Genomic DNA, 72089 nt, shown 5'->3' with positions numbered 1-72089 from the left:
GCAAATGTTTTTCCGGGATGGGGGACCTACGAACAGTCACAGTCAGCCAGGGGTGGGATAAACCTCCACCTCACCATACCGCCCAACTTGGACGACATTATGTGAGGCTCGAGGGTTTTGACCCCAAGACCTCCACCCAGAGGTGTGCAGCCTACAACTGTTGTGATACAGGGACAACCCCAATTTTCATTCCCACTTATCTCTTCCACTTGCTAATTTCTATCCCCCTTTAACTCTCCAGTCAATTTATTCATCAATACTCTTTTCCTCCACTTTCATTATGACACATTTTAGTGAAAATAAATATTTCCAATAATCATTTTCACTCATCTCTATTTCATTTTGGCATATCTTTGTTGAAAATGAATATTTCCAATATTCATTTTCACTTAACTCTTTTCATTTCTAGTTCTTCCTCAACATTGGAAATGCAATTTCCTTTTTGTCATCACTTAACAAGTCATCTCATTTAATCTTGTGAATTGATTACTTTCAATCTCAAATCAATCTTAGTCATCCAATCAATCCTCAATTTGCCTATAAATTGGACTCTTTTCTCATTCAATTTCAACCACATTTCGAGTATTCTTATGCTATCAAAATAACTTTTCTATCATTTTTGTTTCAACCCAAAAATAAGAATAATAACTCTAGTTGAAGTCTCAACCTGAAGTTTGGACATTCACTTGGTAAAGTCACTATTTCCATAGCTAGTGTTCATTTGATTGTCAACCCAGGGACGTAATACTTCAAATGGGTCTGCACTATATATGCACTAAGTTCCTGCAACAACTATTCTGCATTATTGCAGCAACTAACATTATATGGAAAAGAGAAGCAAGAATTAAGGCTATAGGAAAAATTGTGCATAAATTCATAAAACAATACTGGTTGAGTTCAATGCTGATAAACATAAATTACTCTATTTTGGTTTGGCTGCAGGAACAGTTAATGGATTTGTTTCTAGTGGCTGCAAGAACAGTCAATGTAAGAATGTCTACTACAGCTAGGAAAAGAAAACTAATCTTAACAACTGCACAAGAACACTCACCAAGTGGGCCCCCTTGGGTGAGTGATACTAGGCTTCCCAAAAACAACTCTAAATGCTCAGAATAACATATTTTTATTCATCGTTCTTTGGAAGTCATTACATGATTCAATATGAAAAGAAACTCAAAAACACTTATGAAAAATCCTCTGCTCTGCTTTTTTTTTCCCTCCTCTTTTTATCTAACCTCGGAGAAGATAAAGAGCTTATTATTAAAAAGAAATCATCTACTGCAGACAACACAAATCACATCGAAAAGAAGAGACAGATAATTGATCGAGAAAGGAGATAGTTGAAGTTATGCTACAGGAAATGCGGATCTAAACCAAACCATAGTCATAACATACTGTGGTGGTATTTACAACTTCAATGTCCACCTAAGTTAGACATCGGTAGTATCGCTTGATTGCTCCTCTTATGTCTTTTCTTATGCTTCTCAGCATTTTCATTGTTCGATCTTTCAGTCATCTTCTTGAGTATCTCTTCCTGCAACTGGCGTGATAGGCTAGCTTCCACCGCAACATCATTTATTCCCTGCACTTCAAAAAGAAATAACATACAAGAGCATACATACGTATTTTATTTAATCAAGACATTTATTGATTTCACATATGATATTGCCCTAAACAATCCACATGGCAACAGGAATAAATGACATGGCTACAGGAATAAATGACATGGTTGCAGGAATAAACTGACAAAGACAAAACATGCTTTTATTAGGTTCAGACTAACATCTGAAATACATATAGTAAACTTCCAAAATATCATTACTACTATGTAAATCAAAATACAAAAAAAACTCAACAGTTCTAAGGATAAAAATATGACAATGTCTCAACTCATCATGCCCACTAACTTTAAGATCTTGTTGATCCTCCAGCAAGAGGAAATTTTTTTATTCTTGCACTAACTCTTAGGTTGCCAATGGTTCTTTGACCTGTTCCTCCTTAAGCTAAATTCCAGTAAAATCCTTTCATCTTTTCCAACCTGGACCATTTGGCTTCTTTTGTAATTGCTTCATAGGGCTTATCTGTAGTCTTACATCCCAATAGTGGCCACATAAGAATAGGAGGTTGAAAGATCAATAGTAACCAGTTATTGGTCTTCTCTCTGCCCAGTTGTATATATTTGGGGGCTCTTTCCATAGTTGCCTGGAAATTTGGTAGTGAATGAGGCTCTTCCTGCTTCAATTCTTCTGGCAAGTTATTCCAGCGCTAAGTTAAACCATCCATTGCAGTTGCACTGTCAGTCTGAACTAAATGCTCATATGCCTGGTATATTTCTTCCCTCATCGGCAACACTAGATTCCTAACATCATTTCTTACTAGTAATTTCTACCATTCATAATAAAGAACTCTTGGCTTTTTTTCTTCCTTCATCAATGGCAATGGACAATCAAATTCAAAATCCTTGTATGTTCTGGCTTGTGCCCCCATGCTAATATAATTTTGAATCCATGACATTAAAGCTTTTATATGGATATCACCAATATATAGCAAAGGATTCCGCTCACTATCTGAAGCTACAACATAGTTATGTAAATAAAATTCACATAACAAATTTATCACAGTTGTTGGAAAAGTTTGGTAAGCATCATAAAATTCCTCAGGGGTTTCTAAAGAGGGGCTAAGGTCCCTGATAATGCAGTTCAATTTAAAATTAAAATACCACTCACTTAAATGCATAGCATAAACCCTTGGTGGTGCCCTACATTGCATCAATTCGGGGACCATACCAGTGATTGTATCAGTTTTAGCCTCTAATTCTTCAATTTTTTTATCCCTCTTTTCAATTTATCTTTGTTGTTTGTCAATAACCCCTTGCAACCTAGCCCTCTCTATTTTCCATTGTCTATAAAATGTTAATTCAATGGATAAACTGCTTAGGAATGATGGACGTCTAATAGGTGTTACCTTAGGCCATGGAATTTCTTCAACAAGCTCCTCAAGCTTCTCTGCAACATATACAAGATTTGATAGTCTATCTACATCATCTTCCTTCTAGATTTCAACATCTGTAGGGCTCCCTTCTTCTAATCTTTCCACTGAAATAACCTCTGTCCGATCACCTGCTGGACAAGCCTTCTAGGTCCTACTCCGAGTTCTTCTCACATAAACCTTTGGAGTGGCTGCAGGAATGGTTTCTACTTGTGGCTTTGCTACATAATTTTTTCTTTTTGACCTACGCCTCTTGCCCGAAGGAGAAACTTGAGTTGCATGCGGCTGAACCATAGGTTCTTCATCTGCATCAATTATTTCCAATTCCTTCCTTTTTATTTTAGAAGATGGTGATTCTCTTTGAAGAGAAGTGGAGGGTTGCTCCACATTTGCCTCAACCATCTCTTCTTCCATAATAACCACAGCTCCTTCAGCGACGAGCAATTCATTCTTTGCAAACACTATAGGAGAAGAGGGTTCTTCAATAATTTCTTCTTCAACAGGTGGATCATCTGCAACGAGAGCATTTTCAACCCTAAACTACAACATGTCTTCAAATACCCCCCATTCCATATGCGAAACATATAGGAGTTGAGAAAATACAACACCACAAGAACCCAAATAATCTCTACAAGCTGAAAAACCTATTACAAAGAGAAGCAATGAAGCAAATCACAGAAGGAAAGAATACACAGGAAAAATATGCTCCAAAAGATGAGAGCTCAATAATCTCCAAAATGTATTGTCAATAATAATCCTTCTTCATACAATGAAAAGAAAGAACTCAACCTTTAATAGGTCAAGAAACCCTAAAAGGGAAAACCTAGGTTTGCACATAATAATTAATTAAAATAATTAATTATATGCACCTAAAGTTAGCTTAAGTGTAAAAGAGATAAAGGGAACTTAAATAATTAAACAAATAATGTTTAATTAATCAAGTAAATACCCAAATACTCTAACACCCCCCCTTAAGCTAGACTTAGGGAGAAGCTAAAACCTAGAACAACTACTGAAAGCAATAAAGATGGGTCCCAGCAACAAGGCCTGATCAGGTACTCAAATACAATGAAATCTCTATGAACTGGATAAATAGAGAAAACCACATGGGAAAAAAACTCTACTCCAAAAAGAGATGGAAAAGAATATCACTGAAGCATGAAGAACCTGCAAACTCTGTCGAAGAATAACTGTTGATTTGAAGAACATCCACTGAACTAGAACATGACCAGGTAGAGAATACTGTAATCTGCATGAGTGCCCTCAAACGACACTACTCGAATCGGGAGGTAAACAGGGCAAAAACAACTGAAATCGAAGATATAGATGGCATGAGAAACCAAAGCCTGAAGAGCTAATCAATCGAACCACGAAAGCAGTAGAACCAATAGAATAAACCTCCCCATAATGCGAAAGTGGGAGAGGGACAGGAACACTGAAAAGGACGGCCAAAAACAACTGCATGATGAAGAACCAAGAACATCAACAGTGCTGAGACACATCATCATGAGGTGAATGTCGTGGAAGGAACACTCACTAGACAAAGGAAGATGGCAAACAATAGGCAAACATCAACCCCCTCATGGCACTTGATCAATAGTGCATGTACAACAAGACACAAGATATGCAAGATTCCAAGTAAACAATGCATGATGGCACTTTATCTCAGTGTGTTTGCATAAATACAAGCTACAATGATAAGAAGACTGGAAATAGAAACGAGAATAAAAACAAAGACACCCTGCTCAGAAAAGAGATCCTAGGACCTGAAACAACCACAATATCCACTAGAGTGTTGAAAAGCAAAAAACTGAATAAAATATGCATGGAGCAGAATTTAGAAAAAAAAACTCATATTTCTGGAAAGTTCACAACACAAGCTTTCCGAAAATATAAAGTTTTCGAAAAACGGAGGTCGAAGGCTCATTCTACGTCTCCTAGAGTGCAAAAAAGAGACCTCACTTTGACTGCAAAAAAATAGTCAAACAGCAAAATTGGAAAAAAAATACCAACACCATGAGGTCGGCCTCGGAACCAGCTTTTTGACGCCTATTCATTTTCAAAAAAATGACTCCGTATGCCCAAGATAGGGCCAAAAAACCAAACCCCCCCTGAAAAAGCCAAAAAAGGGAGTCTGGTGGCCAGTGGGTGGTCCAGTGCCCAAGGAGCGGCGCTCCGGTGGAGCTCGGGCAGAGCTTTGGTGGCTTGAGTGAGGCTAGTAGCTGAACGCGGTGACCGAGCGGTGCAGGGAGGCTGCGAGCGGCGCAGCGGCTGGGCGTGGGCGGCGGTCGGGCGGCTGAGCGGCGGGGTTGAGCGCGAGGGCCGGAGGAGTGGAGCTGCACTGCGGCTAGGGCTGAGCACTACTGGGGGTTGCAGTAGGCGATGGGCGGTCAGGAAGGGCGGAGGCCGGCGGTGGCGCTACCGAAAAGCGGAGGCACAGGGGACCAGAGACCGCAGGGAGTTGACGGAGAGAGGCCAGCAGGGGCCGGGGAGCCGGTGGTCGGAAAGGAGCCGGGTTGGCAGCATGGAGCCCAAGATCTGCAGTAGGGGCAGGGGCCCCATGGTACCCTGTGTACCATGGGAACCCCCCCTGAAAAAAAAAATTTGCAAAACAAAAATTTGTTTTTTTTTAAAAACCCTTTTTTAAAATTTTTCTTGCCTTTTGCTTTTTTTAATTTTTTTTTTTAAAAGCAAATTTCTGCTTGCATGCCATAAAAAGGCAAATATTTTTTTTTTCTCAATCTGCGTGCCAGGGCCGTACGACCTGGATCTAAGAAAAAAATTCACCCAGAGGCTCAAGAACCAAAATAGGTCGAATTTTATATGACCATAGGGGTTTTCAGGCCTTCTGAGTATGATGGTGAGGACCGTTTAGGCCCAAAGTGCTCAAAAAAAAGGTCAAACCCTAGGTACATAAAAAATTCCTGAAACCCCAAATCTGCTTCCAAAGCAAAATTCTCAAAACAAGAACAGGTAGCTGCAAATCTGAAGCTCTGATACCATATAGCAGTTGAGAAAATACAACACCACAAGAGCCCAAATAATCTCTGCAAGTTGAAAAACCTGTTACAAGGAGAAGCAATGAAGCAAATCACAGAAGGAAAGAATACATAGGAAAAATATGCTCCAAAAGATGAGAGCTCAATAATCTCCAAAATGTATTGTCAATAATAATCCTTCTTCATACAATGAAAAGAAATAACTCAACCTTTAATAGGTCAAGAAACCCTAAAAGGGAAAACCTAGGTTTGCACATAATAATTAATTATATGCACCTAAAGTTAGCTTAAGTGTAAAAGAGATAAAGGGAACTTAAATAATTAAACAGATATTGTTTAATTAATCAAGTAAATACCCGAATACTCTAACAAAACATCTATAAAAGAACGATCTACAAGAAATTTAATCAAACCATGATGGCTAACAGAACGATTTCCATTTTTCCATGTTTCTTTGGCACTTATGGAAATGAGGTGGTATAGAAAATTAGGGACATTCACTCTCCAACCATGCCATAGATGACTAAGTAATTTAAAATGTGGTGAATGTAGATTTGAATACCTCCCTTCACAAGTAATGTATTTCATTACATATAAAGCCACCTGGGGCCACTCTACTGGTAGTGAAACCCTCCTGGTTCCTTACTTGTCCACCATTAGAGGTCCATCTACAGGAAGTGTAAACTTTGCTATGGCGCTTCTAGCGTCTTTTGATTCTAGAAATAATTCTCCTTACCTGCAACAACCCTGTAACTTCAGCTATCCGCTGCTCCGTAACAATGACCCTTAATCTTTTAACAATAACATCTCCTTTGTTGAATGAATGCATAAACTCTACGACAATTTCTTTATTATAATCCCTGATTTTCAGAAATTGAACAATCCATCCATGCTGCCTAAAATAATGCTCACAAAGAGCATCCTGTAGCAACGCATCATGGATTGTTGGTTCATGGTGGATTAGATCTCCACCCATTCCTTACTCTTTTAGTATAGCACACTCTGCAGCTAAGAAATGAAGAACCAAAATATCCTACAGACTGAAAATTGAAAATTTCATACATATCTCCAAATTTGGCAACAGAGTTTATTACTTCCTTGTGTGAAAGAATATCTTGTTAAAAACAATGATGGAATGCAATCAATTCAAGGTACTGAAAAGGACGAATAATTAACAATTTTGGAAACCGAACCATAAAACACCCCCCCCCCCCCCCAAACTTAACTTAGCACGTGTCCACACAAGCTTACAAGATTTAGGGGAGTGTATGTAGATTTAGGAAAGGCAATAATCATAATGAAATGATAAATGCGTAATTAAAATAAAATACAATATGTACATACCTGCAGTCGTACGAAAAGAAGGCGAAATGAAATGATAAATAAGAAAATGAGATGGGATGACGTGGATGGAAATTTTATTTATGAAGAAGAATATTTCCATAAGACATGGAAATATTTTTGTGAAATGACGCGAGAAGAATTATGCAGCGACAAGCATGTTCGCTGCAGTGGCTGCAGGAACCTTACCTCCATTACTTTGGTCAATTGTTGAAGGAACTAGATCAGTGGTTGCAAGAATCTGATCAGTTGCTGGAGGAACCTGTGTTTGATCCTTCTTATCAAATTATTGTAGGAACTCTTCTTTACTGGTCGGCTTATGATAAAGATGCAATCGATGACCATTCACCAAAAGCTTAAACCGAACTGGGTCAATTATGGTCAAACAAACAGCTCTGTTATTGAAAACTTCCTCAATCCCATATGGACGTAGTCATCTGGTTTGCAGCTTTCCCATACTATTTTTATATCTAGAATCATACAATAGTGCCCAGTCACTAGCTTTGAACTTTTTCTCTTTGATATATTTATCATGTCACTTTGCTCTTTGATTTTGTATCATTTCTGTTTGTTGGACAACCATTTTTCTCATTTCATCCAAAGCATTCAATTGTTGAATATGTTCATTTTGTGCTTCAGAAAGTGTCATATTTAATTGCAAAGTTGTGCTCTGAGTTTTATGCTCAAATTCAATAGGCATCATTGTTGTTTTTCCATAAACCATCTCAAAAGGTGTAAAGTCAATTGGTGTTTTCCAAGTTGTTATGTATGCCCAAATTGCTTCTGAAAGCCTATGAGACTAGTCTTTTTTATGAACAGATACTATTTTGGTAAGAATAACCTCAAGCTCCCTATTTGTAACCTCTACCCGTCCATTAGCTTGTGGATGATATGGAGTAGATTTTCTGTGTCTTATATTGTATTCATTGACCAAGGCTGCAATCAATGTTGAAGTAAATTGTGGGCCTTGGTCTAATACAATTTCCCTTGGTACTCCATATCTTGTAAATATCTCCTCATAAAGAAACTCAGCTACCTTATTATCTCTTGCATGTGTCATGGCACGAGCTTCCACCCATTTTGTTACATAATCTGTACATACCAAAATGTAGGATTTTCCATTAGGAGGATCAATTGAGCCAACAAAATCTAATCCCCACTTATCAAATGGTGCAACTAATATTTGTGGATATAATTACATCTCATTAGATTTAGTAGGTCTCTCCATGCACTGGCATCTGTCACATTTTCTTGTATACTGTGTTGGATCCTTATATAATGTGGGCCAATAATATCCTATATTTAGAATTTTGAGTGTTGATCTTTTAGCAGCAAAATGTCCCCCACACGGCTCATCATGGCATGCATGCGGGATATCATATGTTTCATCTTCTCTTACACATATTCTCATGACTTGGTCAGGCCTAGTATAAAACAAACAATCAACAATCCATGAGAAGTTACAACTTTTTTCTACCAACAACCTTCTTTCTTTAGGAGAGAAATGAAGTGGCATTTTAGCAATAGCTAAATAGTTGGAAATATCAGCATACCAGGGAGTGTGGGCTTGTATAAGGAATAAATGTTCATTCGGAAAAACATCATCTATTGTTGTAGAATTTTCTTGTAATTAAAGTCTTGAAATATAATATGCAACCACATTGGACTTCCCTAGTTTATCTACAACTGTAATATCAAATTCTTGCATCAACAATAACCAGCGAGCTAATCTACCAGTAATTCAAGGCTTATTCATGAGATATTTGATTGCAGTATGATCAGTATGCACAAATATGGGGTATCATGTGATATAGTGCTTGAATTTGTTGAGTGCATATATAACGGCTAACATTTCGTTTTCAGTGATTGTGTAATTCAGCTCATGCCCCTGCAAGTTCTTGCTTATATAATATATTGCACTTTCCAAGCTATCAATCTTTTGTCCTAATACTGCTCCTATTGCATAATCAAATGTATCTGTATGAATTTGAAATGGTAAAGACCAATTTGGACCTTTAAGAACTAGTGCTTGGGTTAAAGCATTCTTAATCTTCTATAGTATCCAGCATGACCAAGGAAAATTCTTACATCTTTTTGCTTCATTGGTGCATTGATATGCTAAATGACTTCAATCTTTGTTGGGTCAACTTGTATTCCTTCTATAGAAATATGATGACCAAGGACTATTCCTTCTTCCATCATGATGAAGCATTTCTCATTATTTAATGACAAACTATAGTCCTCACATCGCTGCAAAACTTTTTTCAGGTTCCCCAATGCTTGTTCAAATTTAGAGCCATAAGTTGTAAAGTCATCCATATAGATTTCCCTAATGTCCTGAAAAATATTTGAAAAGATACTGATTACTGCTCTTTGAAAAGTGGTTGGAGCATTACACAATCCAAAAGGAAGAACAAAATATGCATATGTGCCCCAAGGACAAGTAAATGTTGTCTTTTCTTGGTCCTCCAAAGCTATCTGAATCTAATTGCAAACACTGAATCCATCAAGAAATGAAAAGTATCTTTTCCCAGCCAAAGAGTCTAACACTTGATCCACAAATGGTAATGGAAAATGATTTTTTCTTGTTGCTAAGTTCAAAGCTCTATAATCAACACATACCCTCCATTTTCCTCCTTTCTTAGGAACTATCACCAAAGGTGATACCCATTGGCTATCAGAGATAGGATATATAAATCCAACCTTTAACAACTTCTGCAATTCTTCTTTTACTATTTCTTTTAATGCAGGATTAATTCTTCTTTGTGGTTGTTTGAGTCGATACCTTTCTTCTTTTATGTAGATACCGTGGGTGCAAACTATTGGATCTATTCTATGCATATCCTTGTAATCCGATGCAAAGGCATTTTTATGACATTTAAGCAAGTCCACAAGTGCCTCCTTTTGAGTATCTGAAAGATCACTATTGATATTCAAACATTTATTCAAATCAACTTCTATTTTAATAGTAAGATTAATCTGGGATATATCAAAAAAATGAGAAGTACAGACTTCCTGTGGCAACAGAGTATGCAAAATATCAGTGGTTGCAGGAAAGTCTGAATTTACAACATTTGGTACCAACTCCTGCAATTGTTGTTCTTGTATCAACTTATTTGTCAGAATTTAATAAAAAATTGAATCTTCATCATGTAATTGCATGAACGACCCTCGGTTAATCATCATAAGGTGATTAATAAAGTCAACTCCCTCAAATTCTTCTCCCAAAGTAGGCCAAATGGCTTGTTGTTGATCAAATTGGGGCTGTGCAGGAGAATACAAAGCTAATATTTTTATAGAGTTCCCATATGAAATAGTCATATCTTATGATCTACATCCAATATATGCATTAGCCGTGGCAAGCCAAGGTCTTCCCAAAATCACCAGATATCCTCCCAGTGTTGCCTTTGGAGACAAAATCATAAAGTTTGTAGGGTATTCCTAGGAATCCAAAATAACCACCACATCTTCAATCATACCATCAGGTCTCACTGTAGAGATATCAGCAAGTTGTAGAACCATGGGTGTAGGCCCTAGACTATTGATTTTAAGTTGTTTCATTACTTCTCTTGTCATCACATTAATGGTTGCCCCTAAATCAATTAAAACATTCCTTATCTGGCTACCATTAATGACTATACTTACAACAGGACTACCTGGATCAAAATATTTTGGAATTGAAACTTTGCCTAACATAATATCTGCCAGTTGACCCTTAACATGCACTATTTGTGGATCCTTCTTCTTCCTGCTAGGTTTTTTTAGACATGCTTCTCTAAGTGCCTTACTATATATAGGAACATATTTTATTGCTTGCAACAATGGAATTTTAATACAAACATGTTTCAATTGATTTATAATATCAAAACCTTGCTATTGTTATGTGAGAACTTCCTTTTCTTGCAATCTCTGGGGAAATGGTGGTAATATTTACTTCTGACGCATTGTGTTTGTTGGATTAGAAATTTCTTGCTCTTCTTGTACCTCAGTAATAACTGAAGGAGATGTATTAGGCAGAGTTGTCCCAGATCAAAGGTGAATATCACTTATGGATAAAGAATAGGTTGGGTATTGATTAAGATCAGCTGAATAAGCTTGTTGTTGCTGAGATTTAATATTAGGATTTGGCATTGGCTGAGTGGGCAACTGCATTGGTTTAGGTGGGACAACAGTGGCTGCAAGAGGAGGCATTATTGTAGGTTGTTGATAACTAGTATACTGAGTAGTCCATGGCTGACTCCCCCTCCATTGAGGAGTAGGTTGCCAATTCCCTTGAAATTGGCTCCCTTGGCCCTGAGGTGGATACCATTTTCCTTGTGGTTGCTGCCACTATGGCATTTGATTAGAAAAATGTTGTCCTTGGCCTTGATAACCATACTAGTTTTGACAATTACCAAAATTTTGAGCATATGGTGATTGCCATTGATTATTTGGTATATTAGAATTTCCACTATAACCAGAAAAAGAAAGTGGATCTGGAGGCATACCTTGTCTTTAGAAATTTAGCCTTCTTTGAGTGACATAAAAAAATTTCTCATCCTCACCCTGTATTGGCTTGAAGTCAGGAACCTCAACATTTGCAACCATTTTACATCTATAGTCTTTTTTCCGCCGTCTACAATGAGGACAAAATTACGCAAGAAAAGCATCAACTTCTTCATGTATCTTCTTAGCTGAGAGTGTATCCAATTGAGTATCCATATTGTTTATAATGTCCTCCTTAAAGTCTTTCAACAAATGACTAAGTTCCATTAGAGAAAATCCAGTACCAGATGTTGATGAAGGTGCTCCTGGCTTGAAACGCTTGTTCTTTTTAGAAGAAGATCTGGAATACTTCTTACAAATTTTTCCTATTTCAGTCCACGTGGACTGTGTAATGTCACCTCCTCCCATAAGATCTAAAGAATCAGTGCATCCATCACTGATTCCCCTAAAAAATATCAACTTGAGGGAATCTCCGTTTAGAGTATTGTGCTTGGAATTTTTGACACTAAACAGAAAACCTCTCCAGATAATCTTCAAGGCTTTCATCTTCTTTCTACGTCATTCTAAAGATATCATCCCCGACAACAGCGCCAAAAATGTTCAACCCAACAATAAGAATAATAACTAGTTGAAGTCTCAACCCGAAGTTTGGATATTCACTTGGTAAAGTCACTATTTCCATAGCTAGTGTTCATTTGATTGTCAACCCAGGGACGCAATACTTGAAATGGGTCTGCACTATATATGCACTAAGTTCCTGCAATAACTATTTTGCATTACTGCAGCAACTAACATTATGCATAAAATATAAGCAAGAATTGAAACTATTGAAAGGCTACAGGAAAACTTCTGCATAAATTCATAAAACAATACTGGCTAAGTTCAATGTTGATGAACATAAATTACTCTGTTTTGGTTTGGCTATAGGAACAATCAGTGGATCTGTTTCCAGTGGTTGCAGGAACAGTCAATGCAAGAACGTCTTCTGCAGCTAGGAAAAGAAAACTAATCTTAACAACTGCACAGGAACACTCACCAAGTCGGCCCCCTTGGGTGAGTGATTCTAGGCTTCCCAAAAACAACTCTAAATGCTCAGAATAACATATTTTTATTCATCATTCTTTGGAATTCATTTCATGATTCAATATGAAAAGAAACTCAGAAACACTTATGAAAAATCCTCTGCTCTGCTTCTTTTTTTCCCTCGTCTTTTTATCTAACCTTAGAGAAGATAAAGAGCTTATTATTAAAAAAAAAATCATCTACTACAGACAACACAAATCATGCCGAAAAGAAGAGGTGGATAATTAATCGAGAAAGGAGATAACTGGAGTTATGCTACAGGAAATGTGGATCTAAACCGAACCACAATCATAACATACTGTGGCAGTATTTACAACTTCAATGTCCACCTAAGTTAGACATTGGTAGTATTGCTTGATTGCTCCTCTTATGTCGTTCCTTATGCTTCTTAGCATTTTCATTGTTCGATCTTTTAGTCATCTTCTTGAGCATCTCTTCCTGCAACTGGCGTGATAGGCTAGCTTCCACAGCAACATCATTTATTCCCTGCACTTCAAAAAGAAATAACATACAAGATCATACATACGTATTTTATTTAATCACGACATCTATTAATTTCACATATGATATTGCCCTAAACAATCCACATGGCAACATGAATAAATGTCATGGCTATAAGAATAAATGACATGGCTGCAGGATTAAACTGGCAAAGACAAAACATGCTTTTAATAGGTTCAGACTAACATCTGAAATACATATAGTAAACTTCTGAAACATCATTACTACTATGTAAATCAAAATACGACAAAAACTCAAGAGTTCTAAGGATAAAAATATGGCAATGTCTCAACTCATCAATTTTGTCAATATCTTGCTTTCAATACACTTGTGTTTGTAGGTGAGAGCCACATCCATTTGAAGGATAAAGAAGAACAATGGAAGGGAATGGAAGAAGCACTTGTGTTGGTTTGCATTTCTTTTAAGTGTTTTGTTTCCATACTTCTATTGAATGTGTTAGGATAAGGATAAGGTTGGTTAGGAACCATGGGTAAGTTAGTGGGTTGAGGTTAGAGGAATGGTTAGAGGGAGGTTAAGGTTAGGAGCCATGTGTTCAAATTAGAGTTAATTTGAATTACTCTAATTTGAATTATTTAATTCAATTGGAAGAACAAAGAAGAAAATGACAAAGTGAATTAAATAAAACAAATAAATTTATTTATTTTATTTCATAAAAGAAGGGGGAAACTAATTAATTAAATGATCAAAGAGACATATTAATTAATTAATAGGGTATAGCTTAATTAATCAAATTAATTTAGCTAGGAGATGACATTAATTAATTAAATAATACATAATTATTCAATTAATGAATGCGACTAAAGTGACTAAATTCAAATAATGTAATTAATAAGATTTAGATGTCTACACGTATATGTAGTGATGAGTATCTTATTTTTCCTATTTACTTTCTTAATTTAACATTTACTATTCTAATATTCGTCACCTATGATTTTGTTATCTAAATTAATGGATGCTTATTTTCCTTTATACAAAAGTCCAACAAAATAAAATTTTGGAGGTAACAACTCTTAAAGAATATTGGGGAGATAGAATATATGGTTTCTTCACTTCAAGGTTAGTGGAAATATCATGGAATGTTTAGCTAACAAGGATATCTAGATCAAATACATCAATATCTTGAATCGATTCCTCTCTTAACTACGCTATTTGAAGAGGAAGACTAACATAAATAATAGACCTTTTGATCAAGATTCATAACAAGAAATCTAAAATTAAAAAAAAAAAAAAAAAGATTTAAATTCCATTTAAACATATTCACAAAGCAACTTTATTTATATTCTTAAATTTCATAAATTGCTCAATTTAGTAAACACATTTATCCATTCCCACCTTAATATCATCACTATTAAATTGATAGTGAATAATAACATTCATTCTTTCTTACCCTAATATCACCACTATTAAATTGACAACTAGCAATAACATTCATTCACTCATTAAATTAACAACTCCTAAAGAAGATTATGGAGATAGAATATATGGTTTCTACACTTCAAAGTTAGTGGAAACAAGATGAAAATGTATCATGGAATGCTCAACTTACAACGACATCTAGATCAAATACATCAATATCATGAATTGTCTCCTTCCTTAACTACTCTACTTGAAGAGGAGAGACTAACCAAAACAATAGACCTTTTAACAACGATTCATAACAAAAAGTCTAAAATTAGAAATGATATGAATATCTCTCAAACATATTCATAGATAAACTTTATTTATTTATAAATAAACAATGGATAATAACATTCCTTCATTCACACCCTAATATCACCACTATTAAACTAACAACAAAATAACATTAATTCATTCTCACCCTAAAATCACCACTATGTGAACTATAACATTCATTCATTCAAACCCTAATATCACCACTATTAAATTGACAACAAACAACAACTTTCATTAATTCTCACCCATATATCACCACTATGAGTGAACAATAACATTCATTCATTCTTCCACCCTAATATCACCACTATTATATTGGTAGTGAATAATAGCATTCATTCCTTCATTCCGACTCTAATATCACCACGATTAAAGTGACAATGAACAATACCAATCATTAACTCCCATCCTTATATCACCACCATCGATTCCACAACGAACAATAACATTTATTCATTCTCGTCCTAACACCACCACTATGAGTGAACAATAGAATTCACTCATTCCCATCCTAATATCATCAATACGAATAAACAATAACATTCATTCATTCTCATCCTAATATCATCACTATTAAATCGACAATGAACAATAATATTCATTCGTTCTCACCCTAATATTACCACTATTAAATTGACAATGAACAATAGTATTCATTTATTGCCACCCTAATACCACCACTATTAAATTACCAATGACCTTAATACCACCATATCATCACTACAGATAAACAATAACATTCATTCATTCTCACCCTAATACTACCACTATGAAATTGACAGAGAACAATATCTATCATTTATTTCCACCCCTGATATCACCACTATTAAATTGACAGTGAACTATAACAAAAAGCATTGAAGTTATGCAAGGCAAGGGTTAGCCATAATGATGGGACATCCTGATTAGGGCAAGGTAGGTAGTTGTGTTGGGCCTTTGGGTGTAGATCATTAACAACAAGATATATGGCCCCGCCTTAGGCCTCTTTTGTCAACTCTTTTCTCTTATTAAGAAAAGCGATTTGGAATTTGCAAACAACCCAACTCACGCAAAAGCCAAAATAATAAATCCCAAAATCGACTTCTAATAAAAGTCAACGTCATCGACTTTTGAAATCGTACCTGTCGGGAAAATTTTAAAAAAGAGAGACGTGGAGTACAAGAGTAATATTAATTAAATTTGGCACGTCAAAATTTCTTTTTCTTTAGTTCAATGTACATGGATAATATTCAAGTTAATTATGAAAAATATCTAACATTTGGTTTGGTAATAAAGTTATTTGGGAGAAACAGATTAAAAGCATTATGGCCAGCTTTTAAAGAATCTTTTTTGCGTTTCACTTTTAAACGTTGAGTTAAAGTGATTAGTATAATGGATTGTTTTATTGACTATTTGATCTCGTGTTCTCATTAAATCATTGGTCTCCTTTTATTTGTTGAAAGAGAGTGTTTAATTTTTTATATTTTAACATGTGATTTTTAGTTTCAAAAGTTATTAGTTTAAGTTAATTATTAAGAAATTTTAATATTTGGATTGGTACTAGAGTTATTTTAAAAGGATTATGATCGTCTTTTAGAATCTTGGAATAGTTAAAGTGATTAGTACAAATTATTGAACTCATTTTATTTATTGAGAAGGAGCATTTAATTTTTTATATTTTAACATGTAATTTTTAGTTTTCAAATTTATTATTTTATATTCTATAAATCTAGTATACCTACCTACTATTATCATACTACTTTTTTCATAATTTGAAAAAAAAAAAAAAGATTTCAAGTTGCTTCAACTTGTTTGAATGAGAAAGGAAAGATCTTTTTATACTCTATGATGTTAGATCACCTAACTTGAAGGTGATTTAGAGCATATGAAACTACCACATAATTTCGCCACACAAGAAAGTCCTTACTGTACTTACTACATGTGAAACATATGTACTAACATTCAAACTTGTATCCTCTCTAGATCAAGAAACTTTAACTTTCACCAAATGATAACTAAAGTCCAATGAAGAAGCATACTTGTTGAGAATTATTGATAAGTACAATAGTTAAAAGTGATTAGTACAATCGATGGTTCTATTTGATTATTTAGTATGGCGAACTAATTAAAACCATTCATTTCATTACTTTTAGTGAGAGGGAGTGTTTAATTTTTAATATTTTAATATGTAATTTTTAGTTTGCAAATTTATTAGTTCAATCTACATAGGTATTCAAGTCAATTATGAAGAAATTTTAGGAATTGGGTTGGTAATAAAGTTATTTGACAGAGAGATTGAAAGGGTTAGGATTGTCTTTTAAAGGATATTATTTCCTATTTTAGAATCTTGGAATAGTTAAAGTGATTAGTACAATCCATAGTCTCATTGACTATTTGGTCTCTGAACTAATTGAAATCATTTATCTCATTTTATTTAGTGTTTAATTTTTTATATTTTAACATGCAATTTTTTCTAAATCTAATATCTCAAGACATCAAGTTTCCACAATTAATGAGATTTGGAGGAGTTGCTACTCAATTAGATTGTGTGGTGGTTTTTGCATCAACTTTTCGGATCACAATATCGAAATATTGATACAAAAACTACCACACAATTTGATCCATAAACAACTCCTCCAAACTTAATATCTCTACCAACTATTTTTGTAATAAATTTTTCATAATTTATAAAAAAGTGCATTCCAAGCTGTCCCTATTTGTTTCAATAAGAAAGGAAAGATCTCTTTATAGTCTACTATATTAGATTACCTAACTTATAAGTAATTGACAACATATAAAACTTCCTCACACTTTCGCCACACAAAAAAACTCCTTAATATTCTACATACATTCATACTAAGATTCAAACTTGTATCCTCTCTATACGAGGAAACTTTAACTTTCAGCCAAATAATAACTCAGAAGTCCACTTAAGAAGCGAAATCCCTTCTGAATCCTCTTCCAGCTCTTCAAAGAATTCCTATGCCTCATTGACTTATGAACACTCAATTATTATAATCCCTGTTTTACATGAGATCAGATTGTCTACTGCAGGTGACATGATCTGCACATTTAACCATGGCGAGGTGAGAGATTAAAAATATTTACCTGTTTGACTTTGATGGAACAGTGGACAAAACGAGGAAGATTCCGGCCTGCTTTCTAGAAGATTCATCCATGTTTTATAAATTCAAATCGCCCTAGTAAACGACAACCAGAACCAGCTGGCCGGGCTGTTTTCCCAGCCAGCCATAATATTTAATGCTTGTTAACGGAAATAATAAAAAAAACCCAAGTGAAATTTCCAAGTGTCCAGCTGCCCTGTAGTGTGTGCAATGTGAGAGCTCTCTCTCGGCGTGGATTGCGGCACCATTCTTTTTCAGGCCGCTGTAAAATATTGTTGTTTTACTGTCGCCTGTTTATTTAATATCTTTACCCCATTTGCCGGGTATGTTTAATCCGTCCGTCACAACGGCCTCATGCTTTTTTTTTTTTTGGTTTGGTTTTTGTTTGCCGTGAGTTGGTTCGGGAGACGGGGCATATTCTGCTCTGTTTTCATATTTATGGAGTGTCGGAGGCTGAGGTAGGGGGTTCGAGTCTTCTTCATGATGTTGCTCCTGCTTTGTTCTTCTGTAACAAGATATCGGTTGGTGCCAGCTGTGAGAAGGTGTGTGCAAATCTTCTCTTTTGTTTTGAATGTTGGATTTAACTTTGAGGATTCAGGAGAGAATTTTGGGAGAATTGTATGCTAAAGGTCGCGGTTTTGAATCTCGTTTTGCTGTTGTTGTTTGAATGGTTTGTGCTGCGCTAGAGAAACCCCAGGCTAGAGACCACCGTAGACTGTGGATGCAATTCTATGGTTTTGACTTGTTTATGGTTTAAGAATATTTTATTGTTTCGGATTTCTTGATTGTAATTCAACTGCCATTCTCGAAAAATTTGGAATTTTAGATGACTGTTTATTTTTATTTCTTAAATTACCGTTGCCGGTGAGTGTTACTGTTTCGGCTTAAATGACGGGTCTAAGTGGCATCTTTTCTGCGATTTGCGCTTCGCTCTGTCAGATGGAGTAGGGCACACCCTAACAGTTGTGTATTGCAAATTTGCAGTCGGGGCTCCACAATGAAAACTACGATGCTGTAATACCCGAGTCTCATTTTTTTAAGGATAGATGACTTGAAAGAAATTTTTTTCCTCAGCTAGCTTGATCCTGTTTTTTTAATTAGATTTCAATACTTTATCATGTCTACATGAAATTTGAACTTGGCACCGCCCTCTGAGAACCAGGACTCTGAATTCTTTCAGCTTCAGTACATTCAACTCGTGATGGATGATTTGTGAGCATCTTCTTTTCCTGAACTCAAAATTGGAGCCTATTTTAAACACTTTATCTTGATGCTGCAATATTTCAGAGCTCACATCTTTCAAGTTGTGACGAATGATTTGCCAGCAACTTCTTTCCTCTATTTTTTCAAAACTGAACGTTTGAAATTGGATTTGTCAAACTGCTACTTGATGTTTATTATCCTTATGCTATCAAACTAAGAGATCAAGGGATGATTTAAACCTGGAGTTCTGCCATGAAAGTCTTTATGCTTTTAGCAATTTATCGAAATTCAATTGGATCATGAATTGTTATTTTTTAGTGGTTGCTCTGTCTGTAAGCTGCCTGCTCCTCAAATTCCTTTCTTTTATGGAGTTTTTTTGTCTCTTTTATCCAAATGCTACTTTGCTCGTCTTATTTCCATCCCACTCTTCATCCTCATGGTAGTGAGCAAGTTGTAGAAATTCATAACATATTTCATCAGTATGAAGTTTCTCTTTTGAATTTTGATTTGGAATCTCAGTTATGGTAGTTCAATAATGAGATTTCAATTGCAATGTTGAAATTTCTCAGAAGGGATAGCTATGTTTATCTTTCTATGCTGTGTGTATCGCTGCTAACTGGCCTCAGCAACACTTTATTTATTATTGTTCTCATTATGTTGAAAAAACATGCCACAAGGTTGGACAAATTAAAATTTGGCCAGAGAAAGGGGAATGAGTGAACACAAAGTATGGTGGAATAAGAATGGTTAATTTTGCTTTTGTTAAATTACACCTGCTCTATGTTTATCCAATTCATTATCTAGTGGGAAACTACCATAAATCCCATGCAATAATTGCCATAAATCAGAGCAATTTGTGCTGTTTTTTTCCATTCATCTTGGGGCTCTCAGGATTATTGTAGTAGGTAAATGGATAGAATTTTAATTAAGGGTTAAAATTTTCCAAGTTTTGATTTTTGGTCTTTTCTCCATGGGAATTTTGACCTAGTTGGTTCCTCTGACATTTCTTGACTGGGATTGCCCTCCGATTGATGAAACTCAACTGTATTTAATTTTTAGAATTCTCGAATTTTGCCGTCCATTGTGGTGTAGGCTTTTTGTTAAACAAGCACTACTGGCCTATGGTACAACATTCAACCTTCAGTTGCTTCCTTGTTTTACTTGTTTGGTAAATGAGGATCATGACAATCATTCCAATCTGAACAGAATGATGAGGTGAGCCAAACACACTGGATGCAAATGGCAATGAGAAACATGAAAATTCCTTGAAATTTTGTTATGTTTTCTTTTAAACTCAGAGTTGCAGTATGGTTAAAGTGTGAAAGGTGATATTTAAATTAAGACTTTATAAGAATTACTAATTTTGTGATCCTTAAGATTGATTCTATGTGATGCGCTTAAGACAGCTTCAAACACCACCTAGACTATACCTTTACTAGTTTATACCTTGGTTATCTCTATCTGTAGATAACTGAGCAAATGCTAGTTTATACCTTCATTTGGGTCACACCCAATATAGCTAGGGTACTTGTATCCTTTATGCTCGTCTATTATACCTAGAGGTTAGATATATTCTTGAATACCATTGATCTATACTTGCTTATGCACCTAGGAATGATAGAAAATTAGTCATCTAGTGTATACTTTTATATCATCGCCTGAATCCCCAGGGGTGCATCCCCGTGAACCCTGATAAATACTCTGTGTGTATTTATATATCTGCATGTATATGAACCCATATAAATGTATATGTACTCTGTTTGTATGTGTGTACTGATTTGCATTTGTGTAGGGAGAGGAAGGAAGAGGCTTCAAAAATTATCTTCATGTTCACATTCTATTTATATATAGAGGGAGAGCTAGGGGCCTTCTGAAAAATTTATATAGCTTTTCTTTTTTTCAGTGCGAAGATGTCTATGCTCTACAAATTTTTCTGTTGTCAAATTTTATAATCTGACCATTATTTGTTGGATGAAAAGGCAAGTCAATAAAGTTGTTTATGTGGCTTAAAATTATAAAAATCAAGTTCAATATGTTTCTTCCCTGACACAAGGACAAAGACCTGATTAATGTTTTTCTATATGGCAATGTTCCTGATTTCTTTTTCCATTTTAATTTTTTAAATCAATATCTGTTATTTTTTTATTGCAGACAATCCAGTGCTTTTCCATGATTCTTTGGAAGTGGAAAAATGTTGCATGAAACACATTTCTTACATGAAACAGACTGGAATTTTTATTTTATGGATACTTCTTCAAAAGTAATTGAGCACTCTGAGAACATAATAGTCACTGCCAATCCAATAGATAGCTGCAAAACTGAACTGGATATGTCTTCCATCTGTAAACCTGTTGCAGATGTTGATGCATCAACATTTGCAAATCAGAGTAATGGTGGTGGCTGTGGTATAACTAACTTGGAAACTTCTTCATTTAGAAAATCCAAAGACAATTACCAGCCAAACGATGATTGTGAATCCAGCATAGATAATGAATTTACCAATGCTATGGTAAATGACAGTCAGGCAAGCTTGAAGCTGGCAGATGTGTCAGAATTTGAAGCTCATACAACATTTCTTTGCCAAGACATTAAAGAAGAATCAAATGTGTTGTCCCCTTCTACCACTTGGAAACCTGATTCTCCGAGAAAAACAATTGCTGCTTGTGGTGATATTGTGTCTGAAACTGGAACATGCATTTCTTGTTCAGCACAGAATGCTGGGAATATTGTCAGAGACATCCCTGTCTATGATGGGACAACTTCAAAGGACAAACTTTCTATAGTTTCTGGTTGTTCTGTTGTTACAGAGAAAATGCCAAACTTCAAAACTTCGGTTGAAAATGAAATGAATTGTCATGAGGATGTTTTTGAAACCACGTTAAAAATGATAGAAGTGAAGGATGAGAAAAATATTTCTGAAGGGCCAGGGGTATCTGTTGTTGAAGGACTTGGAGAGGAAAGATTAGCTCAATTACATCAAGATGATAAGCTTATCCTGGAGGATTCATTTATTTTACATACCTCAAGTTTTGAAGAAAAGCATGTCTCTAACCCTAATGATTTGGCAGACAATGTTAAACACAGGGACACTGGATCTAGATCAGATGATTGCATCAATGAATCTTCTGGTTCGCCTTTGGATAAAATGGAAAATATTCTGAAAAATCCAGAAAAGGATGGTGATGGAGATAGAGAATCAGGTTCTTTCTCTACTTATCAGAAAGAAATCAACTTAACAGTTCCAGTGAGGACTTCTCAAAAGGAAAGTGTATGTGATTCAAAATCAGAAAACAACTTAACAATTCCAGTGAGAATATCACAAAATGAAAGTGTACATGATTCAAAATCTCATGCAGAATGTTTGGATGTAAGGTTAGAATCTTCGAGTGAAAGTACACTCTGCAAGGAGGACAATCGTGTTGAAACAGTCCAATTTTCTGGGGATGATGAAAGTAGAGTGCATCCATCAGACTCTGAAACTAGATCAGATGAATATATTACATCTCATGACATTCATCCTGGTGAAAACTGTAGAATAGAATCTGATGAAAGTCATTCATTTGAAGTATCTATTCTGAATGATCAAAATAGCAAGGACAGGAATGCGTTTCCTAATAGTGATGCATTGAATGGGGACAAAACAGGTATAAACCCATATGTAGAAGTTGACAACTCTCTGTCACAAGGGAGGCCTTTCTTGATTTCAGAAAAGGATGGTGATGGAGATAGAGAATCAGGTTCTTTCTCTAATTATCAGAAAGAAACCAACTTAACAATTCCAGTTGGGATTTCTCAAAAGGAAAGCGCACATGATTCAAAATCTAATGCAGAATGTTTGGATGTAAGGTTAGAATCTTCAAGCAAAAGTACTCTCTGCAAAGAGGACAATCATGTTGAAACAGTCACGATGGTGCAATTTTCTGGGGATGATGAAAGTAGGGTGCATCCATCAAACTCTGCAACAAGATCAGATGAATATTTTGCATCTCATGACATCCATCCAGGTGAAAACTGTAGAGTAGTATCTGATAAAAGCCAGACATTTGAAGTATCTACTCTGAATGATCAAAATAGCAAGGACAGGGATTTTGCTTCTGTAGAGTTTACTGATGGAACAACAGTTAACTTGTCCTCAGCAAATAAAGATTTTGATGCAGATGACCTCGTTTCAAAGGGCTGCTCTCAAGGCCTAACAAGTTTTCTTGTGCCTGAAAGAATTGGCAATTTGCACGATAGCTTTTCAAGTAGCCATGGACTTGGCCTGGACGAATCAAGAATTAGCCAGGAAGATTCAAGAGGGGAAAAAATGGTGGTTGCAGAGCAGAGTCTAACAACTGATGATCAAATTTCACCTGTTTTGTTACATCCAACGAAAGAGAGTATCAAAACATGTGATTTAACAGAGAAGACTTTAATTGATTCAGAGGTGACAAAATATGATACAGCCAAAAAATCTGACGGTGATAATTTCCCTCCTTCTGAATTGGCGAGTGTCAATACAGATTTGAAAATTAACCCTGAGAACCAAAGAACTGAAACATACCCTGGATTTTCTGGTCACCCAGTTATTGAAGGAAAAGCCAAAGAGTCAATAGTAACCACTGAACACAGATCGACATGTGATGATCAGGGTACCCTTGCACTGGCACATTCAAGGGAAGAGGGCAATGGAACCTGTGGTATTACAGAAAAGCTTCTGAATGATACAAAGGCAATAAATCATTCTACCTCAGAACTGTGTGTGGTAAATAATGACTCTGCACCAACAGTTACGGATATTGACACAAAAAAGAATGTCATGGAAAGAGGTGTTTTGACATCTGGTTTCTCAGCACACCCAGTTTCTAGTGCATATCCTGGTCGGAGTTCACATGAATCGATCTCAGGGTATCCAGTTTCAAGTGTCAATGGAGGCCGGAACTCACATGAGTCACTGTGCGATCCATTTGATGACATTATTGGGAATAGTGATATGGCTGAATCATCCCGCTATACCTACTCAGGTCCCATTTCTGGAGCAATATCATACTCTGGACCTATTCCATTTTCAGGCAGCATCTCCCATCGTTCTGATAGTAGCACAACGAGCACCCGTTCCTTTGCATTCCCTATGTAATATTTGAAATTCCACATGAATAGGTTTGAGACTGATGTTGTAATATTTGTGCAGAATCAAAATACTTCTATCCATATTATTTATAACATCTTGAATTGATTTGCAGATTGGCTCCTGAATGGAATAGTAGCCCTGTGAAGATGAGACAAGCAGATCCCAGATATTACAGGAAGAAACGTGGATGGCAATTCCTTTGCTTCTGCGGTGGGTCAACATCTCCTAATTAGATGAGGTAATCAATTTTAGATGACAGTTTTGGAAGAGTTATTTTTTTCTGCATTTAAGTTGCTTGCGTGCAAGAATTTCTGGTTGAATGACTAGTGCACATATTTTCTAGAAATAACTGAGTAAAATTGTCTTTTACAAGCATATTATAGAGAAAAAGCTGCAGAAATGAAAATGTGGATTGCTTTAATTTCTATTTTTCCTCGGCAGTTAGTTGTGTTTCTCTAATAAAAAATATTAATGTGAAATTTAAATTTGAAAACAAAATATAAGTATTTATCTTTTTTATGACCCTTAGGCCTATTTTCTGCTATCAGAATGTAAAGATCTAGGATGTGGGATTGAATGAAAACTGGAAAAGCATCCTTTAAATCCTAAAGGAGTTGTATAACATCTACCAATTTGGGTGTGTTTGCTGTATTAAATGAGGAGTATACTCTAATTGCAACAATTTTGCCATGACCGATAACCACAGTTGCAAAAAACCTCCAAATTGAAAAATTATCAAAGAGGTTTTGTTACTTAGCTGTTTGTAAAGCTCCTTTTTTGAAGAGAGTGTATCAAAGTTGAGCAGCTTTATTTACTAATTTAATCAACTTAAATATTTCCTTTTTTTTTTGCCCTAAATTGAAAATTCTATATCATTTAAATTATTTGCAGTCTGCATGCTTTGGATATTTTCTTGGAAAATGTGCCATCTATTTCTCATATTATACCTGAATATTTTTGTTTTAATGTACGTAACATTTTATTTAACCTCTGATTATCATGTCGCCATTGAGAAATGTATTGAATTCATCTTCAGTTTCATGATTTCATGTGTTTGTCCATGCATTTTTGGTGTGTGTTTATTTTATTGTCATATTTATGGACGTATATTTGGCATAGTGCTGGCTCTTGGACATTATCATATTTACTGGTTTTTCCATCCTTATGTTCACACTGATGACATTCTCCAATGACAGCTTCCAAGGAATTTAAAACAATGAAATTACAGATAATCAGTCTTTCTATTGTTGATGATTTATGGTTTCTAGAAAAGTTAAATTTATCTTGTCTTTGTTCCTTTCATTGCTAACTTTTCGCAATCATTGTCAGAGGATAACAAAAAAAGTGCATCAGAATCTTGGCATATATAGATTCATTGATGCCTTATACATTTTGAGAACCAAATATGGTTTTGCTCTGGTACATCTTTTGCAGTTTAGTCCCCTGGATAGTTTTGCTTCTTATGTTTTGCTGGCATTTTTATTTTAGTGCTTTACATTGTAGCATTTTGATTCCTGTTTGCTGTATTTCCCAGTAATATTTGTCATTTGAAAAACATATTAAAAAACGTTCATTCTATTTGATGTAAAATAAGAGTGTAAAATGAAAGAAAAATGGCTTGACATTATACTGCATTTCCTTCTCCTTCTGTGCTCCCTTCGATGTAAGTTTAAAATGAGGCCTTTTTGTTTAGTGAATGTTGAATGGAAACATTGACCTCTTGCACTGGCCATTTTCTGACATATATTGATCTTTTTAACAGATTTAATGCACAATTTTGTTGCATTGGTAGACTATTTTGCCTGGACAGAACTACTGTCACAAATGACATCTGTACCATTTTGATCACCATTAAATTGGAGATGAAATGTAAATACTGCACACTGGATTGATATTCTTACTTATAGACAGACTACTGATGGCTTAGAATTTTGAAGCCATATTTTTAGCATCGGGGCTTCTTTAATCTGGCTGTTTGTAATTTTAGTATGTTGAGAGATTGATTTGTTGCAATGTAAGCGGGGACATTTAGGCATATATTCTTTTGAACAGAGTTCTACCTGATGTTCTAAATGTCCTCAAAATCAGTTGAAGGGTAGTCAAGTATAGATATTGTATATTATATGTGAGCTTTGGATGCCAACCAAAGTGTCTCAATTATTCATAACAGCTTTGTGCATTATATTTTGGCACAACATTTTTTTTATATATATGGAGATACAAGTTTTATGGCAACTTCAGCGAATTAAATATTGTGTTTATGATTGTTTTATTCATTCATAATTATCTTTTTAAAGTCATGTTTCTTTTCAATAGCACTAGTTTTGACATGATACATAATGTAATACGATATATTAAAATACATTATTCTTAGATTTGTTTATTTTTTGTGTTATGTGTACATTGTTAGTTGCACCATTGTTTATTGAATTTATTTGATTGTTCAATGTTTTATTATAATCACAATATACTTTTATCTAATGGTAATGTCTTGTATACAAATAAATATTAGATACATAAAATACATAAAACCTGATTAATATATTTCAATAAAAATTTAGAAATATATTTTTTAGTTCTATAAGTTTATAGTCAAGAGTAGTGACATAAGAACTCTTGTTATGAAGTTGTGTTTAAGAACTATTATATATGTCAATATCTTAAACATACAAAATTTCATTTTCATAGTTCAATTAAATCATAAGTTGTCCATTATGCTTTTTTGTCAATTCTTTTTCTTCTGATTTTTCTATTTGATGTTGAATAATCAATTCACTACATACTATAATCTATAATTAGTCAATTGGCAAGTCGTGTTTGTGTGACATCTTCAACTAAATGGTCACATATAATAAATATTTTAATCACATGTGCAACAAAACACAAGTTGCGTGAATAATAAGACTAGTAAAGTATGATAACAATTATTAATTTTGTTGTACTACTGTGGAGTATATTACAACATTATGTTTTGAATTTATCATGTGTAGTAGTATGACTCATTGCAAAAACTAGAAGTGTTAATTCTTGACATAAGATATTTGACTTTGCTAAGATTTGCAGTTCTTGATTCTGACTAGTTGAAATAAATAGCATTTTGCATTACCACATTTTTGTTGTTTATCTAAGTCTTATGTATAATAATAATTAAAAAAAGTTAGTTGAACTCAATTTCTATTAAAAACAAGTGTCACAAAGCATCAGTTTAGAGTAGATAAAACTTGAGATGAAGATAGAGGGGGAGAGGAAGAGAAAGAAATAGATAGAGAGATAGAGAGAGGTAGAGGAAGAGTTAAAAGATAAAAATAGAGAATACATATAAGAAGATTGATAGATAAAGAGAAAGAGGTAGAGGGATAGATAAAGACAGAGAGAAAGATAAAGATAGAGAAAGATAGAGAGAAAGAGATACGTATATATAGGATGTTGTTTTGTGTCTCTTGTTTAAACTAGGTTTTTCATGAACACATTGACTTAAAAAAATTAAGAGCAATAAATACAATTAATGTATTTAATTTAATTCATTGTCAATTTTGTCAATTGTGCATCCATTATAGTCGATAAACATGACCTGTTTTTTATATCATGTTATACATTTGAAATAAAAAGGTCATTCCACATGGACGCATTAACGACTTTGGATTTGTGATCACGTGTTAAGACAATGACATTAATTTAATCTTCTCACGGATTTCAGAAAAGAAGGCTTATCTTCTCCTTATTGCCATGTGTAAACTACAAGTTTCAAAACAAACGGCTAAAAATGCTTACAGAGGTTATTCCAACCTAATGATATATATAAATAATTATAATAATTTCAATATTTATAACATTAAAAAAATCAATTCTTAATTTGACAATTTATTTAATTCAATTTATATTTGATAATAAGTTGTTTTTTTTGAATAAAAGGGGTAAAAACTTTATTTGAAAATCAGAGACAAGAAGTACATAGAGACCCAGAGCCCCAAAGCTCCAAGAAAGAACCACCAAATGATCCCCAGATCATCCAACTTCATACTCAACCATGTCCTCAGTAAAAATCTTTTGCAAGTCCTGACAGTAATCTCCAGAGAGATGCTCCCAACCTTCAACTTTCCAATCACTACCATGTTCTGTGGCCCACTTGGCCAAACAATCAGCAGCTCTATTCCATTCACGGGGGACGTGGATGAACGAGACCTGTTCCATTAAAGAACTAATTTGGAGAATCTGCTGAACAATCCCTGCCAACTACCACTGAATCCTACTCACCTTCTACTCCGTCAACAAGTTAACAACAATCTATGAGTCCGATTCACAAATCACCTTCCTTCGACCCAGTTCCCAAGCACGTTCAAGGGCATAGAGAATCACCAATCCCTCCATAAAGTAATTAGACTGCCACCCTTTATGCACCAAAAAGAGGAAAACGACCTCCCCCATGCTATTCCTGCCAACACCACCAACTCCAGCAAGGCCTAGGTTACCCCTAGATGAGCCATCAGTGTTAATCTTGATAAACTCATCCTGAGGGGGTATCCACCTTCCCATCCTTTGCACCTTCTTCATGGCCCGTCTACCTCTCCTGACACAAGCTAAGGCCGGAGACAACTTCTGCAGACCAAGCCTACTCACAATATCAATCTCATCCCTACCCAAAGGAAAATTGACCTCACATTTCGCTTCCACCGTCTCTCGGATCATTGCAATGAATCTATTCCAAACTTGTTGAACTAACAATCTGACCTCACAAAAGATTCTTCTGTTCCTCTCGAGCCATATCTGCCACAGAATGAAGATGGGCCCAATATACCAAACAGTCTGAAGGAAGGAGGACATGATAGGAGGTCTACCCAAACTACTCCAGAACTCCACCAAAGAATCCGCTTGGATACAAGGATGCTTCCACACCCCCCACCAATAATGCCAAATAAGCCGAGAGAAGGGACATCTGAAGAACAGGTGTGAGGAATCTTCCTCCCCATTACCACACAAAACACAGATAAAGGGCCCCAAAAATCCTCGCTTGTGGATATTGTCCCAAGTTAGACATCTATTCAAAGCCAAAGTCCAAGCAAAGCAATTACACTTTGGCCAAGACACATTACTCCACACCTGTTTCCACCAGTTCACCTCTCTTCCCTCAAGTCTTCGGTACAACAATTCCCGGTATCCACTAGCCACCGTAAACATGCCCTTAGGATTGGGAGACCAAGCCAACCCATCCCTACCCTTGAGGGAGCTACAGTGTCTACTCGCCAAAATGTGCTACAGCTCCGCACACTCTTCCTCCATCCCAGCAACCGGCCACTCATCAGGAGACTTCCACCTTTCCAACTCCAAACGTCCACACCTATAAACAACCTTGAAGTCACTCACCCTTGACCATCTAGCCTCCAAAAACCTCTAGCACAGATTCCCAAGGTTAGGGAACTGATCAAGAATGGGAGGGTAGCCATCCCAAGAGTCATTCCAGAAAAGGACCTCTTCCCCCCTCCTACAAATCCAAAAAAGTCCTTCCTTAATGAGAGAAACTCGGAGCCCCCCTCTCGAGAGTATACCAGATCGAAGAACCCTTTCCCTCAAGCTTATATCTAGGGATTTCCTCCATCGGGACCCTCTGCATATATTTGTTGGCCAAAATCTTGACCCAACCCCGATCCTTCTCCACACACCACCTCCAATACAATTTAGCCACCAGAGCCTCCCCAAAAGGAATAGACTGCCTTAAACCAAGCTCCCCTGACTACTTCAGGCTACAAACCAAGTCCCAATTGACAAGACTCCATTTTGAAGAGGAAAGATTGCCTGCCCATAAGAATTGCCTAGCCAGAGAGTCTAGACCCTTCAAGAACCACTTAGGAGCCACATGAAGCATACATCGATAGATCGGAAGAGCCTGAACCACCGATTGAATCAATTGAACCCTCCCAGCAAAGGATAGCCATTTATGAGTCCAATGTTCAACTTTCGAACGAAATTTATCCAAGATACCCTGCCAAGACTCCCTAAGAGGGTTATCAGGAGAGATAGGGATACCCAAATAAATCAACGACAGGGAGCCAACTTGGAATCTCAAGATAAGAGCAATCCTCCGTTGAATAGATTCAGGAGTGTTGAAAAAGAGGATAGAAGATTTATCCTCATTGATCAACTGGCCTGACATCGCAAGATAAACATCCAAGACCATACGCAGATTATTAGCTTCTCTGATCCAAGCAAGCCCCATAAGAGTCATGTCATCCACAAACTGCAGATGAGACTATGGCTGCAAGTCATTACCCCATCTCCAACCCTGAATAATCCCCAGACCCACATTATGCTTAATCAACATCCCCAAACTCTCAGCCAGAAGAATGAAAAGATAAGGGGAGAGGGGGTCCCCCTAACGGAGACCCCTAGATGCACCAAACAGCTCAGTATGATCTCCATTGATGAGCACAGAGAAAGAAGTAGTCGTAACAGAACTCATAACCCACTGAATCCACTCATCAGCAAAACCAAACTCATTGAGGATCTTCTGAAGGAAGGTCCACCGAACTTTGTCGTACGCCTTAGCCATGTCCAACTTGATAAACATAGCTTTTTCCTTAGAGGTTGCCATAGAATGAATGGTCTCCGTGGCAATGACCACCCCATCCAAAATTTGACGCCCCTCCACAAACCCACTCTGCTCCTCAGAGATAACATTCCCCAGGCACTTCTTCAATCTATCCGCTATCAGCTTAGAGATGATCTTATAAATCACATTGCAGAGAGAGATGGGGCGAACTTGGCCTAACCGGTCAGCCCCCCTCACACTTGGGGATAAGAGCAATGAAAGTCGCATTCAACGCCTGAAGCATCTATTTATTCCTCTGGGACTCCTGCACCACCTCCAATAAATCCAGCTTGACAACATCCCAGAATTCTTGAAAGAATTCTACTGGGAACCCATCCGGTCTAGGAGCTTTTCCTTTCCTCATGTGGAAGACAATCCTCTCAATCTCTTCCAACAAAATAGGACACAAAAGTTGCTCATTCATTTCCCTCGTGACAAGAGAAGGAATGCAAGAGAGAACCTGGTTCTCCTCCCCAATTCCCCCCTGCGAGTCCTCCCTGAAAAGGGACCGGAAATACTGAGACGCCTCCCTAGATATCTCCTACAAGGTGTAGCGTCCTAAAATTGTGACACTTGCAATTTCGACTGCATTTGGGTCTTCACGATGGCGATGCAACACGGAACCTGAATGGAGACCCCGAAACTTGTTCATGACATCAAAAACTGCATTTTTCCGCACCCTGGCCTGATCCCTCCTTGCACCCTGCTGTCCCAAGAGGTGGGACCATGGCGCCCAGCGCCCTAGTCCTTCTGGACTAGGGCGCCCAGTGCCCTGGTCCCTGGTCCTATTTTGGGCCCGGTCTCTTTTGGGGCTTCGGGTCTTTAAGTTTGCAAATTGGAAAATAATATTTCCTGGTCGGCCTAAGGTCGGGAAAATCAGTCTTTCAACCCTAATTGACAAGTATATAAACTACATTTCCTCTCCCATTTGAGGAGGTCGAAAAAGAGAAAAACATATCTATTCAAGACATTCAAAACATTCAAGCATTCAAGCATTCCTTCAAGCAATTGAGCATTCTAAGTCTCCATTCAAGGCTAAGTGTTGCATTCAAGACAAGGATTCAACCATTGAAGAGGAGATCACATACAACATACAACATACTACATACAATTACACCTTCGCATGTAAGAATACAAACATTCTTACAACAAGGTATCAATACTTGTTTACATTACAAACATTTACATTTACAACATTCTCATTTCTTGGTTAATTCCAAAATCGGGGTTTGACCTAAAGGCAAACCCCTCATCCCTAACCCCCCAATCGTCTTCGCTTTTCTGTGTGTAGGTTGCAGGTACGCGGCTGTAATTGAAGATCTGGAATCCTTGTGCAGAGACGAACAGATCCACCTTCGTCTCGTGGATTTTTCGGAGGACCGTGTGCACGCCGAGCGCCATCGTCCCGTCAGCTTTCGCTCAAATTTGGAGAACAACACCGTCTCGACATTTTACTGCTAATTCCAGGTCCGCAGCTTCATCCCATATCCCTATCTCTGTTTATAAGCGAATCTTTCCTACTTTACATGCATTCCTAGTTCAATCTTTCTATCTACATTCTTTACAAAAGAGGGTATCCTTGATGTCACAACCCTTGAAACTCATTTAGAATCCAATCTTGCATTGCGTGGGATTGGATCTTGTGGGTTTCAACCCCTCTTTTGAATGTAAAGTCTCCCCTAAGTGAAAACCATCAACCCTAGTGACTCTCCCTTCTCTCTCCTTGGAGTTGGGGAGGGGAGAACAACTAAGGGTTCGATTTTTCCGCTTTACATTTTGGTGAACCCGACGTGAACATCCTCATTCTGATTATTCATGGTTAGATCTGAAAATTTTGCTTTCCTAAATTTCCATGTTTGATCTTTTGCAAATTTTAGAGGCTAAATTGCATAAAAACCCTAAAATTTTCTTTTTAAGTAATTAAACTTGTGAAATGTTTAATCGTTAATGCTTGTTTCAGATCTACCCTTCTATTGCAAATTGTCAATTCATATTTGTGCTTTAATTCTGAAAATTAAGTGGTTAAATGTCAAAACCCTAATTTTTAAGACCTTCTTGATTCAACCTTTGACTGATAATTTCACTAATCAAAACACCTCCAAATCGGCTGTAACTTTGGATTCCGCAATAAAATCACAATATCTTTCATCCCTGAAAATTTGGAAAAAAGTTGCGAGGACCGTGTGCACCCCGAGCGCCATCGTCCCCGACATTTTTTCCGAAATTTCGGGAGCTAGATCTTATTGTATTTTTCTGCTAAAATCCAGAATTTTGGCTGATTTTATCAATTTTAACACCTTCAAAATTAAAGTCAAAGTTGGTCTAGCGATTGCTTGGATTGAGGCTTCTAATCATTCAAAAATTGTTGAAATTGAAATTTGTATCAAAATTGTGTTTCTTACAGTCCTAAATCTGAAAAGTGTGTTGGTATTCATTCGAAATTTCAATGTTTTATTCCAATCTTTACAATTGGTGACTTTTGAAATTAAATGTTTAATTGCAACAACCTTGATTTCCACTTTCAAATTTGAATTTTGCATAAAATCGAGTCAACTTTTAAATTTCAAAGCCTGCATTGCTTTCAGCATTCCCTCTAAAATCATAAAATTCAAAATTTCAGTTTCCCTCTCTTTTTCAAAATTCAAATTTTGCATTTTTCAACAATCTTGGTAGGGTTCAATTTTGAGATTGCAACTTTAATTTGGCCTATCTACAGATCGTAAAATCACTCAATTTTTTTAGATTAGCTTTAAAATCATCATAACTTTCATCCCTGAAAATTTCGAAAAAAGTTGCGAGGACCGTGTGCACTCCGTTCGCCATGGTCCCGGACATTTTTTCCGAAATTTCGGGAGATTGTCCTAATTGCATTTAACAGCTTAAATCTAGGAGATTGGTTGATTTATTGAAATTTGCTACCTCTAAAATTCAAAATCTTCTCTCTCTCTTTAGTGCATGAGTTTTACAACAATAAGCCCTACTTACACTATTCTCGTTAGACGAAGCCTTAGAATTAAGTCTTTCCAAGGTGTAATTACCGAGGAGATGGAACCTAATTTGAATGGCCTTTTTAACGAGGACATGGGTAATTCCTCTAATCCTCTTAATGATGAAGAAGCTCTCCATGAGGTTTCTGTAGAACAACTTTCAAAATTGGATAACCAATTTGATGATTTTCGACAATGGATGTCTCAAGAATACCTTGATAGTCAAGCTCTTCCTTTAATTGAGGGTCTAAAACGTATGGTTCAAAGTGATAAGAATGGAATTGATATTTTGCATGGTATTGCACACATTGTGGATTTGAATGTGATGCCTATGAAAAGTTGTGCCGAAACCTTAGGTTATACACAACCTCCTACTCAAGTCAATCATTCTATTCCTTTGACAACCCCTATTGCTAGTATACCTACTTTTACATCAAACATAATGACTACTTCAATACAAGACATTCCACCTATGATCACCAGTCATGGGGGCAATCCTTCTTCAATCAACCCTCTTCCTCCATTCAATCCGACTTCCTCATTCATTCCTTCAATGAGTGTTCCTATTATATCTCCACAAATAAACATGACGCAAGGGGGCAATTCATTTAACCATTCCATTCCTCCTTGTAGTGTTCCTCCTTTCCAATCATCTCCTATGACTAACTATCATAGTGTCCCACCACCTTACTCTCTACCTTCTTTCAATAACATAACACCTCCATCACAATCTAACACGTCTAATATGAACTCTTCGACTGAAACGACCATTAACAATCTTGCACAAACTATCTCTTCTTTACAGCAACAAATTGCCTCTATGAATCAATCTAAGTTTAGTGTGCCCACATTTGATGTTGCGAGCCCACTTTCTCTTGACATTGTTCGAGCTATTCCCCCTAAACATGTTGAAATTCCGCATTTGGAGCTTTATAATGGTAAGGGTGATCCTCTAACACATGTTAAGACCTTTCAAACAATATGTACTGATTTTGCTTATGACCAAAGGTTGCTTGCAAAACTGTTTACTAGAACATTAAGAGATAAAGCCCTACAATGGTATTGCTCGTTGCCTTCTTATTCTATTACTTCTTTCGAACAACTTGCAAATGCTTTTATTCAACAATTTCAAAACAATATAAGTCCTAAAGTTACTTTGATTGATTTAATGCATTGTAAACAAGGTGTTAAAGAAAAAGTGACTGATTTCATTGGTAGATATAAGCATTTGTATGCTCAAATTTCTTTTCCAGTGCCTGACAATGATATTCAAAGAATCTTTATTTCTAATTTACAAAAAGATATTAGAGAAAAACTCCTATTTTCTGAGTTTACTTCTTTCCAACAGTTGTGCGCAACTCTTCACAATTATCAACTGACTGTGAGTCAAATGGAACAAGCAAATCCTATGGCTCCGAGTGATAAGGGTGATAGTAGTCAACAACCATTTGGGAAGTTTAAACCAAACAGAGAGTCCATTAAATTCAATAAAAACATCATCAACAACAATGTGAATGCGGCATCAGGTGTGCCTCCTATTTCTAAGTTTTTCAAGAAAGAAAGAAAGTTTACCCCTTTGAATGAATCATTGCATAGTATTATGAATAAGTTATTGGAACAAAATGTGCTTACTCTTCCTCCTATAAAGCAAATAGATCCTGCAAAGATTAATTCACCCTATTTTGATAACAAATCTTTTTGTCAATTTCATCGTCATCCTGGGCATGATACTGAAAAATGTTTTGCTTTAAAGGGTAAAATTCAAGATTTGATTGATAATAATACTATCTCTGTTTCTGGTGTGAATGATAAAGGCAACACATCTGTAGCTCCTCCTAATCAAAATCTTAAGATTTTTACTGATCCATTGCCTTCTCATACCTCTAATGCGATTGATACTAATGATTCCTCTGTCTCACCTGATGATGTTGTGTCCATGACTCCGAATGTGATTAACTTTGTAGAGCAGCAGAAAATCCCTAAAGAACTTTCCATCACCTTTGATTCCAGTGAGACTATCAGGGCACCTGATGGTCCTTTATATATAGTTGCAAAAGTAAAGAATACACCTTGCCGTGGAGTGCTTATTGATCCTTCTTGTATGGTTAATGTCATTACTGAAGAATTTCTTTTTACTTTGCAATTGAATCAAGTGATCTATGATGAAACAAATGTGGTTGTGAAACTATTTGATGCATTTTCTTCTCCTGCAATTGGTTCTATTACATTACCTATTGAGGTCCATAACAAATCCCTTGATGTGGACTTTGCTATTATTCCATCGTCCGAACAATTTCGTGTGAAGCTAGGCTATCCTTGGCTGTCTTCCATGAAAGCTATTGCTTCTCCTATTCACAAGTGTTTGAAATTTCCCCATAATGGTGAAGTTGTTACTGTCAATCATAGTCTCTTTAAACCAGCTGAAAGAACTTCTAGCGTTCCTATTGATTACTTTTGGCCTAAACAATTCCAATCTCTTCCTTCGCGAAGTGATCATCTTTTCAAATCTTATCAAAAGTGGAAAAAAGACACGATCCTATCTCTAAGTGAACCTAGAACACCCAAACTTGACATTCCTATCATTCTTGAGAAGGAAGTTCTTCCTTTGAAAGATAAAACTAATGTCTTTCCTCAAGAAGATTCCCAACCCATTCCTATGAATATGACTATGCCTATGATTAATAAATTTCCTAAAAGAAGACCTATCCCCCCTCGTCATGATGGACTTGGTCTCCTTCCTAAACCAAATATTCCTCCCTTATATGGAGCAGTTCCTCCTCCTTCCTCTTATGGAGAGAAGAGACCTTCCTCTTCTCCTATCATTCAACCTAAGAGACCACAACCTAAACACCCAAGTGAAAAGGATGAGAACATTCCTCCTCCTCAATCTTCTCAACTTCCTACTAAGACTAGACGGAATCGTTCTGCACGTGAACGCCGACGAAAGCGTCGTCTTAGAGCTCAGGCAGCTGCTTCTCAAACTTTGCAATCCCCAAAAACACCTTCAACTAGTATTATTCCATTTTCTCCTCAGCCGATGATTGAGCCGAAATCTCCTAAACATAAGATGCATGATGGTCTTGATCCTGTGCGAGTTAAAGATCCTATTTTTATAAATCTTGATGATGATATAGACGAAAATGTTACTCCTATTCATTCTGATAGTGAATATGAACATGTTGATGTTGATAACCATTTATCTAACGAATTTTCTAAAGCACTTATCCTAGCTCCTAGACAAGAACAATGTGGCTTCGAACATGAACATAGCCCTTGTTTGGATCTTGTGATAGCTCCATCTGCTGTGTTGGGTGTTCCTCCTCTATCGTGTTCCCTGCCTTCCCGAAACATTGATCAGCAAGATCGGGGGGTAGATGACATGCTAGACTAGTTTCATTAGCATAGCAGACTCTCTCCTCCTCTCTTTTGTTACTTCTTCTATGTGTTATTCTCATTCTTCTATTTGTTGTCCTTAGTGTTGTCTACTTGAGGACGATGCAAAACATTGAGATCTCTTTTGGTCTCTCTCATGTTGACTCAAAAGACACATGTGTTCCCTTCTTCTAGGTGACCTTCCTTGATTGGGGAATGAAGAACAATTATGCATACATACATATGATATACATGAATTATCATACAGCATACTGACCCCGAGGAAAGCGAAGTCACCTTGTGCTTTGTGTTTTGTGTCTATTATCCTTGGGCTTATCTCACACTTGGGGGCTAAATCCTTGTGATAACGTGCTCCTTTCTCATTTCTTATATGTATCACTACCTTAAAGCAATCACCCCCGGTGAGGCATGTGCGATCGCTTTAACGTAGGGGGGCATACATCCCGTTCATATCTTTTCAAGATACTTGAAAATTTCTTGACAAATTTAGCTTTGCCTTGAAAATTTTTGATATCTTTCTTGCATGACTCATAGTGAGGGAACCTTACTACTGACAGTCATGGTTCTCCCTCGTGATCTTCCCTTTTACTTTGTCAATCGAAGTCGTAAGATCCTTAGTCCACTGGGGGCTTGGTGTATCTTGCCTCCTTGACGTGGTGAAAGTTTTTCAATGTTGTTTCCTTATACTTTACCGGAAGTATGAGCGTACGCTTATACTCCCGCTAAAGTGGGGGCTAAATGTAGCGTCCTAAAATTGCGACACTTGCAATTTCGACTGCATTTGGGTCTTCACGATGGCGATGCAACACGAAACCTGAATGGAGACCCCGAAACTTGTTCATGACATCAAAAACTGCATTTTTCCGCACCCTGGCCTGATCCCTCCTTGCACCCTGGCCTGATCCGGGAGGTGGGACCATGGCGCCCAGTGCCCTGGTCCCTGGCCCTATTTTGGGCCCAGTCTCTTTTGGGGCTTCGGGTCTTTAAGTTTGCAAATTGGAAAATAATATTTCCTGGTCGGCCTAAGGTCGGGAAAATCAGTCTTTCAACCCTAATTGACAAGTATATAAACTACATTTCCTCTCCCATTTGAGGAGGTCGAAAAAGAGACAAACATATCTATTCAAGACATTCAAAACATTCAAGCATTCAAGCATTCAAGCATTCCTTCAAGCAATTGAGCATTCTAAGTCTCCATTCAAGGCTAAGTGTTGCATTCAAGACAAGGATTCAACCATTGAAGAGGAGATCACATACAACATACAACATACTACATACAATTACACCTTCACATGTAAGAATACAAACATTCTTACAACAAGGTATCAGTACTTGTTTACATTACAAACATTTACATTTACAACATTCTCATTTCTTGGTTAATTCCAAAACCGGGGTTTGACCTAAAGGCAAACCCCTCATCCCTAACCCCCCAATCGTCTTCGCTTTTCTGTGTGTAGGTTGCAGGTACGCGGCTGTAATTGAAGATCTGGAATCCTTGTGCAGAGACGAACAGATCCACCTTCGTCTCGCAGATTTTTCGGAGGACCATGTGCACGCCGGGCGCCATCGTCCTGTCAACTTTCGCTCAAATTTGCAGAACAGCACCATCTCGACATTTTACTGCTAATTCCAGGTCCGCAGCTTCATCCCATATCCCTATCTCTGTTTATAAGCAAATCTTTCCTACTTTACATGCATTCCTAGTTCAATCTTTCTATCTACATTCTTTACAAAAGAGGGTATCCTTGATGTCACAACCCTTGAAACTCATTTAGAATCCAATCTTGCATTGCGTGGGATTGGATCTTGTGGGTTTCAACCCCTCTTTTGAATGTAATGTCTCCCCTAAGTGAAAACCATCAACCTTAGTGACTCTCCCTTCTCTCTCCTTGGAGTTGGGGAGGGGAGAACAACTAAGGGTTCGATTTTTCCGTTTTACACAAGGATAAGCACTGTTCGCCTCTATCATTAACCAGAACCGGGATGGAGTTTCCATGCCTTCTAGCTTTCACTGAGTTGAAGAAGAAAGCAGTGTTCTTGTCCCCCTACTTCAGTCAATCAATACAAGCTCTCTGCTTCCAGTAAATTTCTTCCCTAAGCTCCCATTCCTCAACCACCTTGACAGCCCTATCTTCCTCCTTGAGCAAGTCCTCAGACAAACCTTGCTCTCTGATTTCGCTAGTGATCCCATTCAACACAATTAGAGCAACTTTTTTGGCATGAAAAATGTTCCCGAAGCCCTGTCGATTCCACTGTTTGAGCTGAAACTTAACAAATTGCAGCTGCTTGGCAAAAGAGTACATGGCAGTGCCAAAGGTCGGCCTCCCTTTCCTCCACCACTCTGATACCAGAGCCAGCAAAGAAGGATCCCGAAGCCACATCAGTTGGAATTTAAATGAAGGTGAGAGAGCAACCCGAGTCGAAGAAGAAACCAGCTTGATGGGCTAGTGATCCAACCCTCGCCAGTCAAGAATCTCTGAACGGGTGGACCACCCCCCGCCAATCCAAAAATTAGAAACCAGGAAATGATCCAACCTCTCTACAATCCAATACTCTCCCACCCTCCTATTGTTCCAGGTGAACAAGCCATTACCAGGTTTAATGTCAACAAGTTGCAGCAAGGAAATATTATCCTGAAAAAGGAAAGAAGAGGGTTCCAACCGCATCACCCCCCCTTCTTCTCACTCAACTCTAGGATGGCATTGAAGTCTCCTACCATAATCCAAGGATGAAAAGGGGCCAGCCTTTGCATACAGGAAATATGAGACCATAATATTTGCTTCCCCTGAAGATCAGTAGGGGCATAGATGTTAGAAAACAAAATGAATTCTCTAGTCTCGAAACTAGAGATAACCCCTGATAACGAAGATCGAGAGGCCATCCACCAGACCGAGTGAAACTTTAAGGGGTTCCAAAGACAGACCACCCCTCTAGAGGAACCAGCTGCCCCAACACACTGACACTCTCCTGGAGCTCACAGCTTCGGCACCAGACCCATCATACTCTCCACTGTAAGTTTAGTTTCTTGCAGAAATAAGACATCAGGCGAATGATTCATAATCAACTCCCGAACAACTTTTTGTTTGGGGCTGTTGTTCAAGCCCCTCACATTCCATGAAAGCACAATCATTTTGGAGGATTCGAAAAGTGAGAATCCAAAGTCTTTACCAACCCTGACTCAACCAAATTCTCCCCCATCAATTTGATCTTGTCCAAATCCGTCTTTCTGCCAACCTTTGAGCTCTTCTCTGACACACTTTTCTTAATATCTTTCTGATGCAAACCCAAATGAGCGGGGGTCTTATTGATTTTGGCCCCAGCCAGTTCCAGTTTCAAAGCTATCGGAGATCCCTCCCCCTCAACCAAATTCACCTCAACCCCAAAAGTGAGTCCCAACTGAACCCCTACTGGTTGATCCATCTCCATTTGCTGGCTTCCAACCACTAGTAGGGCCTAGATAGGGTCCTCTAGTGCTCTTTCCGGAGCCCCCCCCTAACACACCTTGATCCAGTGGGGTTAACCCCAGATTAACTTCCTAATGGAAAAGGTCATCCAAGGTCTCAAATCTATTAAAGGTATCCTCCTCCTGTCTCTCCTGTAGAGGTCTCTTTTGTCCTCAATTCCTGTTCTTTGTCTTAACTGGGACAAAACCATAAGTTCCCCCAACCTCAACTAACATAGAAGCTTTCCCTTCTTCAGCCCTATCTTGGCTCGGTTCCAACTACTGAGGTTGGTGCACCACCGGTTTATATCTAGGACACTTACATTGTAAATGACCATACTCATGACACAGACGACAACAAAAAGGTAAAGTATCATAATCTAACCGCTGAACCCAAGAATAAGAGCCTGCACACATATCTATAGCATCTGGCAAAGGTTTACTAAGATCAATTTCAACACAAATATGCGCAAAGGTCATTACCTTTCTCCCCAGGGTTTGCATAGAGGATCCCATTGGCTTCCCAAGCAGAGCGGCCAGCATCCGAAGCACATCTTCCTGGCAGCATTCCACAGGAAAATGTGGTAAATGAACCCATATAGGAACCCTATTCAGGAGTTCCTCCGAGGGGTTAAACCCCGCATGCCAAGGTTTGATGAACAACCCCACCTAGTTGTAAAAATATGGACCACCTTCGAAGACCCTATTGTGATCCTCCATGCAGTTAAAAGTAACCATGAAGTAGTTATTTGCCAGCAGCATAATCTCCATTTCCCCCTCTGGAGCCCAAGTCCTTAGTGCCCAGTTTTCCAAGAACTGCAAAGAAACCCTTATTCCCAAAAACTTGCAATATAGTGAGTGTTTGGAAAAATATTCGACGTCTTCCGCTATCATCTCAGGAGGAATAACTAGTTTTGGCCTCTCACTGCATCTCTCCAAGCAACCATTAATCTTCGAAATATGAGAGCTACCGACACTACCAGACCCGAGTCTGAGGAAAAAAAGTTATTATTGAAAGTCTTCATGCTCTGTGATGGGGATTTTGAGCCCACCGCAACACGAAAATCCATGACTGGCTAAGCCTTCGAGGCCTCCCCGCTAATACTCGCCATAAAGCTTGAGGCAGACGACACCCTAAACCCCAAAGGGGCCCGAAAGATTTAATAAAACCCCAAAATGCCACCCCTCCCCAACACGCTCGGGATGGAGGTCCACCCATGGTTCCCAGCCCCACTGGAACTTGCTGCCTACGTGGAAAGGCAGTCGAGTCGCACAGCCCGAACCCACCCGCAATCCACTGCTCCTCTCCCCTTCCCCCTCTGCTGCTCCCCGCACTGCCCTGGCACCCTCACTCTGCACAGACCCTTCCGCGCACCCTGGACACTCTGCAACCACCCCCGATCACGAGCTAGGGCGATGCCCTAGCTCGGCCCTCTGCACCTCACGCCCACGCGACATCCGAGACTCGTCTCATTGATAATAAGTATTAATATTATTTAAATTTTCATATAATGTATATTAAAATTAATTAAATATATATTCTATATTAAAATATTAAAAACCAAATATTTTCAAATTTGTTTTTTCTTACATTATACATTATAGTAATGGTAAGAGAAAATCTAAAATCTCATTATACTCTATCAACTAAATTTGCAATGCTCCACATTAAGTTATAAAGTTATATTATTAAAAATGTTACATTTTAAAATAACCATGTAAATCTAAGTATAGTAATATAAAATTAAAGAATGGTTGATTGAAAGACAATAAATTAAGTAAAAATACTAGTTATAATGAATAAATGCATATTATATTACTATAATCTCCTTTCAAAATTATTCATGCATATCCTATAAACAAATTTTATCAAGCTTGAATTATTTAATATAATATCTAAGAAGTAGATTTTGTCAGGCTTGATTTGTTGACATTATAGATCCAAAATCCCATCAATTAAATTTAGACTACATTACCCTATAATTATATGAATGAATGTATATTATATTAATTAATAAAATATATATTACATTAGTTTAATACAATAAATTTATCTTATTTAAACTTTCAAAAAGGTGATCAATTACTCTTAGGAGAAGGTGAATGGTCAATTAATATTTTCTAACGCACTTGAAGAGCAAGCACGGTAAAAAGTGGAAAGGAAAAAATTGTTCGTCCATTAAAAAATTGAGTATCAATTTTTTTTATTAATTAAAAATTAAAGTTATAATAATAATATATGAAAGTTAAAGTTATAATAATAATATATGAAAGTTATAATAAAAATTCAAGATAATAATAATATATTAATGGAAATGACCTTCTTAAAGCTAAATCATTTGGGTAAGTGCACAAAGATGGTGTGCAAAAAGGGGGGTATAAGTGGACACTTTAATCTGAAATCAGGTGAGCTTGAACTTGGAGGCGAAAGTTGAAAGTCATCCACTCAAGATATGAAGATAATCAAAGAACAAATATTATAGTACTTTGAATCTAGTTTCCAAACCACTAAACTTTTTCAAAATTGGATAAGATTAAGGGGGTCAAATCATTCGCGCACGATAAACAAACCCTGATTTTTTCTGAAAAACATAACATAGTGTTTGACGTGCGCATCAAAAAAGTCATAGTTAGATTTAGTATTTTGACAAATCCTTTGGCAGAAAGATAGTTGAGAGTGAGCACTAGAAGTTGTGTAATTTTTTGCAATTTTTTGTTAAGTATTTTTTTTTAATGATTTTTCCAATCGAGCACATCCTGAAAATCAGGGACATGTTTGTGCGCGAAGCATAACTTGCACCAAAACAATCGAAAACTCTTTTTTTTTTTAATTGTAAAGAATCAAGTGTAGTACAATAATATATAAAGTTTTTTAAATTTGGATTAGTAGATCAAAAGTTATTAAAAAAATGGTACACGTATGTCTCTGAGAACTATGGAGACACTCGTAAAAGAAATTCAATAATAATATGTTATTGTTCAAATTTTTAAAAATATATATGGTTAGAAAGCTCAGAAGATGAGTTAAAATATGGTGGAAAATTTAGAAATACCCACTTGATGAAGTGTAAACCTGATAATGACAAAATCGAGAAACCAAGTTGATAAAACAAAACATATCAAAAAGGAGGGAAATTGAGAGAAATCAAACTTCCAACCTGCAGCTTTGTCATCCAGGCCTATTCACAAGCCTAAACAGTCAAAAGTGTGTATGGGCTCCCTATACTATAAACAACACGTACAGGGTATTTTAAAAACAAAATTGCATACGAGGTGTCTTTACAGTAAGTAGCGTGTACGCAATGTTAAACCTAAAACAACACGTACATGCTTTTGCCTATGTTTAAAATGTGGGTGTGTGCATACATATATGTATATGTATAGTATGTAAAATATGATATTTCATGTATATATATTATAATATATATAATACAATATATTATGTATATATACACACATATGTGTGTATGTATGTGTATTGCCTTTTGATATTTTATGTGTATTATATGTCTATGTGTATGTACGTATATTGATATATTGTCTTTTGATATCTTATTGTACTGTATTGTATTCCTCTATCTCTCTCACTCTCTCAAGACCCCACATAACATCTAATGACCTCTTCAGACCATGTATAATATCTCAAGGGGTCAATTGGTGTCTTAAGGAGTCATATGGTGTTGTAACACACGTGTGGCTCAATCAGGACCCCATGTGACCCCTAATGACATCATGTGACATGTCTTCCTCTCCCTCCATCTCCCTCCCTCCCTTTTATTTCCCTCTCTCTCCCACCCTCCCTCTCTCTCTCTCTCTCTCTCTCTCTCTCTCTCTCTCTCTCTCTCTCTCTCTCTCTCTCTCTCTCTCTCTCTCTCTCTCTCTCTCTCTCTCTCTCTCTCTCTCTCTCTCTCTCTCTCCTCCAGACCCCACATAGCACAACATGACCCTTTACGAGCATATGATGTCCTAATGGATCATACGGTGTCTCGAGGTGGCAAGATGAACCATTATTATAATATAAAGAGAAGTGCCAATATTGCTTACAAAATTTGACACCTAACGGGTCATACGGTTCCCTAAGGGGTCATAGGACACCATATGACCCCTTATAACACCATACGACCCATAACGACACCATATGGTGTCTTAAAGGGTGGTAGGACACAATATGACCCCTAAGGACACATTACAAGACCCATAATGACACCTAATGGGTCATAGGACACTGTATGACCCCACATAACACCACATGACCCTTTAGGAGCATATGGCATCCTAAGGGGCCATTACAGTATCCTAAGGTGGCAAGATAAACCATTATTACAATATAAAAAGCAATACCAATATTGCTTAAAATAATAACAAACCAGAATTCTCCCCCCTCTCTCCCTTCCTCCATACCCCATCCCTCTCTCTCTTCTTCTCTCCCTCCCCGCTCTTTCTCTCTCCCTACCCCCTTTATCTCCCTTTATATTATTGTATTGCAATTAGGTCTGCCATGTAGTGGTCACCATTTGGATGAATAATAGACCTAATAATCCCAAGGTCCACAGTTTGAGTAGCAAAGGCTATGCTTTCCTTGATATTCTTAGCATTTGAATTAGTGTACAAAACCCATTGTGCATCATCCCTCAACCACAATCCTCCTATTGTTGGGCTTTCAACAATCTTTGGTAATGCACATTTTTTCTTTCCAATTTATTCCCTTGCAATTCTCAAAATACTAAGAGCCACACGACGCAGTTGTTTCCAAGTTGATGGTCTAGCTAATGGTCTCAGATAAATATTCTCACATTTTTGCAGTCACGTCAATTAAACATTCTCACATTTTGTAGTCATGTCAAATAAATAAGAGTTAATTAAAAGATGTGTGTATAGATATTTTATTTTATTAATGATAATTAAACTTTAATCTCTCTCTCTCTCTCTCTCTCTCTCTCTCTCTCTCTCTCTCTCTCTCTCTCTCTCTCTCCCTCTCCCTCTCCCTCTCTCTCTTTCCCTCTTTCCCTCTCTTCCCCTCTCCCTCACTCTCCCTCTCTCCCTCTCTCCCTTTTCCACCCTCTCTCTCTCTCTCTCTCTCCCATTTCCATTCTCTCTCTCCTTCCCTCTCTCTCTCTCTCTCTCTCTCTCTCTCTCTCTCTCTCTCTCTCTCTCTCTCTCTCTCTCTCTCTCTCTCTCCCCCCCCCCCTCGCCCCCTCTCCCTCCCTCCCTTTTCCTTCACATTTTCTTTACTACAAAAAGCGCGCACAGGGTACTGGGACTATTAGTTCATTGGCCTCTAAACATTTTTAAGGCCTAATAGTGTGTACGAGGTCTTTATATGTTAAAAGCGTGTACGGGGTACTGGGAATATTAACGTTGGTCTGCAAACATTTTTAGGGCCTAACAACGCATGAGGGGCTACTAAAAAGACCACATATGCGGTACTGGGACATATACTTTTAGTTTCCCAACAGCCTGAAAAGAAGTTATTGAGGTCGTTGAAGGGCCCACTACAACTGTGTATGCGCTCCTATGACTATTTTATACATAGAAGTAAGTGAATTTTTTGTTTATGCATGATTTCAAATGATTGAATTGTTGTTCTTATTAGTTTTGTCAATGTTATTGTGATTGTTTAATAGTTTTGATTAAAAGAAACAGTGATAATTCTCAAATTTATGGTTATTTGATTGTTTATGGACTTTTGTTTACATATATATGTAATATGATTCTATTTAGGACAACTGATATCAACCATGGGAAAGAACAAGCAAGGAATGATGGAACAATGAGAGGATGAAAAAGAAAGACAAAGGCAACGTATGAAGAAATTACGTGACATAAGAATAATGGGACAAGAAGGTATGTCATCCTCAACATCTCAATTCGATTTACCAAATGAACATAATGCACCTAATGCAATTGAAGAAGAGACATTTGATTTACCGTATGAACCTAATGCACTTGAAGAAGAGACCACATTGAATAATCAATTAAATGATGAACATACACTTGCTCCATTTGATGAATTGAATGTACCCAATACACACAATGCACCGATGTTAACACCTCCTAGAATCATTTGTAGGAAACCAAAGTATCTAATTGACATGGATGAGAATATATTGAAGCCAATGCCTGATAAAATGAATGAATGAACTTGTAGGAGAATGGTTAAAAGAATATGGCAAAACTATTTTGAAAACTTAAATCAAACCACAAGATGTCAATTAATTGTTCAAATGGCCTAAGATCATCCGAAAGTAACATCGAAAGAACTATTGTGAGAAATCTATTTGATGCATATCAAGCTATTGGTTCAAAATCATGTACTAAATATTTTAATGTTACTCGACGTGTCATTACATCAACCATAATGAGAGAGAAAATAAAAAAAGATCTTTTGATAAGAAAAACAAGTAAGTCATTAAACATTAGTAGAACAACATTAAGTAAAGCATTACAGAGGCAGGAAAAAATAGAGGAATCTAACAATAATTTTCTTTGGGCATTCTCGGGTAGACTACCACGCAAAGACAAGGTTGTTGTTGATGCACTAAAAACATTAATTGAAATTTTTTGGCATGACAACACAAGAGTTTCACCCAGCCAAAGAGATGTTGGTAGAAGGCAAATCGGGTCTACAAATCATGAGCCACATACCAAACACTATTTGGATATGACTCAAACAAAATTTTATGAAAGATTCCTTGAAAAGTTTCTTCAAATAAGAATTTGTCAAAGATTTTTTGAAATGGCAAAACCATTTTATATTGAGATCAATCATGTACGCACCACGTGTTGTTGTAGGATGCATATTGAATTTTCCATGCACTATGATATTTTTTGTCATATTTGTTCTACTTTGCACACTAATGATGTTTTGCAGGAATGCAATATATAAGAACCTCCAAAGTTGGCAAGATAATTTATTTCAAGTGTGCTATGTAATAGACATGATGGTTGAATTTATTATAAGATGCCTTGTTTGGAAGGTTCTTGTTCTATATGTGGTGGTTTGCAACGTTTACCAAGATGTGTACATTTGGAGAGCATGTTGGCATTTCATAAGGATATTGAGAAGGTTGTTGATGATTATGGATATAACTGATTAAAGATGTTTTAGTATCTTGATATTATTATTTTGTCATTGATGTCAAGAAATTGATTTTCTAATTCAGTATGATGTTGCCATATCTTGAGAAGTATGATATGAAGATTATAAAGATGTCGGTAAAAGACATAGGAAAGAATATGATGAATAAGGGGATGAATAAGGTATTCAATGGGCAACTACTACCGAGTCAGACAATGATAAGATCATGATGTTTTAGATTGTTTTATCATCATACATATGTTGTAAATTGTAAAGGTTAATACTATACTATGTTATCAACCAAGGAACCTAGTCGATAAACCCTAAGGTTATCGCTATCGGTTAATGAAGGCGGAATGTCTACCAAGTGAAGTTTAGTATTCACCGAGTTGTTACCGAGTTGTAACCGAGCTATAACAAAATGTATTAAATGTTTACATGCGGTATTTAATGAAGGAAGCTGATGAGTTGGAGCAGATTAAATGATTGATAAGCCATGGAAGAAGTTTGTTAACGAATCTAAGGCAATGAAAAGTCGGCATGAAGATCTACAACTCATATTGAACTGCAATACCCTGGCACAAGTTCCAAGACTAGTATGCAAGTTCCAAGGTGGGGTAAAATGTTTTTAGATCGAAAGATTCATTGAACCTGGACAAGATTGAAGATCTGATGGCTATGATTGATCATGGGAAATGTGATCAAGGAGATTAAGCGGTTATCTAATTGTTTATAAATAGGAAACTGTTGATAAACAATGTATGTGGGCAAGTGTATGCACAGGGATGCTACATAGTGATTACCGAGCACAGAAGCTTGAAGACCTGTTAGAATAACAGAGTATAGAAGCCCAACAGATAGACAAGATTAGTTCTATGTCTAGATTGTATTGAACAAATAAGAATCTGCTTTAGCATTTTAGATGTGAAGTTGCAGATAGATTTGTATTACTGTTATTTTGTGAAAGTGACAGAAAATCTCTTAACCGAGTGGACTTAACAGACTTATATGTAAATCTTCTAGCAAGGTGACATTCTGATTGAGTGTTTGAAATCCTTTGACAAGGTCACTTCTAACAAAGTGAAGATCCTAATAGATCTGAGGGAAATCCCTTAACCAGGTCACATCTAGCAATGTGTTTGTAATCTTTAACAGGATTTGCTTTTAACCGAGCATACTCTAGAAGAGTATATTTCTTAGTGGGTCTGAAATCCCACAGTGGTTTTTCCCTATTTGGGTTTCCACGTTAAATCTAGTGTTATGAGGTTTATATTGTTCATATACTTTTGAGTTTGCATATTTAATAGTTTTGGTTATATTGCTGATATATATGTTACCGAGGTTGAATCTGATGTTTTTATGGATGATTAAGTTTGTATGATTCACCCCCCCCCTCTCATCTTGTTGACTATTGGATTTGTACTTATATTAAGTATCAAAACTATCAGAGCACACATGAAATTGGTACGAAACTAGTTTCTTTTAGAAAATACAAGACAGTCACATATGGAGTTAAAGATGGAAAATATTTGAAGAGATGTGAGTTAGTGAAAAATGATATATGTGTAGCTGAATTTATGAAAATGTTTCAAGAGAAACTAGTTTATGAGTACATAATACATACACATAGAGCTTGATGGTTAGATGAGCAATTCAAGTTATGTAAGGACACATTTCCTCTTGGCACCATTGTCTCTATCATTGATTTTGCTGAAAATTATACACTACAATCTCAAAATGAAGTGCAATCTATGTATTATCATTCTACACAAGTTTCTATTTTTGTACACATAACATTCATGCATGCAGATGATAGCACAAAGGAGGATAGAAAGGTTGTAAGAGAGTATCACTTCTACATAAGCGATGAATGTACTCATTCATCGAAGTTTATACAAGGATGTTTTAAAGTTTTCTATGATAATTTAAAGGAAAGAAACATACAATACAACCAACACTTAATATGGTTAGATAATTGCACCGCACAATTCAAGAATGCAAGGATGTTTTATTGGTTGGCAAGGATGCATATGAAAAGCGGTGTACAACATTTTTGGAATTTCACTGAGGGTGGACATGGTAAGGGAGAGCATGATGATGCAGGAGTGATGCAGAGAGTCTTGGAGCCTTGAATGTTTCACCTTCTTGAGTGACTTGTCCTACTCAACCCTACAACTACTCAAGTCCTTCCTATGGCACTTGGCAAGGGTTATGACAATGAGACCTCCAAGGTTTGAACCTTGTTGACTTGCCTCTTAGGTATAGCCAATGGTTTTTAGACAATCAACTCCTCCACTTGAGGTTGTCACCTCAGCTACTCACACACACCCTCCTGGGCTCCAACCCCTCCTGCTAGGATCTTAACACACAAACTATTCTTATGGTTTTCCAATGCATTAATAAGGTGTCTTCATTATCTTTTTCAGTTTAAGACTCACCAAATCCATCGCCATGGTTTCTCAAGCCTTCTAGGGCTCTACCAACACCTAAATAGGCCTAATTGCATGAGCCCTCCTTAAGCGGTTTTTGGGGTTTAATTTGGAAAAATCCCAAACAAGCCTAGGAATAAATCATGGATTTGAGTACCCTTTTAGAAATTGTAGACAATAATGTAAAAGTGCATTTGGGTTGTCCGTACAGCTGTGGTTTCCAATGCTGCACTATTTTGTGGGGTTTTAGGCTTAACCAGTGGATGGACAAAATTGGTCTAGAACCTTTCAAAAGTCAAATACCTTCTCTAAAAACCTTGGGAAAATTCAAGGGCACTTAGAGGTATTTCCATTAATATGCCACTTGGGTCTGCATCAATCTCCATGTCCTCACAAATCACACTTTGCTTATTGTCCTAACTCACCTACTCCCAACGGTGAGCCTAGGTCTTCATTGTTTCTCCTCCTCCTGGACCTGTAAAATCACACACCCTATTCAAAAATATATAAAGAACCTAACCTATCATTCTTCATTATTTCAACAAGAGCCATCAAAGAATGCCTAGGCTAGAGCCATTTCTTGCTCTTAAACCCTACTTGCAAGGATTTTGCTCCTAGTTGCAAAGAATGAGAGAAATATCTACAACCTGGAATAATCAAATCTGCAAACCAACCTTATTGAAATAAAATACAATTAACATACAAATATGTCAATGAGTTTACACCATCTAGTCCGTACTGGACCGTACAAGCAATGAAAAACAAGACAAAACTGTCAAAAAACGGTGGAAACAAGTTTGCTTCTCAAACCAAAAAATTTTCTTGCAATTCCAATCCTTCCAACTTGTACAATTAAGTGAAATTTGTCTTATATCCACTTGTTTCAGTCGTTTCAACCAACTTCCTAACGCCCATAACCAAAAATGCAACTTTTGCAAGAAATTGCAAAATGTTGCTCAACAACTTTTGACAACTTTTGCTCCAGGATGCAAATTTGCATTCTCTTGCATTCTAAGACTCCTAAAGGTCCTCAAAAACCCTATAAGACCTAAACACAACTCAATTGACTCCTAAATCATGAATATATTCATCTGGAGTATTTTGCCTGTGAACTACCTAAGCATCTCACTTCTTAGGCTAATAGCATCCTGAGCAAAATTGACTCAAACAAAAATTTGGACAACTCAACCATGGCTCTACTGATTCCTCAATGGTTGGTCCATTATTACATCACACATTACCTCACAAACTAAAAATAAATCAAAGCTTACATTCTTAGAGTGCTAGGTGCCCTGCACCATACTCCCCTGGGTCAAAGAACTCATGTCCCTTGAGTTATAAGGTCTGAAATCTCCACTTCATGCTGAAGTACATCTGCCTCAAACATCCACATGGCATCTAAATCTAGTAACCCTTTCCACTTAACAAGATAGTTCTTGTCAACTCCTTTCCTTGTCTTTTTAACTATCTTGGTATCCAAGATACTCTCTAACTCAACTGGTTGACTAGGTGGCAAATCCTTTACCCAATCTTCATGAACCGGTGATGGCATGTCTTTCTGATTTATTGGTGACTCTCCCTTGTATGTATAGATATCACATACATTAAAGATAGGATATATCCCCAAGGTAGGTGGAAGTTCAACCTCATAGGCATTTTGCCCATACTTGTGCACCACCTTGAGAGTTTCAATTTTCTTCACCATGAGCTTGATAGGCTACCCTTTTGGAAGTCTCTCCTTCCTAAGGTATGCCAACACTAAGCCTTCTACTTTAAATTGTAGCTTCCTCCTTATTTTATTAGCTTGAACCTTGTACTGCTCGGATTTTTGTTGTAAGGACTTCCTTACCTTATCATGCACCTCTTTAATGTCTTCCGCAAAGTTCTCCCCTTGTGCACTCTTGGGTGCCATTGAACTGAGATCTCTGAGCTCTAATACGCCCCTAGGATGGTATCCATACACTATCTCAAAAGGGCTTTTACCGGTGCTACGGTTCACTGAGTCATTATATGCATATTCTACCCGTCCAAGTACTAGATCCCAAGTCTACCCATGTTGTTGGGTAAGACATCTTAGCAAGTTACCAAATGATCAGTTGACTACTTCTATCTGACCATCTAATTTAGGATGATAGGTAGATGAAAAGGATAATTTGGTGCCCAACTTCCTGCAAAGTGTCCTCCAAAAGTGACTCAAAAACTTCACATCTCTATCACTCACAATGCTGATTGGAAGACCATGAATTCTGACTATCTCCTCGAAGAAGAGGCCTGCAATATAGGTAGCATCATTGGTACTCTTGCAAGGTATGAAATGTGCCATTTTTCTGAACCTATCTACTACCACATACACATTATCAAATCCTCTTGGTGTCCTAGGAAAGCCTAACATAAAATCCATGCTCAAACATTCCCAAGGCCTCTGAGGTATGACCAAGGGCTGATATAGACCTGCATTACTCAAGATTCCTTTTTCTCTTTGGCAGATGGTACATTTCTCTACAAATCTTCTCATTTCTGATTGCAACTTGGGCCAATAATAAAACCTACCAACCTTCTCCAAAGTCTTATCAATGCCAAAATGACCTCCTAGACTTCCTTGATGCTTCTCTTGAATAATATTTTGTCTCATAGAACATTGAGGTATGCAAAGAAGATGACCTTTGAACATCAAACCCTCTTGTACCATGTATTTTGAATAAGAGACATGTGAGGTATTAGAAAAATCAGAACAAACCTTATATCTCTCTGCAAAATCCTTATCATCCTTGTAGAGGTCTTTTAACTCACTCAAACCCACACTTTGCAATTGAATCTCCTGCATGGTCATGGTTCTCCTACTTAGTGCATCAACAACTTTGTTGGCTGTCCCTTTCTTGTGTTTAATAGTGAATGTATAAGATTGTAGGTACTCAACCTACTTTAGGTGTCTTTGGTTCAACTTCTCTTGCCCATTGAGAAAACTAAGGGCATGGTTGTCAGCGAAGACTACAAATTCTTTGGGCAGCAAGTAGTGATGCCATTTTTTCAATGCTTGAACCATTGCATACAACTCCAAGTCATATGTGGAGTACCTTTACTTAGCTTCATTTAACTTTTCTGAGAATAAAGCTATAGGATGACCCTCTTGGCTTAAAACTGCCCCTATTGCCCTTTGGCTTTCATCACATTCTACTGTAAATAACTAATTGAAATCAGGCAATCTAAGGGTTGGCAACTCTGCTATTTTGGTTTTCAACATCTCAAACCCCTTATTGGCTTCCTTTGTCCACTTAAAGTGACATTTAATCCCTCCTTTAATAGTATTGAGAATAGGAGCACAAACACGACTAAAGTTTCTCACAAACTTCCTATAAAAAGATGTCATACCATGAAAGCTTCTGACTTCACTTATGCTCCTAAGGATAGGCTAATTAAGTATTGCTTCTACCTTACTTGGATCCATTTTTTAACATCCATGAGAAATAACAAAACCAAGGTATACAAGCTTTGTTTTCAAAAACTCACATTTTTCAAGGTTAATCTTGAGTTGAGCCTCCTTCAACTTCTTCAAAACCATCTCCAAATGCTTGAGGTGTTCCTCCTTGAACCTATTGTAGATCAAAATGTCATCAAGATATACAATTACAAATCTACCAATAAACTCAACTAATACTTCATTCATGAGCCTTTGGAAGGTACTAGGTGCATTAGTGAGGCCAAATGGCATCACCAACAACTCATATAGGCATGCATTGGTTCTAAAGGTTGTCTTCCATTCATCTCTAGGTCTGATTTTGATCTGATGGTAACCAGACTTTAAGTCCATCTTTGTGAAGAAGCTTGCACCTCCTAGATTGTCTAATAGGTCTTCAATCCTTGGCATGGGAAACCAGTAACTTATAGTAATCTTGTTGATTGCTCTAGAGTCCGTGCACATTCTCCATTTGCCTCCCTTCTTAGGCACTAACATAGTAGAAACAACAAATGGAATCAAACTCTTCTTGATAAACCCTTTGTCTAAGAGTTCTTGCACATGTTTGGTGATCTCTCCATTTTGACTAGGTGTCATTTTATAGGCATCTTTGTTTGGTAGATTGGCCTCTGGTATTAAGTCTATTTGATGTTTTACATCTCTCATTGGAGGCAAGGAATCAGGTAAGTCATGCCCTATCACTTCTGCATATTGTTTGGGTAGTCCTTGCACCTCTTGAGGCACTTCACTCATTGGATCTGCCTTAGCTTCTTCTCTAAGTTTCAACACTTTAGAATGGCCTTGATGTCCTTCTTGTTTTTGATGAATAATGATGAATGACAGATACCCTAACTAGTACTGAGAAGGGGGGTGGATCAGTACATACAAAAACTTCTCTGCAACTTATCAAGTTAAAACAATGCTAACCGGTTGTCTTCATTACTGAACTTAACCATGGCAATACCAATTAAACACAGTAAGACTTCAGACAACATAAACCGGTAAAATTGAACCCTTCAAATACATTCAATACTTGATAACTACTTCACCCATAAACATATGCTTGTGGTGTATCAACAATACCATAACCATTAGCTCTGCATGCATAATCACTTAAACAAAGAATACTTAATCATCACATGAAAAATGTACAACTCATGACACACACATTTTTCACATGGAAACCCAAATGGGAAAAACCACTGTGGCGATGAATACCCACAAGCTTGTTTTGAACTCTTTTGAAGCTTTCTCTATTAGGAGCCTAGTCCGGTTAAAGACTTTACAAAAAGGTTTTGCTAGGAACCGATCCTGTTAAAGATCACCCGGTTAAGGGATGGCTATATACCCTATTAAAGGTTGAAACCCTGTTAAAGGTTACCTTGCTAGAGGATTTAAAGAACTCAATGAACTTGAGTCACCTGGTTAGAGGATTTACAGTAAGCTTGTTAAAGCTACACCACAAAGGGATTTTCCTTCTATTGAAATGGTTAGAAGACAACAGGTAAAACTTTCATCTGATAACAACACTATATGCTAAGGCAGATCCTTTTCAGTTCCTCTACTCTGCAATCACACTCAGAAATTTTCTCTCACTCGTCACGCAAGTATCTCATCACTCGGATACACACACAACATTTGCCAACAACTTACAATAACAAACATCATCGACCTTATAGACAAGAATTAGGTCGGTAGCATAAACCCTAAACCCTAAGCATTTAGGTTTACAATTACAAGCGGTCAAATCCTGACCATCCAAACACTTTCCATAGAGTGAAGCAATCTCAAACAGATCACAAGTCATTTTGCATCATCTATTCTTCACCGCACATAGAAATTAGTAACCCATCACGCTTTCTTCTCATACTACTAAGAAGAGTGTTCATTCCCGAGGTAGACATTTAATGCAGTCGATCTTCACATGCAAGATCCTCAAGGAAATTCTTCACATGCACAAAGATGACGTGGCATCTTGATCTCGTCTTCATCTCTTAGCTAACTCATCACAAAATATCATCGATTGCATCGCACAAGCGAGATTGCCAAACCGGAAACCCTAGAGCTGAAACTACCAACCGGTGGTCACACTTAGTGAAACCCAGACACTGGTTCGTTGCATCTCTTCATATCGGTTCACCAACTTCTTCCAATCTGCATACAGGTTCACTTGCACTTATTGACATCAATGACAACATACATTATCATCATATCAACATGCCTATTCATCATATGCCAACAATTTCAACTCTTTGAGAAACTCTTTTCCACTCATTAGCATCACACTTGAGCCTATTTTCTTTTCTTCCCTTGGTTCAGGTAGTGGATCCATTTGATACTTCTTCCCATTTTTGGTGATAAGATAACTGTTCTTCTCCCCATCATGAGTAGCTTTTTGTTGTCCTCGATTTTAGCTTGGCCAAAATCATGAGGCAACCCTACGAAACTGGTCCGTTTCGTACCTTATGGTCTCTAGGATAGCTTAATCGACTTAGTCGGTTAGTTCGTTTCGTTCTTTGCTTCCTATTTGTTTTATTTTCCTTGTTCCTTAAGTTTGTAGTTTTACCTGCAGTAAGTCCGAACTGCGACTGCGAGTTGCATTAACGATGCATTTTTTGCTATTTAGGGTTTGTTTAAAAAATCTTTTTAAGTTAATTTTCGCGTTTTTTAAGTTTTCATTTGTATTTGTCTTGTGCGCCTCCTCCTTTGTTTTCTCTATCGCAGCTCGGATTTGCTCGCCTTGACTCGATCGAATTGCCCCCTTCTCAGATTTTTTGATCATCTTTCGGAAGAGGTAAGGTTTTACCTTGTCTTTTTCGGGTTTCTTCTTTGGGTTTGCACTTTGTTTGTTTTTGTTTTTTCTTTTCTTTTTGTTTTTGTTTGACTTTTTCGGTTTTCTATCCGGAGGACAATCCGATTTTGAAGTCCGATTGCCTCCTTTGATCCGGAGAACAATCAGACTTAAAAAATTGATTGTCCTCCGGATCCCCCTTTCTAAAGCGGCATACTGGACTTTAAAGTCTGGTGTGCAGTTGAAGATTAGTCCCTCCGCATATTGGATTTTAAAGTCTGATATGCGGGATCTTAACCTTCACATATCAAACTTTAAAATCCGATATGCGGAGGGGAGTAGGTCGGCATATCGGGTTTTAAAACCAGATATGCCGACCAGTTGTCCTTCCCGTTATAAGCACATCGGACTTTAAAGTCCGATGTGCTTGTTTTTCCTGCACACTGGACTTTAAAGTCCAATGTGCTAATGTTTTTCCCAAGTCTACACATCGAACTTTAAACTCCGGTGTGTAGATTGTTTTTTCCAAATTGCACATCAGAATTTAAATCCCGATGTGCTGTTAACTTGTCTTGAGTCTGCACATTGGACTTTAAAGTCCGATGTGCAAATTTTTGTTTGTAAAGAAGCAGGTCGGACTTTTTTCCCCGACCTGCTGTTTTTGGCAATTTTACTCCTAAGCCTGTTTTGAGTCCCGTTTTTTGATCCGTTTGAGAAAAATTGATTTTGATTATGATGAATAGCTAATCATCAGTGTTGAATGCAGACATTATGCATGAATGTCAAATCTCTCTCACAACAAACTTGAGTCTTCCTTGGGACAACCTTCTCCAAGTAAAGCATCATCAAAAAAGATGAAATACAAGTACGACAGGTACTTGAATCTGTACCCAGAGAGTTCAATGGACTCAAATATTAAGGAGATCAGAGACACCAAAATTGGGCATGTTGATATGCAAGAATTTGTTGACCGAGTTCAAAGGGATCCTGCATGTCTAACCAGTTTAATCAAATCTGAGCTGCATAAGTATGCATCTTTCCTAGTTGCGGCTCATGATCCTGAATTTGTACTGGCAGTAGCTGATCACTTTGATCCAAGCACAAGGCAAGTGAAAGATGAAGATCAAAATGTCATCATGACTCTAGACAGTGTATTCTTCAATAGTGTCTTTAAAGGTTCATCAGTTGAAGAAGTAGCTGATGTTTCTCAAGAGAGTGCTCAAGAGTACTATGAGAAACATGAGGATAAATGCAAAAAAGTGATCAATACTGTTCATCTCTCTGCTGCAAGAACTTCCCTCACCTCACAATGGCCTAAATCCTTCCACATAAGTGATTTTAATGAAGAATACAATGGCATGGTTACTATGTTATCCAGAGTGAGAGAATTAAAAGACTCTCATTATTTCCAAAGCTGGACGACTTACTACATAAATATAATCAGAAAGGGAGCTGCAAGAATTGATTGGGGAGAATAGATTACTAATGTGCTTTGTGCCCAATTGAAAGAGATCAAGGTAACACTGAAGTTTTATATGACCTCATACATGGTTTACGCAGCTGCTTCAATGAGGCAATATCCAGGCTTGTCAACCAAGGGTGACAGAAGAGTGGTGCCCGTTTGGGAGTATTATGACCAGCTAACTATCAAAAATCAAGGTAATCATTACAAGAGGGTTAATGACACCTTCTTTGTTGTATGGAAGTGCATTTTTGATAAAGGCCTACAAAATAGAAGAATATTAGAGGCCGCTTACAAAAAGGTGTCTCATTTTGGGTGTGTATTTCTACAGTTTCCCAAATCCACCTATATCCAAATTAGATGTTTCTCAGGTGAGCCCTTCATTCTTCCAAGGTTCCCTTCAGACAAAATCATCCTTATGGAGTTGTGCAGACAACTGATTAATGTGCATGAAAAACAATCACAACCACATAAGACTGGGCTGAAATTCCCAGAGTCAATTGGCAGGTATTCAGTGCTAACCAACCCCAAGGCCAAAAATATGGAGGAGGAAATGCAGTGGAATACCATGAGAAGGTTCAAGGCCTGGACCAATTTTGATTTTTGGGGTATAAAGAGCAAGCTCAAAAGGACTTACACTCATGTTTATAGGTTTGAGGATGTTTGGGCAGATTGTCAGAATGAGGAGGATATAAGAAGGATGGATTTCAGCCGCCTTACTCTAGAACAAATTGAAAATATGGATCTAGCTAAGATCCCAATGATTATGGAAGACACAGATGACATAGTGAGCCCTGTTTATTATGAGAAGATGATTTCTGACTCCCCACTTCCACTTGTGCAATGGTCAAAGAAGGAAAGCAAGTCCATTACGTAGAGGATCTCTCCCATCTTAGCAAACACCAATGCTTGGTTGCTAAAAAAGAATCTCAGGATGAAACAACTTCCCACTAGTTCAGGAGATGATGACAATAGTGATGGTTCATTGGGCAAGATAGTGACAGCTGAAACAAGAACCAAGAGCAAGGCAGACTCACAAGTACTATCCTCAGCTCTTGCGGTACAATCAAAGGGTAAAGGGCCCAAAATCAAATTTACAGTTAAAGGGTCGAAGAAGGGTGAATCATCATCCGCACCACAAGAAGCAGTGACGAAGGAGTCAGAACAACCGCCTGCCAGTGAAGCTGGAAAGGGAAAAGAGGTCCAAGAAGGTGAAATTCCTCAACAAGAGGAAGTACAGGAAGACGAAGTATCCCGCCCAGCTGAAGTTGACGCCCCAATTACCTCACAAGTAATCATCCACTCTATTGACTTTGACTCTGACTCTGACCAAGAGGATGAATATTTTCATGAGGATGGAGATCTAAGTATGGGCATGATGCAATCAAAGACCGTTGGTCAATTTTTTACAATAACCAACTTCTCTAATTTAGATGATATCCCTTCATCTACTTTTGAGTCTACCATGATGGATTTTAATGAAACCTTGCAAGATGCAATTGCAGAACAGGTTTCGGCAGATTTACCTGCCAGTACTACCACCATCACAACAATTCCTCCACTAGTAAGTGCTGAAGTTACACTCACAACACCTTCAACTCTCCCACTTGTAATTGAAGAGGTAGCAACAACAAATATTCCACTAGATGCTTCAATATTAGCACCATCAGTAACACTCACAACTGCTCCAAGTTCTAGTCAACCTGCCCCTGAATCTTCAACCCCAAGTCAGCAAGGAGCTACTACTCCATCATCCAATCCAGAACTACCCCCTTGGATGGAAGTAGTGGCCCCTAAGAGGAAAAAATGGATAATATCTCCTGATGAATTTGACTTTGAACTTTTAGTTCCTCCAAAGCCTAAGGGAAGGAAAAATCCAAAGACAGTATCTCGGGTGGTAGTAGACCCAACTTCCAAGAGGAAATAGTCTAAAGTTATGGTGCCATAGGCAGACAAGGACAAAGGCAACATACAATCAGAATATTATACCATGCAGCTTGTAGAGCTCAAGGTGGAAACACATGAAAGTGTGAAATTAGATTCTCAAACAACCCTTGATTCTTTGTTGAGAAGACTGGATTAGGAGAGGGATGAGAAAAATATCTTGAAGCAGAAGTGTGAATAGCTGACCAACGCCCTTTTAAAGGTAACACAATCTTCTCAAGAGGTTGAACCTATAAGATCATCAATAGACACCAAAGCTCTCAAAAAGATTGAACAGGTAGGAGCTAAAGGTCGGGTCATGGACGAATGGATCTCGTGGCTAAGGTCAGAAGGCTCTCATCTTCTGAGCTCAACATTGGAACTATTATCTGATTATGAAGTGAGCCAGAGCCGAATGTAAAGACTCAAAACCTCTTTATCACAGGAAATTGAGGAAGTTGTGAAAAGCACTACCTTGTGGAGCAAAATGGAGGATTTCAAGATAGATGTCCTAGTTGAGAACAAGGTAATTCCCACAAGGGAGAAGTACATTCAGATCTTGTCATTATCGTCCAATAAACAAGAGACAATGAAGTTAATGAATGGAGAGCTGGACCAGGAAAAGAAAGAAGGTGATGACAAGGTTGACCTTGTTTTTGCTAAACTTGGTGATCTCCCTTGCTATTTGTATGATGGCGATCAAAATCTCATCACTACTGAAGTCGTCACATAGGAATTCCTTTCCTTGATGGACCAATGCACGGGACAAGATTTCTCGCTTGATACATTTGATAAACTATTAGAAATTCAGGTCAGCTTTGAAGTCCTCGCATCCATGTTGAAGGATGTTAAAAAGAAACAAGTGAAGATTCAAGATACGATGTCCCGCGTCCAAATCATCACAAGTTCTACCTTGATGCCGAACGAACCAGAGGTCAAAGCCATCCTTTCTAAATTCGAAGGTTTCCAGAAATCCAATGAATAAGAGAATCTAGAATGAAGTACCCCCTTTTGGCACTCTTTCTTCATGCAGCTGCACCGATAGATGTTGTCAATTTTTGTGCAGTTGCACATTTTCTTTATGTAGTAATTGTAGTAAAATGGGACTGTGCAGTTGAACAAGTCAATTGTGCCCACCTTTTTCTCAACTTCTTTTCCTATATAAGGAGGACCTTTTAAAAATATTTTATCTTTTTTAGGCTTAGCAAAACTCTGTTGATTTTTTATCCCAAGTAAGACTTTGGGCTTTTTGTGGTGAAAATCCTATCAAACGAATAAAGAAAATAGTTTTGTTGATTACAAACTTTGTGTTGTATCAAGAAACTCAATTATATAATTTGATGTTCCTATGTCCATTGAATCTATATTATCTTTACTTCTTTGATCTTTAAGATATTGCTACGTGGTTAGAGAGCTCTCAAATCTTGCAAAGTAGACTTTGTGCTCTTAGCATACTTGAGAAATTTGCTGATAAATTAAGTAATTTGTGGTAAGCTTTGTATTGTTGCGGTTATTTGTAGTTTAATGGATTAGAAATCTATACTTGAAGACTTTGAGCTTTAAGCTAAGTTTCTATTTGTTCAATTTGTAACGATCAGTGTGAATTAGTGTTACCATAAAGGAGACTTTGTGCTGCTTAATAGTAACTCTTGGTGTAGTTTGTTAGATTAATAGTTCTTTTCTTTAAGTGTCTGAAGAGGTGGAGAAATTGTAACTAGGTGAAGGGAGAATACATAAACTCTGAAAAAAGAGAGTTATATGCCCAACACCAACCCACAAATTTAATTTGTTATTAATTAGAGGAGAAATTTCATAGGGAACCTCCCCTGGATGAGAGGAGAGATTAATTTCTTAGCATAGCATTGTGTGAAGTATATATTTTGTCATTAGTACGCTGGTGACAAAATATTCACCCAACAGTTTTTTGGCGACTCTGCTGGGGAGCGACATGCAACCGGTTTGTCTTTTGGGTTGCAGTGCACTTTCATTGTAATTTCCATATTGTTGTTTTTCTTCAAATCATAATCTGGATGATCGAAGTTACACTCATTGGCAACGATTAGCAGGAATTGTTGATCCTACTTTTGAAGTATTGCAATGGTTTAGTTTTCTCTTTGTGACACCTCCACGAATGCTTTCTCCCTTGAAGCAGACACGAAGTTTTCCTCCATCTGCACAACGATCTCCTGTACCAAGCGAGGCATCAAGTTTGCAAGTTTCAGTTGTTCCACTTGAAAATCATTTTCTAATACCACCTTATAATCCATTAAGGATGGCCGCTACTGGCCCTTGGGGCACTGCTTTTGGTCCTCTGAACCTGACCACACCTTTGCATGAACTTCCCAAAGGTACGCGGAAAAATTTACCCAAATTTTTTGGGAATGGTTCTCAGCACCCGGACGAACACATTGTTGCCTTCTACATTGCATGTGGAATCCTAGGTGTTGAGCACGAAGATGTTTCAGTGAGATTATTCATCGAGAATTTGCATGGAGCTGCTACTAATTGGTTCTATCATCTTACTAACACTTGTATCACAAATTGGGCAACTCTCAGAATGTTGTTTGAGGCGAGATTCAAGTCCACCGAGGATGATCATGCTTTATTGGCACAATTAACTCAATTGAGAAAAGAGCCTCACGAACCCATCCGTGAGTTTGTAGTAAAATTTGACAAGTTACATAACGGTTTTCGAGTTGCTTCAAGACCCACTGCTGGAAACTTGAAATGCTTTTTCATCAACTCCTAATTGCCAGAGGTGAGTTTCCTTTTGTGAAGGAACAATCCTACAGATTTGGCTGCAGCTCAACAAATGGCCATATTGGTTGAAGATGATCTTATCCTTGCTGGCAAGATAAGGAGAGATCCTAACAAGGTTAGGAGTAATCAAGCTGTCGATGCATCTCTCCCTTCAACTAGTTCTGTTGATCCTATGATGCAGAAGCTAGCAAATGAGTTGTTGGCGCTTAAGAAGCAAATTTCCTCGCAAGGAAATACTTCTTATCATGATGTTCCAATAAGGACTTATCCAAACAATGCTTCCAATTATGCCATCCTCCAGAGAGGCTTGCATTGGAAGCACCACCCCAAAGTTCAGCTACTAGATATTATGAAGCTGAACAGAATGATCTTCCTCCTTTTGGTGATGAAGATGCTAATTCACATCAAGAATGTGATGCAGAGTTGGTTGGCGACTCTAATATAAGGTTTATGCAATATCAAGAAGATGATACGCCAGGCACACATGATGGAGACATCTTTGCAGTATTCACTCGTTCGCAAACACGTGCAGCTTAGCCACCTGTCATTGTGAAGAGTGATGATTCTACTCAAATAAAGGACTCTCAATGTTTGCTGATTTCTATTATGAAGCATGGGAATCCCATACCAAATCCTGCAAAGGACAACACTATCTCAATGGACATTGTGAATGATAAAAATGTAAGTGATTCTTTGACTGTTGTCAATTTTTCTGCACCTATCAATTCTTCTACACATGCATCGAAGACTAGTGTACCAAATATTTTTAATTCTCAAAATGAGAATCCAAATCCATCTTTGATGATGAATTCCTTTCAGTCATTTGATATTTTAGATCATGCAAAGAAAACCAAAATACAAATGTCTGAAGTTGAATTTTTGAGATCTAACCCAAATCAATTTGACCATTTGGTCAAATTTGTTAAAGAAAAAGATACTACCCCTAGCAATCTTCCAAAATCAAACTTGCTTCAAAACAACCTAGTATCTTCCCCTTCTCCTGTTGAGAAGATAGAACCATTTTACATCTCTTTGTTAATAAATGGTTACAAGCTTAGTAATTGTGTAATTGATTATGGGGCATCTGACAATGTTATGCCGTCAAAAGTTTCCAATGCCCTTGGTTTAACTTTGACCAAAACATTTGGAAGGTGTTTCTCTATGGATAACAAACAAGTTCCTTTGATTGGTCAAATCAAGGATGCACAGTTTGCCTTTGCTTCATTCCCAGAAAAGAAAATCAAGATGACAGTACTGGTAACCGATGTACCGGCCTCCTATGGGCGATTGTTGGGAAGAAATTTCTATAGAGATGTTGGGGGTGAGTTAAACATGGATATGACCGAGGCTCGTATCCCAGTTAAAGGAGTTGTCCAAAGGTTACTTCCAGAAAAAGAATCAAAATATACCGTTGTCAAGTCCGACGATCAGCGGACCCAGATTCTTTTTGAATCATCAGGCATGGGTAATTATTTCATGCGTGCTGATGATGGTTTAAAGATGACTCCTGAGAGTGAAGATGACACTTCACTCAATTATTTCCCAATTGATTGTGAAAGTAGTTGTCAAAGTAGTGTTATAAAATCAGAAGGATCTTCAACTTCACAACAAGAAATTCTCAATTTTGATACCGTCAGCATTGGTAGTCTAGATGATGTTTGAACACTGGAGTTTGATGGCAGCTGTTCTTCTACCAGATGAGGAGTCGGTATTGTTTTTGTTTCTCCTGAGGGTAATCTTTCCCCTTTCTCCTTCAAATTGCAGTTCGATAACACAAATAACACTGCTGAGTACGAATCCCTCCTTCTTGGAATGAATGTTTCTCAAAAGAAGGGAATCAATAACTTTCATGCTCAAGGAGATGCCAAGTTAATAGTCTATCAGGTCAGTAACATATATCAAACAAGGAGCGAAAGGCTGCGGCATTACCGCAACCATGTCTGGGATCTAATAGAAACATTTGATGCTTTTGATATATCTGTGGTTTCCCGTGAATTCAACGACAGGGCTGACTCATTAGCAATATCAGCAACTTTTATGGTTCCTCACATATATTTTTTAGGATCAACTTATGTTTTTGAGTTAGTTTTTTGGCCAAGCGTTCCTGACAACTCTGATCATTGGCAGGTGTTTAATGATGATCATCATGTAATAAATTTCTTGTAGACTTCTGACAATTTTGATGATCTGTACTTTGAAGGTAGTCATTGCCCTTCAAAGGATGCAATTGAAAGTGTTGACGCAGAAACAAGAGAGAAATTTCTACAGTTAAAGGAAACAAGATCCCCAAGGGTCTAGTTTCTCTAGAAAAGCTTTTTGACAAGCATGATCGCTATGTTAAGAAGCAACAAAGATTAACTACAGGGTCAATGGAATAAGAACAAATAAACAATTGGGACTGAAGACAATCCAAAAATGATCAACATTGGAAAGTGTTGTTCACAAGGAGAAAGGCGAAAAATTGTTGCATTATTGCAGCAGTATGTTAACATCTTAGCATACTCCTATGAAGATCTAAATTCTTTTCGTCTCGAAGAGCTCCGCCATGACATTCCATTGAAACTAGGTATTATGCCTTTCCATTAGAATTAAAGGCAATACAACCCAAAAATCTCTGACACTATCTTTACTGAAGTACAAAAGATGTTGAAAGCAAGGATAATCTTCCCCATCCACCATTCTTCTTGGATAGCCAATATTGTACCTGTACATAAGAAGAATGGTGAAATTCGGATATGTGTAGATTTCTAAAACTTGAATCAAGCATCCTTGAAGGATAATTATCCTTTACCTGTCATGGACCATGTCCTACAAGTTGTTACTGGAGCAAAAAAGATGTCCATGTTGGATGGATTTTTAGGTTATAATCAGGTAGAAGTGTTGGAGCAGGATCAACATAGGACCGCATTCATTACACCTTGGGGTACCTTTACATATCGCAGGATGCCTTTTGGATTAATAAATGCGGGAGTGACTTTCCAACATGCAATGGACTTGGCCTTCTGAAGTTTTCTTGGTAAGTTCATTATGGTCTATTTGGATGATTTGACAGTTTATTCTAAGGAACGTCAAGATCATTTTTCTCACCTGCAACGAGTCTTAGAAAAATATCGTCAGCATGGAATTTCCCTCAATCCCAAGAAATCTATTTTTGGGGTCACTAAAGGTAAATTGCTTGGGCATATTGTTTCAAAGGAAGGTATAAAAATTGATGCAGAAAGGGTAAAAGCTATTCGTGACCTTTCCTTGCCAACAAGTAAGACTGTTGTTCATTCTTTCTTCGGTAAAGTTAATTTCCTATGAAGATTGATTCCAAACTTTGCTGAACAGACTCGTCATATAGTTAATATGATGAAAGGTAATTCTCTCTTCAAATGGACTCCCGAGGGAAAGAAATCTTTCCATCAAATCAAGGAAGCCATGGCAAATGCTCCAGTCTTAGTATGTCCCGATTATACCAAAGAGTTCATCATGTATAGCTATGCGTCAGATCATACCTGTTTAGCTATACTAACGTAGCGAAATAATGAAGGTGTAGAATCACCTATTGCATTCATGAGTTATCCACTAAAGGCTCATGAGTTGAAATACTCAGAAATGGAGAAGCATTCTTTTGCCATGGTGAAAGCAGTTAAACATTTCAGGTTTTATATTCTGAATTTGCATGTCATTGCTCTTGTTCCTGATGTTGTTGTCAAGTCGATTCTGACACAACAAGAGTTTGGAACTAAAAAGGGCAACTGGGTTGCCAAGATTCAAGAATATGATATGGAAATCAAGCCCACTAAGTTGGTTCATGGAAAAGATCTATGTCAGTTGATAGCTAACAACAAATTGATAGATGAAGTGGTGCTTGAAAATGAAGGTGTTAATCAAGATCTTCCTCATGTTCTATTTGTTAGCACTACTGATGAGTGGTATTCTGACCTGGCATATCTCTCAACATATGGAGATTGTCCTGCACACCTATCAAGAAAAGAAAAGTGAACCTTAAAGCTTAAAGTAGTGAATTTTGTCTTATGGGACAAAGGTTTGTACAAGAAGGGTCTGGACGGTAATTTCCGGCGTTGCATAGACAAACAACAACAAGTAAGATTACTTAAAGCTTTTCATGATCTTGTTTGTGGAGGACATTTTTTTGCCCATGTTATTTCACACAAAGTCTTATGTGCAAGGTATTACTGGCCAACATTGTTTAAAGATACATACAGTTGGGTTCGTAAGTGTGAGCAATGTCAGCAATTTGTTGGCAAGCCTAAATTAGCTGCTCTCCCACTAAAGCCAGTAATAATTGAAGAGCCTTTCAAACAGTGGGGGTTGGACTTCATTGGACCTGTCAATCCAACATCAAGTGCAGGTCACATATATATCCTCACGGAAATAGATTACTTCACCAAGTGGGTGGAGGCAATTCCAACTAAGCAATCTACCTCGGCGGTGGTTTGTCAATTTCTGAAGGAGAACATCGTCTCAAGGTTTGGCGTTCCTCATTAGATTGTAGCTGATAATGCTTCATGTTTTTCATCTTATGAGATAATTTACTTTTGCTTTGATCATAGTATTACTCTATAACACTCATCTGACTATTATCTGCAAGGAAATGGTCAGGTTGAGTCAAGCAACAAGAATCTGGTTACTATTATGAGGAAACTTATTGATGAGAAAAAACAAACTTGGCATAAAGCTCTTTATGATGCGCTATGGGCGGATCGTATAACTCCAAAAAGAGAAATCGGTATGTCACCTTTTCAACTTTTGTATGGGTTGAATCTTGAGATTTCGATCACTGTAGAACTTCCAGCATTAAAGCTCGCCAAGGCCATTGAAGACGAAACATATCAAGATTCACAGGATAAGTGAATCATGTTTCTTTCTTGACTAGAAGAAATAAGGGCTGAAGTGGTAGATAGAATTGTTGCACACCAAAGCCAAGTGAAGGCATTGTTTGATAGGAAAACAACTTCCCGTGACTTCTCAGTTGGTGATCAAGTCTTCTTATGGTTTGCATGGAAAGTTTGATTCTTTATGGAGAGGTCCCTTCACTATTCATGAAGTATGTGGCGAGCATAGCTACTTACTTTCATATGCAGATGGTACCCTGTTCTTGCTACCTCATAGTGGAGAACATTTGAAGCTCTTTACTCATTAGAGAGTGATGTAAAGGAAGTTGCACTTTTTGTAAAACATGTATAGTCTTTTATTTTGTCTTTTCGTCGCCTGACTCTATAGCCCAATGGATACAAGCACTCAGAGTTCTGGATTCTACAAGCTTCACATGGTGCATCTTGTTCCCCAGTCAGAGCCAGTTGTTGTCCTCGATTTCAGCTTGGCCAAAATCATGAGGCAACCCTACGAAACTGGTCCGTTTTGTACCTTATGGTCTCCGGGAGAGCTTAATCGACTTGGTCAGTTAGTTCATTTCGTTCTTTGCTTCTAGTTTATTTTGTTTTCCTTGTTCCTTAAGTTTGTAGTTTTACCTGCAGTTCGAACTTTAAAGTCCGAACTGCAGGTGGTCTTTGCCTACAGTTTAGACTTTAAAGTCCCAACTGCGACTGCGAGTTGCATTAATGATGCATTTATTGCTAATTAGGGTTTGTTTAAAAAAACTTTTTAAGTGAATTTTTGCATTTTTTAAGTTTTCATTTTTATTTGTCTTGCACACGCCCTCCTCCGTTTTATCCATCGCAGCTCGGATTTGCTCACCTTGACTCGATCGAATCACCCCCTTGTTGGATTTTTTGATCATCTTTCAGAAGAGGTAAGGTTTTACCTTGTCTTTTTCGAGTTTCTTCTTTGGGTTTGCGCTTTGTTTGTTTTCATTTTTTCTTTTCAACCCTAAGCATTTAGGTTTACAATTACAGGTGGTCAAATCTTGACCATCCAAACACTTTCCATAGAGTGAAGCAATCTCAAACAGATCACAAGTCATTTTGCATCATCTATTCTTCACTGCACATAGAAATCAGTAACCCATCACACTTTCTTCTCATACTGCTGAGAAGAGTGTTCATTCCCGAGGTAGACATTTAATGCAGTTGATCTTGACATGCAAGATCTTCAAGGAAATCCTTCACGTGCACACAGCTGACGTGGCATCTCGATCTCATCTTCATCTCTTAACTAACTCATCATAAAATGTCATTAGTTGCATCGCACAAGCAAGATTGCCAAACCAAAAACCCTAGAGCTGAAACTACCAACCGGTAGTCACACTTAGTGAAACCCAGACACTATCCACTGCATCTCTTCATACTGGTTCACCAACTTCTTCCAATCTACATAAAGGTTCACTTGCACTTATTGACATCAATGACAACATACATTATCATCATATCAACATTTCGGTTCATCATATGCCAATAGTTTTAACTCTTTAAGAAACTCTTTTCCACTCATTAGCATCACACTTGAGCCTATTTGCTTTTCTTCCCTTGGTTCAGGTAGTGGATCCATTTGATACTTCTTCCCATTCTTGGTGATAAGATAATTATTCTTCTCCCCATCATGAGTAGCTTTCTGTTGTCCTCAATTTCAGCTTGGCCAAAATCATGAGGCAACCCTACGAAACTGGTTCGTTTCGTACCTTATTGTCTTTGGGAGAGCTTAATCGACTTGGTCAGTTAGTTCATTTCATTCTTTGCTTCCTGTTTGTTTTGTTTTCCTTGTTCCTTAAATTTGTAGTTTTACCTGCAGTAAGTCCGAACTGCGACTGTGAGTTGCATTAATGATGCATTTATTGCTAATTAGGGTTTGTTTAAAAAAGCTTTTTAAGTTTTCATTTTTGTTTGTCTTGCACGCGCCCTCCTCCGTTTTCTCCATCACAGCTTGGATTTGCTCGCCTTGACTCGATCAAATCGCCCCCTTGTCGGATTTTTCGATCATCTTTCGGAAGAGGTAAGGTTTTACCTTGTCTTTTTCGGGTTTCTTCTTTGGGTTTGCGCTTTGTTTGTTTTTCTTTTTTTCTTTTCTTTTTGTTTTTGTTTGTCTTTTTCAGTTTTCTATCCGGAGGACAATAGGATTTTGAAGTCTGATTGCCTCCTTTGATTCAGAGAACAATCGGACTTCAAAAACTGATTGTCCTCCGGATCCCCCTTTCTAAAGCTGCATACCGGACTTTAAAGTCCGGTGTACAGCTGAAGATTAGTCCCTCCGCATATCAAATTTTAAAGTCCGATATGCGGGATCCTAACCTTCGCATATCAGACTTTAAAATCCGATATGCGGAGGGGAGTAGGTCGGCATATCGTGTTTTAAAACCCGATATGCTGATCAGTTGTCCTTCCTATTGTAAGCACATCGGACTTTAAAGTCCGATGTGCCTCTAATATTTTCTAGATTGCACATCGGACTTTAAAGTTCGATGTGCTTGTTTTTCCTGCACACAGGACTTTAAAGTCCGATGTGCTGATGTTTTTCCCAGGTCTACACATCGGACTTTAAACTCTGGTGTGTAGGTTGTTTTTTCCAGATTGCACATTGGACTTTAAAGTTTGATGTGCTGTTAACTTGTCCCGAGTCTTCACATCGGACTTTAAAGTCCAATGTGCAAATTTTTGTTTGTAAAGAAGCAGGTCGTACTTTTTTCCCCGACCTGTTGTTTTTGGCAGTTTTACTCCTAAGCCTGTTTTGAGTCCTGTTTTTCGATCCGTTTGAGAAAAATTGATTTTGATTATGATGAATAGCTAATCATCAGTGTTGAATGTAATCATTGTGCACGAATGTCAAATCTCTCTCACAACAAACCTAAGTCTTCCTCAGGACAACCTTCTCCAAGTAAAGCATCATCAAAAAAGATGAAATACAAGTACGATAGGTACTTGAATCTGTACCCAGAGAGTTCAATGGACTCAAATATTAAGGAGATCAGAGACACCGAAATTGGGCATGTTGATATGCAATAATTTGTTGACCGGGTTCAAAGGGCTCCTACATGTCTAACTAGTTTAATCAAATCTAAGCTGCATAAGTATGCATCTTTCCCAGTTGCAGCTCATGATCCTGAATTTGTAGTGGCAGGAGTTGATCACTTTGATCCAAGCACAAGGCAAGCGAAAGATGAAGATCAGAATGTCATCATGACTCTAGATAGTGTATTCTTCAATAGTTTCTTTAAAGGTTCATCAGTTGAAGAAGTAGCTGATATTTCTCAAGACAGTGCTCAAGAGTACTACGAGAAACATGAGGATAAATGCAAAAAAGTGATCAATATTGTTTATCTCTCTGCTACAAGAACTTCCCTCACCTCACGATGGCTTAAATCCTTCCACAGGAGTGATTTTAATGAAGAATATAATGGCATGGTTACTATGTTATCTAGAGTGAGAGAATTAAAAGACTCATTATTTCTAAAGCTAGACGACTTACTACATAAATATAATCAGAAAGGGAGCTGCAAGAATTGAATGGGGAGAATAGATCAATGATGCGCTTTGCACCCAATTGAAAGAGGTCAACATAAGACTGAAGTTTTATATGACCTTATACCTTGTTTACACAGCTGCTTCAATGAGGCAATATCTAGGCTTGTCAACCAAGGGTGACAGAAGAGTGGTGCCCATTTGGGAGTATTATGACCAGCTAACTATCAAAAATCAAGGTAATCATTATAGGAGGGTTAATGATGCCTTCTTTGTTGTATGGAAGTTCATTTTTGATAAAGGCCTGCAGAAGACAAGAATATTAGAGGCTGCTTACAGCAGGGTGTCTTGTTTTGGGTGTGTATTTCTACAGTTTCCCACATTCACCTATATCCGAATTGGATGTTTCTCAAGTGATCCCTTCATTCTTCCAAGGTTCCCTTCAGACAAATCATCCTTATGGAGTTGTGCAGACAACTAATTAATGTGCATGAGAAACAATCACAAGCACATAAGACTAGGCTGAAATTCCCAGAGTCAATTGGCAGGTATTTAGTGCTAACCAACCCCAAGGCCAAAAATATGGAGGAGGAAATGTGGTGGAATACCATGAGAAGGTTCAAGGCCTGAACCGATTTTGATTTTTGGGGTATAAAGAGCAAGCTCAAAAGGACTTACACTCATGTTTATATGTTTGAGGATGTTTGGGCGGATTGTCAGAATGAGGAGGATATAGGAAGGATGGATTTTAGCCACCTTACTCTAGAACAAATTGAAAATATGGATCTAGCTAAGATCCCAATGACTATGGAAGACACAGATGACATAGTCGACCCTGTTTATTATGAGAAGAAGATTTTTGACTCACCACTTCCACTTGTGCAATGGTCAAAGAAGGAAAGCAAGTCCATTAAGAAG

The 72089-nt window shown here is 37.5% G+C and overlaps 1 protein-coding gene across 3 annotated transcripts; it reads left to right on the top strand.

Annotated features, from left to right (window-relative positions):
• Nucleotides 1-18292: 18292 nt before the first annotated feature.
• Nucleotides 18293-26744, top strand: LOC131069520 (uncharacterized). Of its 3 annotated transcripts, none has more exons than XM_058004995.2 (4): nucleotides 18293-18738; nucleotides 21551-24511; nucleotides 24622-24747; nucleotides 26272-26744. In XM_058004995.2, exons 2-3 carry the CDS (start codon nucleotides 21591-21593, stop codon nucleotides 24740-24742), a joined length of 3042 nt encoding a protein of 1013 aa, XP_057860978.2. In that variant the 5' UTR covers nucleotides 18293-18738; nucleotides 21551-21590; the 3' UTR covers nucleotides 24743-24747; nucleotides 26272-26744. The 3 variants fall into 3 exon arrangements, with proteins under 3 accessions (XP_057860978.2, XP_057860980.2, XP_057860979.2); XM_058004996.2 differs by lacking the exon at nucleotides 18293-18738 and adding an exon at nucleotides 18759-19408; XM_058004997.2 differs by lacking the exon at nucleotides 26272-26744 and having other exon boundaries at nucleotides 21551-24538.
• The last annotated feature ends 45345 nt before the right edge of the window (nucleotides 26745-72089 follow it).

This window comes from Cryptomeria japonica, chromosome 3 (genome assembly GCF_030272615.1).
Source record: "Cryptomeria japonica chromosome 3, Sugi_1.0, whole genome shotgun sequence".
Classification (NCBI taxonomy): domain Eukaryota; kingdom Viridiplantae; phylum Streptophyta; class Pinopsida; order Cupressales; family Cupressaceae; genus Cryptomeria; species Cryptomeria japonica.
This window is presented reverse-complemented; position numbering and strand designations above follow the sequence as displayed.

Excerpts from the sequence above, each read along its gene's own strand:
- LOC131069520 (XM_058004995.2), top strand. The coding sequence starts at position 21,591 with ATGTTGCATGAAACACATTTCTTACATGAAACAGACTGGAATTTTTAT. Across the intron at positions 24,512-24,621 it reads CGTTCCTTTGCATTCCCTAT|ATTGGCTCCTGAATGGAATA; the intron begins GTAATATTTGAA and ends ATTGATTTGCAG.